At 53.0% G+C, this 69,302-nt stretch overlaps 3 protein-coding genes across 4 annotated transcripts; all 3 read right to left on the bottom strand.

The window, feature by feature from the left end:
- Positions 1–5,553: 5,553 nt before the first annotated feature.
- Positions 5,554–8,071, bottom strand: CCL17 (C-C motif chemokine ligand 17). Its single transcript, XM_045806717.2, has 3 exons — positions 7,954–8,071; positions 6,574–6,691; positions 5,554–5,955 (listed from the first exon to the last, which is right to left on the bottom strand). Exons 1-3 carry the CDS (start codon positions 8,021–8,023, stop codon positions 5,844–5,846), a joined length of 300 nt encoding a protein of 99 aa, XP_045662673.1. The 5' UTR covers positions 8,024–8,071; the 3' UTR covers positions 5,554–5,843.
- A 15,604-nt stretch (positions 8,072–23,675) lies between these two features.
- CX3CL1 (C-X3-C motif chemokine ligand 1) lies at positions 23,676–34,848 on the bottom strand. 2 transcript variants are annotated; one of them, XM_087870458.1, is made up of 3 exons: positions 34,494–34,848; positions 28,577–28,697; positions 23,676–26,839 (listed from the first exon to the last, which is right to left on the bottom strand). In XM_087870458.1, the coding sequence occupies exons 1-3, from the start codon at positions 34,657–34,659 to the stop codon at positions 25,747–25,749; spliced, it is 1,380 nt and encodes a 459-aa protein (XP_087726584.1). In that variant the 5' UTR covers positions 34,660–34,848; the 3' UTR covers positions 23,676–25,746. The 2 variants fall into 2 exon arrangements, with proteins under 2 accessions (XP_087726584.1, XP_045662813.2); XM_045806857.2 differs by having other exon boundaries at positions 34,590–34,846.
- Positions 34,849–42,113: 7,265 nt separating this feature from the next.
- Positions 42,114–47,710, bottom strand: CCL22 (C-C motif chemokine ligand 22). The gene is made up of 3 exons (XM_045806716.2): positions 47,610–47,710; positions 46,266–46,389; positions 42,114–43,728 (listed from the first exon to the last, which is right to left on the bottom strand). The coding sequence occupies exons 1-3, from the start codon at positions 47,680–47,682 to the stop codon at positions 43,644–43,646; spliced, it is 282 nt and encodes a 93-aa protein (XP_045662672.1). The 5' UTR covers positions 47,683–47,710; the 3' UTR covers positions 42,114–43,643.
- Positions 47,711–69,302: the final 21,592 nt, after the last annotated feature.

Here is a 69,302-nt window from a genome sequence, read left to right as displayed (position 1 = left end):
CCGACTTTGTATTTATAAGAAATTTCATTAAAAAAAAAAAAAAAACGAGGAAGGGGTGCCTGGGTGGCTCAGTCTATTAGGTGACCGGACTCTTGGTTTCAGCTCAGGTCAGGATCTCAAAGTTGTGAGATCAAGCCCCACGTCAGGCTCTGCGCTGGGCCTGGAGTGTGCTTAAGATTCTCTCTCTCGGGGTGCCTGGGTGGCACAGCGGTTGGGCGTCTGCCTTCGGCTCAGGGCGTGATCCCGGCATTACGGGATCGAGCCCCACATCAGGCTCCTCCGCTAGGAGCCTGCTTCTTCCTCTCCCACTCCCCCTGCTTGTGTTCCCTCTCTCGCTGGCTGTCTCTATCTCTGTTGAATAAATAAACAAATAAAATCTTTAAAAAAAAAAAATTCTCTCTCTCCCTGTGCCCCTCCCGCCACCTCTCTCCCTCTCTCAAAAAAACAAAAACAAAAACTAGGAAAACGCACACATAAAACCCTGGGTGTTAAGGAAAACGCCTGCTAGCCCAGACCACAGTCCTTCACCTCTCCGACACGATCCTCCAGGAAATCCTGGCACAGTTAAAATTCCATTCAAAATTGTAAAGGTGGAACCAACGCCAATCCTAATAACAAAGAGGACTGTTATCTGCGACCAAAAGACCTTGCTATGGATCACACATGGATGAAGCACAGGGCAGAGACACCAGGGCTCAAGGGCTGGAGGGGATGATTCCTAAGGCATAAAGAGGGAGGGATTCCTGTGGCGGAGACCTGAAATGGCAGAGGTGAGGCCAGACCGGAAGAAACCTAAAACCCCAGAGGTGAAGTGGCCGTGGGGGAGAGCCCTAGGAAGAATGAAGAGTGCTAAAAACAGGGGCAGCGAGGACAGGAGTAAGAAAACTAACCAAAATGAAATGGACATGAATAGAGAAAAAGGATCAGGGAGACAACGATTAGTCACAGAAGGTAAAAGAAACACAGTATCTCAGAATCCTCGCGGAAAGAGACAATTCCAGAAAGTTTCCAGAAAGCAAGCAAGAGTGGATCTCTGTGTTGAAGGCAAAGGTGGCGCAGAATGTTCAATTCTAAAAATACTAGTTTTCTGGGGCACCTGGGTGGTTCAGTCAGTGGAGCTTCCCACACTTGATTTCGGCTCACGTCATGATTTCAGGGTCGTAAGATCGAGCCCCGCAGCGGGGAGAGGGAGTCAGCTACATTCTCTCTCTCCCTCTGCCCCTCCCCACTGCTTGTGCTCGTGCGCTATAATAAATAAATAAATAAATAAATAAATAAATAAATAAATAAATAAATAAATAAATAAATAAATAAATAAATAAATAAATAAATAAATAAATAAATAATCTTTTAAAAAAAAGTTTTCTTAGCGGCGGTCCCCGCGGTCACCTGTGCAGGCGGTGGGCGGCGCGAACTCCAGGGGGCGCTGTTACTGCTCAGCTTCCTTTACGGCGGAAACAAGCCGACGCCATCTGTAAATCAGTGCAAGGAAGATTTTCGTGGTCTTGGTTTGTGCTTGTGTTATCTTCTCTGTTCCCTCGGCCTGTCCTTGCTTCCGTGGCGGTCCTGTCACAGCGACAGACCTGGCGGGGTCTGGGGGCGCGCGGTGGGGACAGCGCAGCTCTCACTCCTCCCACAGGACCGCGGGCTGGGAACCCCAGGCTCCACTCAGCCCTCGGCGGCCTCACTTCCGGGTGGTGCAGGTGCGGGCTCACAGCCCACCGCCAGTCCACCAGCTCCTTCTGTGAAGCCCGGCGTCAACCCCGAAGCTGCGCTGGCTCAGCGGGGCTCCGAGGCGCTAAGTCCCTCCCTCCCTCTCTCGAGAGCCTTCTCTCTTTGTTGACGGTCCCTTCAGCAGGTTTTCTTGTATGTTTCACATAGCGTGAGACAGACTGTAACACAGCTGGATTCATTGGTTTCACTCAGATCAACTCTGTTCTTAATACCTGAAGTGTTACAGCTGTGTTACCCCTTTCCTTCCCTCTCTGCCCTCCCCAGAGGGGTTCTCTCTCCTGAAGGTGATGCCCAGCACACCCATGCTGCTTCTATAGTGTTTCTCTGCAGAGAAGAACTTATGTGAAGCTTGGCCCCCTTTTTTGAGGTCAAGTTGACATAACAAAATGAACCATTTTAATGGGAACAATAATACATCCGCAATGTTGTGCAACCATCGCTTCTGTCTAGTTCCAAACGTTTCCATCACCCCCAAAGGCAGCCCTGTACCTGTCCAGCAGCTGGGCTTTCTCCCCATCCTCCCTGCGTCTGGCAACGCCCACCCGCCGAATGTCTCTGGGGACTTGCCTGTCCTGGCCATTTCATATGAATGCAATCATACAGTGTGTGACCTTCTGTGTGTGGCTTTTCTCGGCGTGTGTTCAAAATTCATCCACCTGTAACACGTATCAGTACTCACTCCTTTCTGTGGCTGAATATATTCTATTGTACGTACCCGCTGCTATGTATACACTCCTCCCCTGATGGACATTTGGGCGGCTCCGCCTCTTGGCTACGGAGGATTGCGCTGCTATGAACATGGGCGTATATGCACTGAGCATGCCCCCCCTTTTTTAATGACCAAAAAGTTTTATTATAGAACTATTAAACACTTCAATCTAAAGGGGGAGGGATGAGCAAGGGCTAAAACCTAATAAACCAGGGAAACATATTTGTTACATATGTGAGAGATAAGTCATTATTCTTGATTAACAGGCAGGTTTTACAAATCAATAAAATATCGGTTCAATTAGTGGGAAACTGCAGGTTTTCTCAGACTCTGATCCCCTACGGGCAATGTGGGAGCAGAAAAGCAGCAGACTATTAGCCCTCATTCTCTTGACTGGGCACATCCTCGAGCCCATTAGAGAAGGGTCCCAGGAGGGTGGAGTGATCGTGCCAAGATCCCACAGCTGGTCAGTGACAGAGCAAATACAGGGCAGGTCCTTGACCCCTGTGTTAAAACGTACCTATGGGGTTTTAGTTTATGTAGGGGACTGCGTTGACAGAGAGAGGTCAGCGCTAGTCTGACTACTGACATTTCCCAAAAGAAGGGGCTATGGGCCACCACTCCGGACAGAGAAGGGAGGAGAAAGCCTTTACTGGGGTCCCCCTGGGAAAAGCACCGCGGCCCAGGGGAAACTCCTGAGGGTTGTCTAGTGTGAATAATTCTGACAGGCTTTGGGCAGGGGGCCGTCCCTAGTGGTGGGGTCCCCCGCCCCGAGTGATCTGGGGCAGGGGACATAGTGGTTTGCGGTGTGAGTTACAGAAAGGAGGCGTTTAGGGGAATGAGCTCCAGGTTGGAGTTTGTGACTTTTGCCTTGTGACTTTTGCGTGCCTTCTAAAGCTGGAACGCAGGGGAGGTGTAACTAGCTTCGGCCATGACTTCGGCCCTGTAATGACCGGAGGCCAAATAGGCAAATACGGAATCTAAGAAAACACAGCGAGAAGAGCCCTGGCGCGGTGCTCCCGGCGCTGGCCACGCCGCGGCTGGAATGAGCGGCCCTGCACGTCCCAGAAGCGTTTTTGCTTCTTCCTCTTCATCCCCTAACCCCAGGCAGAGTGTTGGTGGTTTCCGTGCCTCTGCTCCCCTAGGAGAAGGGCTGACAAGCTGCAGATACCCTGACCCGGGGCCCCGAGCAGCTACCATGGGAAGTGGATAACCCGGCCCCTGGGGACCGCGTGGAGGAGTCGGGGGACCGCGGGAACCTCCGGCTCTATCTTTATCTGGGGGGCCGAGGCGCCCTCTGGTGGCCAAGCGCAGAACAACTCAGTTCAAAATTCCACTTAGGGGCCAAGCTTGAAGCCCGGTTATCATGGCATCGGCACCTCCGGGATTTCTCTTTCTCTGTTCGTGCCCCTCGTGGAGTTCAGCGGGGGGGTGGGTGATGAAGATGTGTAAATCACATGTCCACTATGCACAAAGCACCTTCCCTCCTTATAAATGAGTCAGGTACTGAGTCGCCCGACCCAAATACCAGCCCCCCTGACCTCACTGGCAAGACAAACTTGCAAAGGTGGCAGAGTGTGGTAGAGGTGAGCTCCCTGCTGGGGCACTGGATTTCAGTCAAAGGAGGGGACGCCCCTTCCAGGCGGAAGGGACAACGTGATTCCAGAACCCCACTGTTCTCTTTCTCTAGTACCCTGACCGGTCCTCTTTCTCTCCAATCAGGGGAGTCCTAAGTCACGATCCCTTCAGATGTCCCCTTTTTAGAGGGACATGGTGGCTGGTCCCATCTCCTGCATCTTGTCCCCCCCCTTACATCCTGATCGTGCTGTTAAACATCCTCACAGTTCTCCTCGAAGCTCCACTCCTCTGAGCTTACAAATGGGCCTCTAAGGAAGATTTCACGCAAGCAAAAAGGTTTTGCGTCTTTTAAAATGCTATGCACATGGATGAAATGCACGTTCTCGTGAGCGTCTTTAAACTCTGGACTGCAAGGGTGAGGGGTCCGGGCCCCAGCCCTTGTTCTCCTTTGCTGTCACGGAGGCTCCTTCTTGCCTCCCTCTGTTTGGAGATCATCTTTCCTCCACTCCTCACCCCGCCCCACCCAGTGGATCCTGGAGAACTCAGACCCGGCTGCCCCCAGGATTCCGGGTCCAAGGCAATTTTTGGAGGGATACTCCTCAGGATCAGGGCCGGGGAAGAGCCCGCCTGTGGTCGAGGAGACCCTGGGGTCACAGAGAAGCCAGTTCACCATCATCAGCCTCATTATTACTGTTGTTTGTCCTGTTTTATTCCTGCTCCTAGTAAAGTGGGCTTGGATCTGTCATCTGGCCTGCAATAAGACGACTGACCACAAGGGGGCCACAGGAGGCAAAACTTGGCTGAAAATAACTGGTAATTGCAGCCCTCTCAATGCAGATCACAGAATCCTAGGAAGAGAAGGACCCCATACCCCTGCCCCCAGACTGCATCCCAGAGAGAGCAGCCACGAGGCCATGGCTGGTCAGAAGAGTGAGAGAGAACTAGAATCCAAAAACCCTGTTTCCCCCACACCCAGCACACTGTGGCTCGGGCCCTGAGTTGGGCTTGCTCAGAGGGGTCTGGGGTAGGGAGTCTATAACCTCCCCACACCGCATCCTTCTTAGCACTTAGTCTGTGCAGTGCTCAGGGTGGTTCATGGAGCTCCCCTCTAACAGAGGAGCCAGGACTGACAGACCCACACAGCGATCATCGGGAAGAACAACCCCATCAGAACGGGCTGCCCTCCAGTCCCTAAGAGCAGGAGGGATCAGCAGGAGAGAGTGTCCGAAGGGCACCCGTGTTTGGGGAAGGCCTCCTGGGGGCTGGGCTCATCCCTGGACACCCTCAGCTCCCTGGCCTGGGCCTCTTTCACCAGGACCTTCTCTCATCCATCACGTGTGGTCTGCAGTGGCCATGTCCCCCTCTCAGCCTCAGTTTCCCTTTCTGGCCTGGATGGGGGGGATCAGATATTCTTCCAGTATGACAGGCTGGGGGGACAGAACACACTGACCCAGACTAAGATATGAAGAGAGAGACTTTATTTTTTAAGGATTTTATTTATTTATTTATTTGAGAGAGAGAGCACGAGCAGAGGGAAGAGGCAGAGGCAGAAGAAGAAGCAGTCTCCCCGCTGAGCAGGGAGCCTGATGTGGGACTGGATCCCAGGACCCTGGAATCACAACCTGAGCCAAAGGCAGATGCTTAACCAACTGAGCCACCGAGGTGCCCACGAAGAGAGAGACTTTAGTTTGGGCTCTTTCTGCTATGGTTCCAGTCCAGAAAAGGCCCCTTTGTCCTTGTAGGGCCTCCCCTGGACTCAGGCAGCTTGGGGTTGGGGTAGTGAACAGTGAGGCTGGAGGTCTCCAAACGGTCCAGGCCGAAATCAGGACTCCTGGAGCCCAGGGTCCTTCATGCTTTTTAAATATCTGATTGCCCTCTTCACCCTCATGTCCTTGGGGTCCGAACAGATGGGCTTGTCCTGGACAGTTACAAGCCTACACGAGAGAGAGAAACCCGTCAGCAGGTGTCAGGGCAAGAAGGCCCTCCAGAGCCCTGGGATCAGCCTTGCTCTGCACTGACCAGGCCCCTGAGGCCCCAAGAGGACCAAAGATTTGCCTGAAGTCACTCAGCACCTCAGTGACAGATCAGGGACATCAGGCTCGTCCGCAGTGATTCTTGACTCCCAAGGTCCCTGCCAGTCCCTCCCGGGGAGACAGGACTGGAGGACACTCTGCCCCCTGCTTCAGCTCCCACCGAAAGCCTAGGAACTAGGGGTGTCCAGGAGGCTCCCGGCTCAGGTCCCAGCCGTGGGAAGTGACCACACTGACCTCTGACTGCCGGTGTGACGTGGGACTGCCCTGTCTCTTGGGGCCTCAGTTTCCCCATAAATCAGTGAGGAGGTTGAAACTCATGGCCTGGGGCCTTTTGGGTCTCACAGTGCTGGGGGGCAGGAGCTGTCATGAGGAGCAGAGCCGGGGTGGGAAGGGGACATGAAGGCCCTGCTCTCTCCTCTCCCCAGTGAGCCTCCTGGGAGCTCCAGGGGCAGCCTTCTCCCAGACTCAGCTTCTAGGAGCAGGGATGGGGGGAAGGGCGAGGGGACCGGGCACACTTACACGATGGCTTCCTTGGGACACTCCCTTGAGGTCCTGTACCACATTTTCAGTCTTCTGAGAGGAATGGCTCCTTTGAAGTACTCTAGGCAGCACTCCCGGCCCACATTGGTCCCTCGCGCTATGGAGAAAGAAGGAGCAGGTGTGCCTGTGAGCGTGTGTGTGTGGTATCAGAATGGGTCCACATGTGTGTGTTTGGGAGTCTCTTGTAGGGGGGTGTCTTGTGAGTGTCTGTGCGTGTCCATATGTGCACATTGTGTGCCTGAGGTCTCTGTGCTTGGGGGTCCCTATGGGCTTGGAGGTCTCTCTGTGCATATATCGGTGTGTGTTTGCGAGGTTTGTGTGTCCAGGGGTCCGTGTGTGTCTTTGCGTGTCTGTGCACGTATGTGTCTGTGTGTGCATCTGTGTGCGTGAGGTCTCTCTGCGTGCTCTGGCGGGCCCTGAGTGTTTGCGTGGCGCACGCATGTCTCTGTGTTTGGGGGAGTCCGTGCGTATGTAGGCGAACGTCCATGCGTGGCTGGGTCTGTACGCAAGTGTGCGCATCTGTATGCGCGCGCACCCAAATACCAGCCCGGAGCCTCCCGAAACTTTCCTCTGGGCCGGGCTCTGGGCTCAGCCTCCGCCTGCAGGAGCTTGTTCGGCCCTCACGGTGCACCCGGAGACAGGTACCACCACTACCCCATTTTACAGATGATTACGTAGAAGCCCAAGGAGCGAAGACACTTTCCTGGGCCTCAGCTTCCTTCTCTTTGCACAAGAAAAAATACCCAACACTTGCAAATCCGCAAACCGGTGATGTGCGGCTGTAATTAATGCCACGCTCGAGTGTTTTCTAAGAAGCCCCCAACCGTCCTCCGGCAGTCTCGGGGTATAACTGGGTCGGACTCACTCACAGAGCTTCCCTGACCTGCGTTTTACGGCAGTGAGAACACGGTGAAGGCTGCGGCGCTGTGGCCGAGCGGGGCGCTAACCAGCTGTGTTCCCGCATTGGCCGTCTTGTTTCGGCCTTTGTCTTCCAACGGCCGATAGACATCTCTCTCTTCTCGTGCTCCGGGAACCAGCGCTCCTGCCTTCACGCTGATGCCCTCGGTGTCGAGAAAGCCCCGGGGGTAAAACAGACGCTAACCAGTGCTTCCAAGAATAGGTCGTTTTCCACTGTCAAAACCCAACCAAGATCATTGATCCCCAAGCTCTGGGGTGGCCTCCCCCCCTTCCTCCTCATCCTTTTCCTCTGAATGCCTCCCTCAAAATCCTGCTGCTGCCAGCCTCCCCGTCCCTGGAGGACTAGCTGGGCTGTCACTAATGCATAAATAATGGGCATTGCAGCCGTGATCTTGGTGCCCCCACCCCTCCTGTCCCAGGCCACCTCTCCTTGGCTCTCACCTGCATGCGTGACCTGCAGAGAAGCCCCCAGAAGGAGCATGACCAGGACCAGCATCTTCAGGGGGATCATGGTGCCAGGAGCCCAGGAGAGGACCTGTGAGTGTGGGTCCTTCTGCTCGGGGGGAGGCGAGGTTGGCAACCAAGTGTGGAGGTGACCTATTTAACCTCTTTGGGGATCTTGCCCCACCTCCTGTCACCTCCCCCACACATCCTTCCCTACACCACTGGATTCTGAAGATTTTGAGATGATTCAGCACAAGTCCAGGCTTGGAATGTTTGTGGCTTTCCAGAGAATGGGCACTCTGCTGGGGACAGAGGTGGGGTATGTGTGTCCGGGGGCCACAACAGTGACACACTTCTCCTTTCACAGGGACATTTCTTAGTTCCTCTATTAGCAGAACTGAAAAGCCTCTATCCTAAACCGGGTTGGCCTCTGCCTGGAGGCTGGTGAGCCTCCTTCATGCATGGGGTCCTGTATGTGTGGGGGGTGGAGGGACAGCCAGGTAGGAGCCAAGAGGAGCTGCCTGGCCTGGGCCCGGAGGAGCTTCTGGGCTCTGGGCAGGCTTCCTGGATGGGGGGTCCGCAGGTGGCCCGAGCACAAGGGCATCTTTCGGGGGTACCCCAGCTCCACTCATTCTGAGAAAGGCCCGGGGCCCAGGCGACTTTCACTGTGGGTGCTTCCCCAAGCTGGGCCCTGAACCACAGGAGACCAGAGCCCCACAGATTTTAATCACCATTTAGTCCAAATTGGCAGCTCTGCAGATTGGGAAGCCCAGCTCTCCAGCACGGGGCCCCTCACCCCACGTTGCAGACCAGAATGCAAGGATCTGCGAGGGCCCAGTCTGCAGTGGACACGTGGCTGGGTCCAGTGTGACCCAGGCCCCGAGCAGACTTTCCTTGCACCGGGGGCCGCAGCATCCCTGCATCGGGCCCCTCCCCTGGCCGCCAGAGAACATGGCAGTGGTCGCTTCGGGCTCCCCTGGGCCAGGTGGCGGGAGTCCCTTCTCTGGAGAGAGTCCTGTGCCCGATTCCAGGGGGCAGCATCTCAGCGGGGTGACCCCAGACCCTGGTTCTGACAGGTGAGACCCGGGCCCGGCTCTGCTCTGTCCCCGAATGACTAGGAGCCGCTCAGATGACACCTGGGCCTGCGCCACGGGATGCACGTGTTGCTTTCACCAGAGCTGGCTCTGGTCAACCTGGGGCCATTGTCACATCTCCGTCCGCAGGGACGGTAACCACAGCGGGCGCTGTCTGTGGAAACCCAGCCCCACAGCAGGGAGGGGTGCACACTGTCACCTCGCCAGTCCTCTCAGGGCACCTGGGAGAGGAAGCCATGCATTGGACGAGGTTGCGGGAGGACGAGGCCAGTGCTCCTCCTCCTCCCCCTCCCCCCGTCCCAGGGCCACCTTGGCAGGCTGGGGCCGCTTTGCGTCCTGGTCGGGGGAGTGCCCCGTCCACGGCAGGAGGTCCCCCGGGCAGGATCCTCTGTCACCATCTTGCTGTGTGACTTTGGCCAGCTCACAGACCCTCTCTGGGCCTCACGTCATCACCTGTCAAGAGATGTTTGGACTGTCCCAGGGGGCCCCGCCAGAATGGCAGATCTGGGACAGCTGCAGTCCTCTCAGTGGGTCTCACACCAGCATTTCTCTGCTTCTCTTAGGGTCACGTCACCCACTCCTCAAGCCACAGCCAGGGGTGTTCTCCGCCCCCAGCCCGTCTGGCTGGGCCGTTCTTCCTGCCTCTGGGACAGGCTGCCATTTGCATGTGGAGCAGAGGGGATTAGAGGGTACCAGGGTCTTCCTGCCTGTGCTCATCTTTGGCACCAGCTTCCTGCACAAAGTGGGGCCAACCTCCACCCCGAACAGAGGAGCACCGAGCAGACCCCATCCTGTGGAGTCAGTTCAGGCCAGCCTGGGCTGGGAAGGGGTGCTGGTGCCCTCAGTGAGCCTGCCTGGGAGAGGGCCACTCTGGCCCGGAGAAGAGTCTTGGGTTCAGAGGAAATGCAAACACTTCGAGGTGCTTGGGGAAGGCCTGGGTCCCAGGAGGGGCAGAGGATGTCTCTGCCGATGCTGCCCCTCTCCGTCCTCCAGGCTCTCTGCCCAGGGGCTTCTCCACCTGCCACAGGGGCCACGGAATGCTCTCCTGTGTTGGACAAGAGGGGACTGTGAGGATGACAATTAGCAACTTTCTTACCAGCAAGGCCACCCAGCCCCCACCACTGGGGAAACTCCCTGACTGGGGTTTGAGTCCCCTTCCTCTGCCACAGACTCAGAACTTTTCTCCAGAAGGACCCAAATTCCCCTGTTCCTTCTAGGGAATTGTTTGTGACTGCAGGAGCAAAAGGTTCTGGACGAGCTCTGGGCTGGTGCAGGACGCCTGGCAAGGGAGGGAACAGAGCAGCAAACATGCCGGTGTGCACCTGTTCTGTGCCAGGTACTCTGCCCCGGGCTGTGGCGGGAGGGGAACGAGGCCTGGCCCCAACACAGGAATGTGCACATGAGTTAAAGGGCTGTCGGGCCCAGAGCAGGGAAAGGTTGCTTCCGGCTGAGAGACCTTGGAAGGCTTCCTGGAGGTGGTGGTCCTCGAGCTGGGCTTTGAGGCTGGGAGAATTCACACCAGGAGAAGCAGGGAGGGCATTTCACAGGAGGGAAGCGCTTAGCTTGGGTGCAAAGGAGGGAATGTGCAGAGATAAATGGGAGAAGCAGCCCAGAACTCTGGTGGGGGACATGGTCCTGATGTGACATGGAGACCATAAGCTCCGTGAGGACAGGGGCACGTCTGCCATCGTATGTATCCCAGCGCCTGCACACAGCCCCCTCTTGACCGAGACAGAGGAGATGGAACAAAGGACAAGGACAAGGAGGTGAGCCGGAGCCCGAGCCTGGGGAGAAACCGCGAGCGTAGAGCCCGCCTTTCCACCTAACTTTGGAGGCAACACGGACCAGGGACATTTTTGAGGTGGTTTCCTTGCCAGGGGTTAACTGGCTTATTCCTCCTCGGTTCTCCCAGCTCTGAAATGGGTTCCCGGGGACCTTCCAGATGGGATGTCCTGGAGTCTGGGACTATGCTAAGGGCCTCGAGAGACCTTTACGGTGCTGTGCAGACTCTCGGGCTCGGAGGTCGGGCAGGAGAATCAGGAATGCTCCCTGGAGCGGGGGGTGGGGGCAAGGCAGAGTTCTCTGGAGGGTGGCAGGGGAGAGGGCGCTGGGGGAAGGGCAAGGTCACAGGTGGGGAAAGCAGGCCACATGCTCGCCTAGTACGACAACAGAGTTAACGGGGAATTGGACCTGAGTGGGAGGGAGAGGCCGCAATGACTGCCTGTCTCAACACCTCTGACTCAAGCTGGCCAGACACACCGCCTATGCACCTGCCCCCCTTGCTGCCCCGGCCCCGAGACCATGGCCACGGGGAGTCCCCTGGGGACTAGAAAGAATCAACATTTCCCCACCTTAGCTTGAAGGGGCTGCACCAGCGAGATTCTGGGTACCTCGCCCTGAAAGGGAGGAAGGAAGTTCTTCTGCCCCACCTCTGGCTCTGCTGTGGGCTGGGGCAGAACCAGGCATGCTTTCATCACAACTGCAAGACCTTAGCCCCAAGCCACTGAGCAGGGGCCAGGTTGCTCAGGTGGAGGCTCGTTATCACCTTCCAGGTGCACGTGACAGCTGTCACTGAGGTGGCAGCCCCTGTCAGCTGAGGCTCCAGGAGGAGCAATGACTTGTCTGGAGCATTCCAGCAAGGATCTAGCATTTTGTCCATTGAGCTCTGTCCTCTGACAGCTGAAGCTAGATTCGTCTTGTCCTGCCCATGGTGGCTGAGATGTGAGGGTCCCAAATGTTATCCCCATCCCCCAATCCCAAAATACATCCCACTCCCCTGTCCCAAGGGCCTGATGTGCTCACTGATGAGTCAACCTTCCCCGACAGGTCATCAGTCTGCTTGATTCCTTGGGTCAGAAACACAGGGGTATCCTTGCCCTGGGCTTTCCCTCCCCTCCCATGGTCAATGGACAAGACCTGTTCAGCAGGCTGCCTGAAGTGTCTTAATCCCCTTGTCACCATCCACATGGCCACCCATTCCCATTTCCCTGTTGGACGCCAGCCCCATGCTCCTCTCCAAGCTCCCAGGCTTGCCACTCCAATCCACCCTCCTCTCTAAAGCCCCAAGATCTTTCCAAAACACAAGTCTGAGCAAGGTTCTCCGCTTTCAAAAATCCTTCCGTACCTCCCCATTGCCCTCAGGATGAAGTCCAGATTCTGACTGACAACTCCAGCCGTAACTTCTGCCTCCAGCCCCACCATCTACCCCATTACTTTATTCTAACCACATGGACCTTCTTTCAGTTCCTTGAAAACTCCAAGCTCTTTGTACAGCTCTTCTCCCTGGCTGGAACTCTCTCTCCTGCTCCCCCACACCCCACTTCCTTCCACTCCTACCCTCCTCAGATCACAACTTAAACCCTCACTTCTGTCCTTCAACCCCCACCTTCCTATGTGTCCTCACAGGTCACCGGCTTCCCTCTCATGCTCTCATCACATTACACTGTGATCACTGGTTTGTTTGCTGGGTCTTACATGGAAGACTGTGAACCCCTTGAAAACAGGATCTCTTCTGCGTTCCAACTTGTAGCTCTAGGACTTAGCCCCCCGTAGGTGCTCAATAAATATGTTTATTGACTAGATAAGAGGTGAATGGTTGGATGGATGGATGGATGGATGGATGGATCAATGGGTGAATGAATGAATGGATGATGGACGATGGATGAAAGATGGGTAAACGGATGGACGGATGGATGGATGGATGGATGGATGGATGGATGGTTGGATGGATGGATGGTTGGATGGATGGATGGATGGATGGATGGATGAATAGGTTGATGAATGAATGGATAGATGGATGGACACTTACAAACTTCTGAACTACAGCTTGGGCACAGCTTGCAGTCTATCCCAGGGGCTCCTTCACTCCAGAACAAATTATTTTTGGTCCAGTGTGTCCCACCAGTTCATGAGACACACCTGAATTCTGTCATGAATGAGGCAGAAGAATCCAAACAAGGCACTCATTGACTCTTTTTCCATCTAGTTCACAACTTCCTTGTGGGTTGTGGCCATTTCCTGCCTTCTGTCTAACCTAAATTTCTTTGACTGTGGCTTTGCTCTCATTCCTTCTTCACCCCAGGAGGGCCTCCTTCCCTCAGTTACACTCCCACCTACTGACTCTTTGTGTTCTCCCTTTCCATGGTCCCGCCCCTCTGCTGACGACACGATCTAAGGTCTCTACTTCTGTAAAACCCTCCTTGACTCCCCAACACACTGTCCTCTTATTTCTCATTTTATTCATGACCAAACTTCTCCAATGTGTGGTCTGCACCTCCTACTACCATTTCCTCTCTGCTCACATGTGATTTAATTCTTAGCAGTATGGCCCTGACACTCTGGGGAAGCCACTTTGTCTGGGCCTCTCAACCACGCACGGCCACTCTCTGAACTTCCCATCCCCTCACAAAGGGCAGTATGGGGCAGTGGTTACCCGCAGATGCTCTGGAAGCATTCTCTACAGCCCTGGGTCCCGGTCCCTCTTCCACCTGTCTCTGACTATGTGACCAAGAACAAGTCTATGATCCTTACTGTCTTCATCTGAAAAATGGGCATGTTGATAGGTGCTCCCCTATGATACTGCTGGGAAAATTAACTGAGATGGTGTAAACTTTCTGGTCTTCAGCTGGCTTGAAGAATCTCCTTGTCATTGCCAGGAACCATTTCCCTTCCTGACATTCCTCCCCATTTGGCTTTGGGATAGGGTTCTTCCCTGAGCCCTCTGTGGGCCCCTCTTTTTGGTAACATTTCCAAGTTCTCACCCCAGGCTGTGCAGGGTTCTCAGCAATTACACCTGTTAGTTTACTTTGTTCTCACAATAACCCGAGATGTAAGAACTATTATTGTCTACATTTTACAGATGAGGAAATTAGGGATCAACCACAGTGGTTAAGAAACTTGCCCAAGTGTGCACAGGGCTAGCAAGTGGTGGAAGCATGCACGGTGTTCTGTCCTAGGGTCTGTTTCTGATCCCAAGACACCCCCCTGGACCTCACCCCATCCTCTGGCCTCCTCTTGAGCCTCACCACTCTGGACTGCGGACTCCTAAGAAACAGAAACCCGTCCCTTTGTGGTTCACTCAGTCCAAGAACAAGAAAGGCGGCACCAAGTTCCTCTCAACCAACTTCCCCTCCACTTTTTTTTCAGGCTGGCGTCATTCTCCACCTCCCATCTGCCCCTCTGGTCTGAAATTGTGCCCTTGACTCATCTCTCACCTCTGGGCCCCATGGTACATCAGGCACAGACTCTGCCCAGCGATGTCTTCAGGGGGCACTCAGCTTCCTGACCCCCTCCTCATCCCCACTGAGCGGGAACCTGAATCCTTCACACTTGGACAGTACCGACAACTTCCAGAACTATTTCCTCCTGTCTGGTCCTCCTGAATGCCCACGTCGGATGGGTCTTTCTCAAGGGCTGCTCTGACTACACAGAGCCCTCAAGAACCATCAGTGGCTCCCTGTTCCCTGCCCCTCTCCACTCAAAACTCTTCAGGCCAGTCTGTAAGCCCTATCCCTCGGGATAGTCTCACCTCCAGGATCCTGGCACTTAGCTTCCACGAGGGTTGATGTGTGCCCTCACTACGCGACTAGGTTTGCCTTGTCCTCCTCTTTTCTGGATCACCCACCTCCCTGAACAGAATTATATCCACTTCTCATAGAGGACATGCCATTAAAGTTGAAACAGGAGGGTCCCTGGGGAAGCGAGGGGCTAGGAGCTCAGACTCTTGGTGGGGTAACCCCCGGTTTGGAATTCAGCTCTGCCATCAATGAGTTGTGAGACTTGGAGCAAGTGACTTCTCTCTGAGCCTCAGTCTCCCCACCTGCAAAATGAAAATACTAATAGCAAGTACATGAGCAGGCTTGGTTCACATCGACCGCCTTCGGGCACGTATCTGGCAAATAGTACGTGTTCCCGACTTTAAATAGCATCTATATGCCAAAGACTCCAGCCTTGTATGTCGGCTGCCTCCTGAACACGCTGAGCTGGCATCTCAGGCCCCCCAAGTCCCAAGCTGAATTCCCCATTCCCATCCGCCCCCACATGGGCTCCTCCCCTGTTCTTCACCAGCCCCTTCCTTCCCTGTTACTTGGGCCAGAAACCTGGGCACCAGCCTGACGCCTCTTCCCCTCACCCCCTCCTTGCCATCTGTCAGCCCCTCTCCTGGCTCTGCCTTCAGAATCCCTCTGGAGCCCACCGTCCCTCCCCTGGATCCCCGCACAGTCCCTGCCTCCATCCTCGTGCCTACACTCTATTCTCAGCACAGTCGCGCCGGGAACGTGAATCTCCGCTCACACCATCCGCTGGCTCTCCCCTGCGCAGCGGAGGAAAAGCCAAAGGCCCTGCAGCCACCTGGACGCCCCGCCTGGCTTACGGGGCTCTGGCCTCCCCGGCGGCCTCGCAGAGCCTCCGCAGTGCCCGACGCTCTCCCTCCCGAGGACACTTCCACAGACTCTTCCTTCAGCCTGGAATATTCTTTCCCCAGATACATGCATGACTCACTCTTTCCCCTCCTTCCATCTCTGTTTAAATGTCACCTTTCAGTGAAGCCTACCCTATTTAAAACTACAGCCCACCTCACCTCTCCCTGTGCTCTATTTTTTCTTTTTGCTGCAGTCCTTACCACCCCCTAATAACGACACCGTTGACTTACTTATCCTGCCTGCTCTTTGTTGCCTGTCCCCCCCTGACATCCCCACTGGAACATAAGTGCTGTGGGACAGAGGCCGGTCTCTTCTGTGCAGTGAAGTGTACCATCATGGCACGTGGGAGGCCCTCAGGCGCACGGCTGAATTCAGTGGCTGAATGGCTGGTATTGTTCTCGAAGCTGAGTACATTAACTCTTCTCATTGAGTCTCACTCTTATCCGTGGGCTGCTCTCCATCTCTCTCCCTCCCTCGTGCCGGGGCCTCAGCTCCTCCCCGGCCCCTGCCTCAGCCCTGTAAATCAATTACTTTCATTCACTGCTAGAGTCCAACTCCCCCTTTCCAGGGAGCCTTTGCCCCTGATCCCAAGTATCTCACAGGTGGGTCTTTGGCCTCGACAGCTCTGGGACAATCCAGGGCTGTACCACCAAGTGACCGGTTCAAGGCTCACCCCTCATGGTGCCGCGATGGACCCTTCCTTTAGAAGTGAGAGGTCTGCTGCACCCTGCTCCAAACCTGACAGCCTGCCTGGGGGGCGGGGGAATCCTTCCTGACACATGGGACCCTCTCTCCTCCCAAGGAAGGCTTTTTCGACGCCAGGGTCGGCACCAAGAACCCAGCATCCGGGAAGCACACACACCCAGAAAGGCACCTTTTCTAAGGAGCTTGGTGGATGTGGGCCCTCTGAGAGGCTGAAGATCTCCCTGCTTTGTCGTCCAACCTCACTGCAAATAAGCCAGCCAGGGACGGGCCAGCAGCATGTGGCCTTTTGTCACGTGACACAGTCCTACCCAGACCGTGGCTCGCTCAGGGAGAGCCCAGGGAGTGGAAGGGTGTGGCAGCTTCTGAGCAAGGTCCAGACCGGGGCAGCAAGTGCCTCTGGAGGTGAATGAGGCCTTGCTCTCTTTCTAGAGAGAAGCAGGTGCCTCCGCAGCCCTCTGGGCCCCGGCCAGAACAGGCTGGGACTTGGCCTTCCACAGGCGCGGACTTGCTCCTCAGTCCCACCTGGCTTAACACAGGGTCCTCCCTTGGCTGCTCTGCCTGGGCTTCGCACAGCAATCCAGACTCGCTCCCTTTTTTCCCCAGTGAAACTAAAACTACCTAATCTAGCTCCAAAAATAATTTGCTGTTTTTATTGGCTTCAGGGTGAATCTGCAGACTTCCTTAGGGAGCTGTGTTTCCTGTCGATTCCCGTCTACTCCTTGAAGTCTTTCTCCTTCTCCCCTAGCCAGGGACTCCTCGTTCCAGACCCCACGGTGAGCTGCAGGCTGCGGAGCAGGTGACTGGCTCTCTCCATTGTCCAAGCTGGGTTCATTAAGGACACGCTCCCAGGGGAGGTGGGGAAGAGCAGAGGAATGAAATCAGAGAAGGAACTGAAGCCGGAGTGGCTCAGTCCGTCAAGTGTCCAACTCTCTCTTTTAAAGATTTTATTTATTTATCAGAGAGAGAGAGAGAGCGAGCATAAGCACAAGCAGGGGGAGCAGCAGGCAGAGAGAGAAGCAGGCTCCTCACTAAGCAAGGAGCCCCATGCAGGACTTGATTCCAGGACCCTGGGATCACGACCTGAGCCGAAGGCAGATGCTTAGTGACTGAGCCACCCAGGCGCCCCTAAAATCCAACTCTTTTTTTTTAAAGATTATTTATTTATGTATTTGACAGAGAGAGACAGCCAGCGAGAGAGGGAACACAAGCAGGGGGAGTGGGAGGGGAAGAAGTGGGCTTCCCAGCAGAGCAGGGAGCCCGATGCGGGGCTGGATCCCAGGACCCTGGGATCATGCCCTGAGCCGAAGGCAGATGCTTAATGACTGAGCCACCCAGGTGCCCCCTTAGAATCCAACTCTTGATCTCGGCTCATGTCTTGATCTCAGGGTTGTGAGTTCAAGCCCCGCATGGGGCTCCATGCTCAGTATGGAGCCTACGTAAAAAAAAAAAGTGGTGGGGGGCACCTGGGTGGCTCAGTTGGTTAAGCATCTGACTTCGGCTCAGGTCATGATCCCAGGGTCCTGGGATTGGGCCCCACGTCGGGCTCCCTGCTCAGCAGGAAGTCTGCTTCTCCCTCTCCCTCTGCTCCCCACCACCCCCTGCCCTGCTCCCCACCCCTCACCCCTGCCCCGCTCGTGCTCCCTCTCTCTCTCAAATAAATAAATAAAATTAAAAAAAAAAAAAGAGTGTCAGTTAGTAGTGAAAGCAGCTGAAGGGAGTGGGCTCTGGGTACGTGCATGTACCCACCACTGGGTTAAGGGCTAAGTACTACCCTCCCTGAGGCCCATGTGCCTCTCCTAACCCATCCCTCTATAGACTGAAAGCAACCGAATTGGGCAGACATGAATCCCAAGGGTTTCTTTATCTTCCTAACGCACGTGTGCGCGAGCGTGTGTGTCCTTAAACAATGGATGGCGTTGTTTGTACACGTTCTTAGCTTTATGCTGATGTCAGGGAGCACCTCCGCTTGCGCGTCTTCAGTGCTGAGCTTGAGAGCCGCGTGTGGTGGGAGGAGCCAGAGTATTTCCTCCTCGTCACCATTTATGCGATCCCATGCAATGACTATACCATACCACAGTTCACCCAAAAAAAAAAAAAATGCTTAATGGGATTAATCTAGCGTGGGACTAGCTGCTGGCCTAGTCACTTCTAGCTGGGTGACCGTGGGTCAATCCCTCAATCTCCCAGCGCCTTGGCACTTCCGTGTGGAAAATGGGGCTCAGATGAGTAGAACCCAGAGGGGAAGGCTAGCGTCTTATTCATCTCTGGCAAAATGGAATGACTCCTTCCTCTCCCCCGGCTTCCCCACTGCTTCTGCCCTTGACACCTGGGGAAGAGGACCGTGGGCTGTCAGCCTGCATCCCAGTGCTCACGTGGTTGGGACTCCAAGCCCATCAGTCTGATGATGGTCATGACAATATGGAAAAACTGGGAAACGGGCCGCCCAGGTACAGATGAGACCCCAGGGGTGGGGAGGAGAAGGGGAGACCCAGGAAGACGTCTAGGGGGGCAGAAGCTCCCATGCTCAGACACTCCGGATACCCCAGAGCTGCTAGATTCCTGCTGTCTGCTCAGTCCTCTAGGGAATCTGGAGGACCATCAGGGCTGTGACCCAGTCTAGGCTTCCCGGCGTTCTTGGGTGGGGCTGGGGAGCAATTTCATGACCAAGACGGGATGGTGGAGGGTCAGAGGGGTTCACCCCCTTGAAGGGCACCTTCACAGATGGCCCCTGTCAGTCTCTGAGATCCCTTTGAGGCAGTTCAATATTTTTTGCCAGGAAGTACCTTGAAATGCAGCCCCCCACATGGATGGGTGGCTGTCCCTAAATCAGAAAGCCATGCGGTACGGGCACCAGGCCCAGGAGTGCCAGTGCGGCCCGGATGGCTGTGGGTCCTGGCCCTTCCACTCTTTCACTTCTTCTGAGACCTGTGGTCATCCCTGCAGCACAAAGGGGAACAAGGTGTGCGTATGTCCTCGCCCTCGGGATCTTACAGAAGCTCAGTGCTGCAGGCGTGCACGCCCAGGTTGTGCGCGGGTTATTGTGGGTGCAGTGTTGTGAGTACCCGTAGCAGGGAACCTGTGGGAAACCAAGAAGCTAGGGAAGGCCTCCTGGAGGAAGTGACATCTAAACTGAGACCAAAGGATGAGGAGGAGTTGCCAGAGGAACAGTGAAGGGGGGAGCTGTTCCAGGCAGGGGAATAGTCAGTACAATGGCTCAGAGTGACAAGAGAGAAGATCGACTTGAGGATACAAAAAAATGTGTGGCCAAAGGCATGGCAGTGGGGGTGGGTAGCAAGACTGGGGGAACAATATCAAGAGAGCCAGCGGGCCAACCGAGATCCCCCAGGAAAACAAAGACACGGAACGTGCCCTGGGTCCCTACAAGTTTGCAAAAGCAGCCACGTCCTGTGCCAAAAGGCCCAGGTTACCCTGGTTGGGCCTCTGGGCTTAGGAGGTACACGAAAGACTGGTTGATCCAGGTCATCTGGCAAACAGTTGGTGCTCAATAGTGTTAATATTCTCGCCATTTACTTTCCTGTCTGCTGAAGCAATCACTGGTGTGTCTGAGCCCTTAGAACTCCAAGCATCCGCATATCTTGGGGCAACTACAAAGCCCTTCTTTCTACCTCCACTCAGCAAGAATTCCAGATAAACCCGGACAGCTGGCAGGCGACCGTTGACCATCCCGCCTGCAAAGACAGCACATGGAGAGTGGCAAGCCCGATCACTGCCAGGCTGTTCATCCCCGGTTCTGGGAACGGTTTCAAGCCTTTCACACCAGCATGAGGCTACTGACAAGTCATTCCTAGTTGTCAAGGAACAACATACTTCTTTTCCCTGATTTTGCTGTATCAGTCAGGATGGGCTGGGTTATGTTGCAGTAACAAATAAGCTCGAACTTTCCCTGGCTTAAAACCGCAAAGGTTTGCTTCTTCCACAGAGCTCGGGGGTGGGCGGGGGGGGGGGGGAGGTTTTTTCCAAGGCTGGAGGCTCTGCGGCCATCATCACTCTGAGACCCGAGGTAATGAAGCAGTCACTTTCTGGAAAGCTGGAGGTGCCGAGCCAGAAGGGTTAAAAGTTCTGCAGAGTCTCTCAGCAATTCAACGTTTGAGTCTAGTCATACGCATTACTGGCACTCCCAGCTCGCTGGCCGAAACTGGTCGTGTGCCCCCATGCAGCCCAAGGGGGCAGGAGGAGCCGCCCTTCCATGTGCCCAGGGGTAGCCAGCCAGAAATACTCAGGAGAGTGACTACTCCAGTCTCCACAGACTTGAAACGAACAAACTGTCCTTTCTGTCCAAGTCTGAGATTCAGACATCTTGCTAGTCTGGAATCAATTCATGGGGATTCGTGAGTTTTGACCTTGCCAAGTTCAAAAGCTATTACAGGAGAAAAGCTACCTCACCTCAAATGGCATCTATTAGTTTAGGGGGAAAATTATGCAAATTACAAATTATTCTTATCTGCTTGCTGGCACCGTAACATTTCTTCACCCTACTTTCCTGAAAACCAAGAAGACTGCATTTCTTTATAGATATCTTCTAACTCCACAGTCTTGCTTGGGTATCCGATAACACAGAATAGAAATAGGATGTTTCAAACCCTTTGGAAACATCTACTGCATGATCATAGGTTCTACCGAGAGCTCACTATGAACAATGGCAAAAACTGAGGCCCAGAGAGGTTAAGCAACTTGCCCAAAGTCACACAGCCAGAAATCTCTATGCTGTATTCTGCTCCTGTATTGGTTTAAAAAAAAAAAAAAACAACAACAACAAAACAAAAAAACCCAAAGAGATGCTCATTGCAAATAATTCTACTCTGTCCTTTGAAAGGGGCGAGAGATCCCTTGAATTTAAGAGAGGGCATCTCTTCCTCCAGCTCAGGGAGATCAAGATTTCCCATGGGTCCAACCCCTGAAGTTTGCAGTCAGTTTGAGCAAGTCAGCCTGGCGCCACATCTTTTCTTAAATCCCAAAGCTGAAAGATTCTCTCTCCAGGAAAGCACATGACTAAGCAAAACTGAATGGGGCACGAGTGGTCCCCTGAGCTCTTGCACACATACAAACAGCAGGGCATGCACACACAAACACACACACACACACACACACACACACACGCACACACACAAGCAGCTCCCAGAGCCTCACCCTGGAAATTCCCAGCCATTCATTTCTTTGTTTTTCTGCCTGGCCTCACCCATTTGGGGAATGTACAGAGGGCACAGGGGAGGGAAAGGGACTTGTGGCAAAGAAAGGACAGAGTGAGGAGCCTATAGGTAACCCGAGCCTTGGGGGGTATGGAGTGGGCTGGCCTGGTGTGGGGGCAGGGCTGCAGGGGCAGGGGGGAAGGGGGGGCTCAAAACTTTGGCTAGGTGCCAAATTTGTCATTTGGAGGGCAGTGCAGGGCAAAGGAGAGCAGGTGGGAGAGGAAGGAGTGGGGTGGGGGCGGGGACAGCAGCTGAAGGTGCAGACCCCGAGCCCTCCCACCCCTAGAGCCTGGATCCAGCAGCTCTAAAGTGGGATCGGGCATCTATACTTTTAAGATGATCTGTGGCTCCTACTTTCAGAAACGGTGGCTAAGATTCCAGGGCTGGAGAAAGACTCCAGGTCACATCCTGTCTCTGCTGCTTACGTGCTGTGTGACCCTGGGCAAATCACGTGAGCTTTGAGAGCCTTACTTTCCCCACTGGTACGATGGGGTCGTTCTAGGCAAAGAACTTAGCGCACTGCCGGGCACGTGGTAAACATTAAATAAGCCTTGGCTATTATTATCCGCCGATGGTGCTGATGGCTGACGACGGCTCAGAGACCTGACAGCCCAGTCGGAGATATCCGAGTCTCCAGCAAACTCTGCGCGAATCCGGGCACGCCTGGGCTGGAGTGCAGCTCTCTGTAAGTGAGAGAACGCAGAACACTCCAGGATCCCGGGGAACTGCTCTGGCCGGAGCCTGAATACAGGTTTCTCCCACTGACTATCCTCTTGGGAAGCATGAGGAGTGTAAACCTTACCTGAGGGTGTGATTAAAAACCAGACAGAGCAGGGACACAAAGTTTCCTTGCAAAGCCTCTGCTGGTGTTCCGTGTTGCCAGAAGGAGGGGGTTCGGGGAGAGGCTGGAGGCCTGCGACCTTGTCTCTGAGCTCCTCGTTGGGGGTGGGAATGAGCAACAGCAGGAGGAAATGGGTTGGAGGGGGCACAGGGAGAGCTGTGGCTCGCTGCGGGGGAAGTACTAGAATTTGCAGCTTGTGCAGGGACAGCAAACTCAGACTCCCGCAGGAACCTCAACCTCCACGTGTCTATCGGGTTTGGCAGGTAGTAAAATGAAGGAGGAAGCCAGCAGGGTAGGAGTGCAGTCGTGTGCCCGTCGTGATCTGTTTTTCCTTGTCCTCCGTTTGGTGGAGACTCGGGCTGGGACAAAAATATCCTTGCTCTAAGACAAACGAGAGAAGGGCAATCATAAATGGCGCCTGACGTGGCACAGGCTCCGGGAGCACGAGGGGGTGGAGGGGATGCTGGAGGACGGGGGGTCTCACCCTGGCCTGGCCCCATCTCCTGAGGCAGCCACTGCTTGGGGCCCGCCCACCCCCTGCCAGACTGTGGGTCACACACCTAGCGGTATGTGGGCCAGACTTCCCAGTCACGGAAGAGTGGGTTCGTGTGTATAATTTCCTGATTTTTAAATACTGCCTCTGATTTTTAAAAACCCCGTGTTGACGTCAGATCTAAAATGCCATTAGTTGTGAGACATTCTGATATTTAATAAACTACTAGTAAAGAAAACAAGATCTGTCTATCAAACTATGACAAGCCATTGATTGTCAGACAAATCCCAATTCCAAAGATAGCACAATGTGGAAAAATGCTCACCTTAGGATCCATGAAATACTGTGTAATAAGAGGCTGGACTTGGCCTGTGGCACCTGGTGCAGTCCCCAACCTGCACAACTGTACATAGTGGCTCTTAGGATGCCACCCTGGGACACTTGAGGGCTTAGGGACCACCAGGAGGTTTGTGTTTGGGTCATATCTATGAACGCCCAAGTCCCTTGAGAAATAATCCCTCTTTGATCTTTATCTGGACCAGCAGTGAGTCAAGGCAGCCAAGAGGAAAATGTGGCCCAGTTTGCTCCCATGGGTCATCAGATCACTAATGGTGATACTAAGGCCCCTGAGCTGGTGGCTTAGTAGGCACGGGGAAGGGCAGGGGTGGCTTCATACGGGATTCTGATTCCTGCCAGGGATGGGAGCCACTAGGAGAAATCTCACATCTGATTTTATACGGGCTCAGAGAGGTAAAGGCCCTGCCCAGTGTCACACAGCTGGGCAGAACAGAGCCAGGCCAGGGGCTCAAACCCTCCACCCCCAGTGCTGCTTCTCCTGCTGACCGTAAAAGTGCCTGCCCCTCTGCCCCAGGCAGGCTGGACCCAGAGATTCTCGGCCCCTCCCTGGTTCAATACCCCTGAGTCTCCGGTAGCTGAGCCTGTCCTACGAAAGCTACGTCATTGATTCACAAGACTTTTCCATTTTATTAGTAAAATACAAAATGGCACAGACATTGGTGATAGGGTTGGAAAAGCGAAAGGATCAGCCCACTCCTTCCAGAGTTCCCCCCCAATTGTCCTTGTCCGTGTCCTGCTGGGGGGAACTAATCAAATCCGTGGAAGGGGGACTAGCTGCTCCCAGGTGCCTCCTCACAAAAGTAGGGGAGCCCCAGCATGGGGCCCCCACTCCTTGAAGGCTCTCCCACCAGCCTGGAGGAGCCCAAAAAAGTGCATTCAGACGGGCTGCCCCCACTCTGAGCCGTCAGAGTGCCCCCCACCCGAGTGAGGCCCCAACATCCCAGGTCATGCCCAGCAGGGGTGCAGGAGGGCCGGGTGGACTCCGTGGCTGGACTCCATGGCTGCCCCCTCTGTGGACCAGAGCTGTGTCCACTTCCTCTGAGCATCTACCTGCCAAGTAGAGTGTCACCCACACTGGCCCGTGGGGGCTCCCCAGGAGGGCAAGGGTCACCCACGGGGACCCTCAGAGGAAGGTGGGGAGCTGCCACCAGGGACCCTGAGGGGTGAGGCCAGCAGCCAAAAAGGGAACCCCTGACTTGGTGCCCACAACTTCCCTCCCGACAGGACGGAGTCTCTTTCAGAGGTAAACATGAAACCTCAGGTTTCAACGGTGGATTCTGATCTCATGGCAAATGTCCTGGAAATCCCTGGCCCTGGCTGGCAGGAAGGTGAGGGAAGATCCTGGAATGGGGACAGCAGTGTTTTTAGGGAGCGAGAGATGGGGGAGGGGAAGCCAGGCCGCAGGAAAGAAACGGCAAACACCGGGCCTGAGTCCCTGACACGGGCATAGGGCTGCTTCCAGCAGGCTCCCCACACCCAGGTTCCTTTCCCTGAGCACCTCAGCCTTCCCGGGAGCCTGTGGGAACTCCCCTCCTCCTCAGCCTGTCCCACGTCTCTTGGGCTGTCTCCACATCCCTGCGAGCTTGGTGGACACTGGGAGGGCTGGTCTCCAATGCAGACACAGGCCTGCCCCTCAAGCACCCACCCCAGTCCCCACTCAGGGGGCGCACAGAGCTGATTCCCTCCCACGGAGCAGGACCTGTGCTTTCAGACCCCGTCCTTGCACAGCACCCCCCCCCCCACCAGACACACAGGGCCCACCGAAGTGCCAGGCTCCCCGATGGCTGAGGGCGGGCTAAGGTGTTCTGTTATGAGGCTACACCCCGGGTTTGGGCAAAGGGGTCTCTGGATCAATGAGTGATGCCCGTCAGGGTACAGGTTATTGTCACACATTTGCCAAGTCTCTTTCCTTCCACAGACGGAAAACCAGAGGTACGAATGCCTTGTTGGGTTGGTGGTGGACCTGGGATGAGAACCCCGACCTTCACACCCACAGTCGAGGTTCCTCCACTGCATGACATCCACTGAGGAAAAGAAAACAGTCCAAGCCACTGGATCACTTCATGTCCCCTTCCCACAATGCCTAACGGCGGGCAGCGCCTTCCTGGGAACAGCCCCAGGGAACAACACTAGGCTCATGCAAGTAAAGACAGGTCCCCGGCTGGGTGTGGGCTCTGTACAGGGGACGGGGGAGATAGCACCGCAGGTGGCCGGGGTGACTGGCGACTGCAGCGGGACCAAGAGACACGATGAGGTCTGAGGGAGCGGGCAGGAGGGGCCTGGCCTGAGGCTCATTCGTGAGATGGGGTGACCGTGATACCACCTGGGGATGTGAACCAGAGGGGCTGGGCGTTTTCCAATAAATAATTGTTCATCGGGTCTGGGACTGTGTCAAAGGGAACCTCTCACCAGCCAGCAGCGGAAGTTTCCTGACTTGGGGACATTGGGGTGAGTTGCAGAGGCTACCACTTCTGTCCCCAGGGGGTCAACAGTGGTCAAGAGTGGCCTCCTGGGGCATCCCCGGGGAGCCGGGAGCCGTGGCGTGTGGAAGGTCCCGCCTCCTCGCTCTAATCATCCCAGCTCAGGTCAGGCCCGGCCCTTGGGTGAGGGTGGGTGTGAGGACAGGGGACCCCAGGCAGCTGTCTGAGTAGAACAACCGGAGGCAGGGGGGCAGTCACACCGGCACCAGGACATAGGAGTTGCTGCCGCAGCTCCGGGGGACGTAGCGAAGCCCCTCCACCATGTCCCCCGCCAGCTTGCGGGGGCAGCCCTGGAGGCTCTGGTAGGCAAACATGGCCACCCCCAGGCAGAAGAGGAGGCCAAGGAAGGCCAACAGCCCTACCGCCTGCCTCCGGGTAGCTGCGTGCGAGTCGGGGACAGGAGTGATGAGGACACCCAGCCTCTGGGGGTCCACGGTGGCATGGATGGGCTCCTCCGACTTGGAGCTCCAGCTGCCTGAGGCCGCTGGCTCCCTGCTGGGGACCCTCTGAGAGGAGACAGGGACCGTGGAGAGATGGGGCGTGCCTTCAGGCCCCCCGAAAGCATCCGTGTGAGCCGAAACGGGACCGGTCTCCTCAGGCCCTAGAGAGTTCTCTGGCGTGAGATCGTCTCCCGTGACCCACATAGGCTGGCCTTCAGGGCCAACACTCTTTTCTGAGGCTGTGTGTGAAATGGTGGGGGCGTGGGTAGGGGGGGCCTGGGTAGAGAGGGTCTGGGTAGAGGGGGCCTGGGTGGGGGGGGCCTGGGTGGAGGGGGTCTGGGTGGAGGGGGCCTGGGTGGAGGGGGCCTGGGTGGGGGAGGCCTGGGTGGGCAGGGCCTCAGAGGCCTTTCCCGCAGTCCAGAGGCCTGACCAGGGTTCGTAGGCAGCAGAACTCTGCCAGGACGTTGCGGTGGTGAGGGCAGCAGCGTTGAAAAACTCAGTTTTCTGGGATCCAGCTGGCGCTCCTCCATCCGGAGCCTTGGGAGTGGAGGGGAACCCAGTCCCCCAGGAATCAGCCACTCCCGTTGGCAGCTCCGGGGAAGTCTCCAAGGTCCTCTGTGCCTCCGGGCCACTGTTTTCCTGGGTGGATTTGGGCTCTGTGACCGCAGGCCTGTCCGTTCCCCTGGTGGCCGGGGTGGTCCTGGGATCACCCCCACCGATTAGCATCTCGAACGTGCCGCCATTTTGAGTCTGAACAGCAGTCTGGTTTTTCAGATGTTCTATGGCTTTCTGAACCCATTGCTCCTTTGGATCAGCACAGAAGGTTCTGTTCTTTTTTGTTCTCAAGCTACAAGGAAGGAAAACAGGGACCCAGTGATGCCCGGATGCCATGTGGAGTGGAAGCACCGCATAGACGCTCTGCCGGTGACTAGACCCAGCTGGAAACCCTGCTCCCACCCCTTACTAGCTGGGAGCTGCGAGCTGATGAGCTCGGGCCGCTTGACTCCTGGGACTTCCGCGTCCTCACCTGGGAAATCGAGAGAGCATACCTACCTTCTGCAGGGTGACCAACCTCCCCAGAAGAGCTGGGACTGAGGGGGGTCCTCAAGATACAGGACTTTTTGTGAAAGTCCCGGAAAACTGGGGCAAGCTGGTCACCCCACTTTGGTGTTATTACAAAAAAAGAAAAAATGAAAAGTATGTAAAGCACCTGGCTCAGAGTAACAGCCGAAAATGATAACGATGTTAATAATAATGTCTTCACCATGAAGGCAGGGACTTGGGCTGTGTCTCCTGACTGGGGGGAGCGCGCACCCGTGTGCCCTGCTGCCAGGTGTGTGACTGCTGAGCTCTGGGGCGGGGCCTTTCTCTGGAAGGAGCGGACTCAGATGTCCTCTTCCTCCGCTCGCTGCATTACAGGCTGCCCTCTGGACCTCCCCCTCCTAGTGTGCGTCCTCAGGCCGAAAGCTCACTGAGTAGCTACAGCCACATGTCTGGGGCTCCCAGTGGGGCCCCGAGTGCATCCAAATCTCGAGCTTCCTCCGAAGCTGCGTGTGGCTGGCTCACGGCCGAGAGCACAGCTCAGAGCTGACAGGAGCTCCTGCTCCACGCCGCGGTGCTAGCCATTTTGCCTGTTTAAACCTCCCTCCCAACCCGAGAGCTGGCTACCGCGACCATCCCCATTTTACAGATGAGAAAACCGAGGCTCAGAGAGGTCAAGTGAACGTGCATGGCTCTGGTTCCCTGGGGAAGCCTGAGAAGCGCAGGAAGCAAGCATAACCCTTCAGGCCCCCAGAGGCGAGGTGCAGCCCAGGGCCATGGCCCCCTCCCTGGGGCTTCCCACTTCCTCTTTACCTAGAAAACAGAAGCAAATATGTGGGGGAGTTTGGGGAAAGCAAGCCTCGACGGGTGAGAGGAGAGGTCAGGCAGTAGCCCCCTTGCTCCTCTTAGCAGCTGGCATAGTCGGTGGAATGAAGCACACGACGTCTTTTCCATGAGCCCTATACTTCGAGAACCTGCCAGCCGTTTCCTGATGCCAGGCCCAAAGGCCAGTCTCTAGACTGGCCCAAAGTCTCACGGGGACCCTGTTTCCTCCACTGTCAAGTGTGAATAATAGTCCCTGCCTTTCCTATTGCAACAGTTTCCGGGCACCCTGCCAAGCTGCTTACTTGCATTATCCCCAGTCATCCTCCCAACTACCCATTTTACAGATAAGGAAACTAAGGCCCAGAGGGTAGGCAATGTCAGCAGGGCCCCCCCACCCTTGCAAGCGGTGAAGCCAGGATCTGCACCATATCGGGTGGAGTCTGGAGCCTGTGCCCCGAGACCAGCGTGCTGGACGTCCCCAAGAAATCCAGCAGGTTCAAGTGCCCCCTAATACACACCACCCGCAGTGGCTGCCCCAGGCCTCAGGCCTTTCAGGAAGCTGCTCCCAACCTTTACCCTCGGGTGCAGATATTAAGGTCAGCGAAGGGCCAGGAGGCCAGGAGCAGGAGGAGCAACCTGCAGAGGCCCCGGGCAGGAGGCCAGAGGAGGAACAAGGACGTGGACGGGGATTCGCAGAGGCCGAGGGGCCGGTACCTACATGATGGCAGGCTTCCCGCAGGACTCTTGATTTCGCTGGTAGTGGGCTAGGAAGGCCACGGGGATCTCCGAGGTCATCCTGCTGCACGTGACGTTGCACTTCTTCACACCGAGGTGCTGTCCTGAGCCCACAGAGGCCCCCAGTCAGCAGGACTGTCCGGGGGCACCCGGCTTCCCAGTCCCAGGCCAGCTCGTGCCAGCGACACTGGCCAAGCCGCAGCCGCTGCCCTGCACACCCTGGGTCCTCAGGGCCCTTGACCTCAGCCCCGCCCCCCCCCCAAAAAAAAAAAAAAACCTCTCTATGCCTCAGTTTCCCCACCTGTACAACAGGGACAATGATAGCATCTACCTCACAGGGATGTTATAAAAATTAATGAAAATGAATTCTTACTTATGAAGCTCCTACTGCCTGGTAAGACGCAAGGGTTTAATTTTTAAACTCAAGTTGTTGTCGGTCAGTTGTACAGAAGGGAGGACGAGTCTGAGAGCAGCAAGGGTCTGCCTGAGGTCACACAGCCAGCAAGTGAGGGAACGGGCTCTCCTCCCAGGCCCATGGCTCTGTGCAACCCCCACCCTCCCTTTACGCCAGCAGGTCACCTGCTCAACTATCGCCCCCCAACCCGCCACCCACTACATGCACGCCCCATTCCTCCCTGTCAGGCTGATCCATATTCGTGGTGTCCACGACCTCGGAGACACACGTCACGGGCCCACCCTATGACACATCCACACATACCCACACATGCCAACAAACAGAACAGCACATACAGACCCCACACAAGACCACATAAAGGTTCATATGCTCAGACCCATGGAACAAATACAAAGCATTAAGCGTGGAAGTACAGCCGCCCTCCAAGGAGGCCGGGGTGGGGCCCGCTGAGTGGGGGATCCTTTGTTCTGCCGATGAGTCTGGCCGCAGTTGCTGAGGGGAACAGAGGGGGCCATTTGGAGTCTCCTGGGCAAGTTAGGGGAGCAGGAGTAAGGAGGAGGGGTGGAGATAGGGGTTGTGCAAGGGGTGGAGGGCAGAGTGGGATGGCTATGGGGCCTGTTGATGGCACGGAGCCAGAGAGAAACCCCAGGACAGGATGGGGGTGACTCAACAGTTGAGAACCCAAATATTTTTTTTAAGATTTATTTATTTATTTGAGAGAGAGAGCACATGTGAGAGAGAGAGCACACAAGCAGGGGGAGAGGCAGAGAATCTCAAGCAGACGCCCCACTGAGCCTGACGAGTGGCTCGATCTCACAACCCTGAGATCAGGACCTGAGCCAAAATCAAGAGTCGGACGCTTAACCACCCAGGTGCCCTGAGAACCCAAATATTCCATATAAACATTTGAAGTTTGCATCGCTTTTCCCTTCCCCTAAAATCTCCAGCAAAATTTATTCTGCTTGGTGTCCGCTCAAGAAGGGTATGCAAAAAATAAGGAAGAGCTTGAGTTTCAGCTCTGGATCAAGGTCACAGGCGGCAGAAGCAAGACCCCAGAGGGTTTTGCAAAATTCTAGAGGCCAGGACTTCCAGGGCCATGGAGTCCAGTGAGCTGAATGATCTTCTCCAGCCGGTCAGGGTCCGGGAGGCCCCAGCTGATCCTTACTGCTCATGCACAAGTATTTACATGGATGTAGACGTGCAAACATGTTCTGCCTTCCCAAATACAGGAGCAAGCGCGCATGCACACACACACCTTCTAGAATGTGCCACCTTCTTTCCCACCGTTTCTTTTTAGCCTCAGCCCACCCCGACTGTGGAAGGGGGGTTCAGGGCCTGCAGGGCGGAGCTGGCCTGAGCCATCAAGGGGCAGCACTAGCAGCTCCCGGGGTGGGCAGGAAGTTCTCGAGGGGCTGGGCCCTGAGTCACAGGGTGCCCTTCTCTCTGAGAAAGCAGGATGTGAAAGTTACCTTGCTGCCTTTCACCTGCCTTCTCCCCCGGGGGGACTTTGGAATGACTCAGCTGCACCCTCCCCAGGCCCTGCTGAATAGAGCCAGGAAGCTGCACCCTGGATTGGCCTGGCAGGGGTCCTAGGCCACCTGGAGCCAGGGGGAGGCTGCCAGCGGGCAGGAGGGATGGGCTAGGTATGGTCAGTCTGCCCTCTTGACTCCATGTCTCAGGTGGGGAAGGCCACTGCTCACGTGCAGGGCTTTAAAGAGCCACAAAGGCAGCCTGTGGCTGCCTCTGCCACCCACCCTCTGCCATGGTGCCTACATACCCTCGGCCAGGCTCTGTTCTTGGTTCTGCATGGGGAAGGGCTATGTAACTAACCTGAGGGGGGGGTTCTTCTCTGGAGTTTTCTTTTCTGTAATTGGAAATAATGCCTCCAGCCAGCCATTTACTGTCATGTGAATTTCAGGAAGGCAGGGACCTTCTCAGTCTTGGTGTCACAGTGCTTCCCAGCACAAAGTGGATACGCAACAAATATTCACCGAGTGAAATGTCGCATTCTACTTATCCCTGCACCTACCTCTCCATCTGCCATCCATCCATCCATCCATCCATCCATCCATCCATCCATCCATCCACATCCATCCATCTATCCACATTCATCCATCCATCCATCCATCCATCCATCCATCCATCCATCCATCCATCCCTTTCTGGATTCAGCCAACATTGGTTGGAATTGCCTGTGAGTATCTACAAAGACCCAGGCTCTCTTGTCCGTAACCCTGAGCTCTTTCTCCCATTGGTGCTGCTGCTGAGCTTCGAGAGAACATCTCAATCCCAATAAACACCATCAGCTTGCAGTGTTTACTCAGTCAACCAACAAATGCTGATGCCCCCTCTTCCCTGTGCTGGGTGCTGTGAGGCACAGTGAGATGGAGGCCTGTCTCTACCCTCAGAAGCTCTCAGCTTGAAGGGCAGCCAAGACGGGCCCACAAAGTCCCAGGGCTTATTTTAGTTGAGCACCTACTCTGTGCTGGACTATGCGCTTAGCACACACATCTGCTCTCATTAATCCCTGATGCCCCTGCAAAGAGAGTGTTGTTATCCCGACTTTACTGATGCAGAAGCTGAAAATCAGAGAGGTTAAGCGACTTGCCCAAAGCCATACAGCTGCTTAGTGGCAAATCTTGTTTTCCTCCCAGCCTCTAGACATCCCACTATTCTAAACAGCCTTAAATATCAGGTAGAAACACCATGTTCCAGAACATACCCCCAAATGTGCTGAGATTTGCACAAGGGAGAGACCACTTCCCACTGCAAGTAATCAGCGGAGGCTTCTTGGAAGAGGTATCCTTTAGGCTGGACCTCAAGGACTGCTAAGAGGCTTACAGGCAGGAAAAGACGAGAATGTTCTGGGTCTCTCGGCAAGGTGATAGAGAGATGGCTTGAGCCATCGCTAAGATGTGTGCCCTGGACAAGCCACTTAGGCTCTCTGAGCCTCAGTTCCCTTACCTGTAAAATGGACATGATAATATCTGTTTCACAGGGTGGTTGTGAAAATAAAGATTTTTAAATATCTGGATATTTAATATTTAGATATCTATTAATATCTAGATATTAATATTTAGATATCTAAATATCTTAGAGTAGGGTTTACTCGACAGCCACACCATTGACATTTTGGACCAGATAATTCTTTGTCGTGGGAACTGCAGGATGTCTAACAGCACCCCTGGCCTCTACCCACTAGCTGTCTGAGCATCCCCCAACCAAAAATCGGGACATCTGTAATAACAAAATGTCTCCAGAAATTTGCCAAATGCCCCTGGAGGGCCAGATCACCCACTGCGAGCCACTGCCTTAGTGACACCCACAAGGGTCTCCCCTCACCTCCCTCAACGTCCCCTTCTCCCAGGGCCTTTCCTGACCCCTCCTTAAAATCTCAACACCTCCCCCTGCTACCCTCCCCTCTCCATATATTTTTTTAAATCACAGCCTGTTTTTCTAACAGACCAAATCATTTGCTAATTTATGTTTTGTATCCTCTTGTCTTCCCCAGGTGGTGCTCAGCACTCGAGGTCTGGGATCTTGGGCACTGTTACCCACTGATGTGGCCACAGCCCCTGCAACAGTCCTGGCACGTAGCTGACGTCCACTAACTATTTGTTCAATGAATGAACAAAAGGCACAAGGAAGCGCTTTGTGACACATAAAATTGTAACCAACGAAGGCATAGAGGAATTTTTATTTCAATTCCACAGGCCCTGGATGTGACGCTCTGAAGTTAGCCTCCCCTGCCTTCCCTGTCCGCCTCCACCGCTAATCAGGGGGCAGACTACAGCAGCTTAAAACAGATTTTTTTCCCCTCTTTCTTGCTGGGGCTTGAGTAGGAGTGAATGCGTCAGTGCTCCGGGAGAAAATTCTCTGCGCTGACTTCTCTCTGCAGGTTGGTTATATAAAGCAGAGGAGCCTCCCGCCTGACACAGCCCCGCAAACCCACATTTGGGGACTGACGCAGCCGCCCTGCACCAGCTAAAAACCCCCAGCCCCCCCAACCCTGGGCCTCTCTGGCTTGGGGACCTCCCCCTCGTCCTGCAGGGGCTCCCAGGGGGTCTCTCAGAGCCACAAACGACAGTGTGGGTGAGAACCTCCGAGGCGGGCCCGGCCAAGTGCCAGGAGAAGAAGGTAAAACTGAAGCTCAGAAAGGTTGAAATAGTTTATCTTCCAGCAAAGTCAGTGACCAAGATTAGGGCAGAAACCTGATGTCCTAAAGCCTCAGGCTATAAACAGAGTGTCCAGGGGCCCCCACGCCAACACCATCCCTTTTTCATCTTGGCATAGGAACCGTTCCCCCTGCACCCACCGCCAGGCTTCCTGTAAGTAACCCTCCTCCCCCCACTCCCAAGATGCCTTCCCAGGCTTTGGAGCCCCACGGCGCCAGAGGCAACAGCTGTGTTAAAAGATGCAGTCCCGGGGACCAAAGAAGGCAAGACACGGCTCAGGGTCATGGCTATGGCAAAGCGACCTCCGTCTGACTCCCCGTCTTTTAGTGCTCACTATCTCCAAACACCTCTGGCCTCGGGGTTCAAGCCCGCAAAGCAGGAGGCCAGCAGCCCTTGGCCCCTGCTGCCCCCCCCCCCAACCCACCTGCTCCCTGGCCTGCTGGTTGGTTTTCCCCACATAGAGAGACTCAAAGGCAGTGTGTTCCATGGGGGTGTCCTGGAAGCTTGAGACCATTTTCATCCTCCCAGACTTGCTGTGTGCCCCAAGGCAGGCTCCTAGCCTCTCTGAGTCTCAGCGTGCCAGATGGTCTGGCTCAAACAGTTCTCGGAGGCTACGTGGCCCACACAGATGGTAAGCATGCAGCCAGGCTCTCTCCTGCCCTAGTTGCTGGCTCTGCATCCTCGGGCCAGTTTCCAGACCTCCCTGGGCCTCCATCTTAATCATGCCGGTGGAATGGATACATGATGCCCTACCAGGTCCTGGGCTCCAGAGAGCCAGTATCCGGAGGTGAAAGCACTTTCTGAGCTATGCTTGGGGGAAGAGGATGGTGGCATGGTCGAGATACAGGCAGAGGGACTGGGGCTACAGACCAGAGCAACAGCAACAAGCGCAATCCATGATCTGCAATGACCTTGATCTCTACTAGTCCTGGGTCCCCTACTCGAAATCAGGACAGGAGAAAACCCTAACTGTGACCTGAGACTCCCAGTCAGGGTTTCAGGTTAACATTAACCCCGGAGGGGAGACCCAGCCCACTGTCAGCCAGGGCCTCCCACCCTGTTGCCCCGCATGAACCTCCTCAGCCTTCCCTGTCCGCCTCCCGCAACACCCCTCTGTGCCTGGCACCCTCGTGCCACCCACACCACCTCTTTGCGTTGCCAAGCAGTGGCCACCTCGCTCACTGGGCCAGGCGGGCTGTCTCTGGAGACGGGAAATCTTTCTAGCGGGAGGGGCAGCCCCGAATCTGGGGTCAGGGAGGAGCCCAGCCCCCTCCACCACACCCTTTGGAAGGGGTTGCTGTGGACCTTACCCAGGTGGGGTCTGGGGGCCCTGGTATCAGGCCTGAGGGGCAGAAGGGGGGCCGGCGGCTCCCCCACCAGCTCATGCAGGAGTCCAGCCCACTCACCGGCCAGCAGCATGGTCAGATGGCAGAGGGCAGCCACGCGGAGCAGCCACGAGAGGGGTGGAGGAGCCATGGCCGAGGGCGGGCAGGCAGAGGTCCAGGCGGGGGTCCGGGCAGGGCCGGGAGAGATGCCGGGGCCGGCGTCTGAGCTAAGTGCCGTCCCCTCGCTGCCTGAGCTCTGTCGCTTTTTTTAATGGCTTTTTATAATGGGGCTTGCTGCCTCTGCCTCCGCCTCCAGCCCGGCAGGCAGGCAGGCGGGTGGGAGGGGAAAGGAAGGGAGCCAGTGTGCAGCGGCTGGATGGCTGGATTCCTCAGGATGTTGCCAAGGAACCGAGCCAGCTCAGGCTCTGGGCTCGGGCCGCCGCGGGGCGGGGCGGGGGGGTGTTGGAGGCTGGACCAGGCCTGACAGCATTCAAAGGGCCTTCTCTCCCCCCATCTGCTGGGGCTACCAGCTCCAGAGCTGGCACCTGGGGCCCTAGCCCTAAGTGGGCCACAAAACAAAAGGACAGGCTAGGGAGTGCTGGCTGCCAGCAAGCCAGGAGGGACTCAGGACCCTAGAGTCCGGGTCTCACAAGCTCTCCTCTGGCATGGGAGAGGTATTTCTCCCACATCATGAAGGACTTCCAACCTTTCCTCCTTGAAGCCTCAGCTCGGCGGGGGGCGGGGGGGGGACCTCATTCATCCATATATATCCCTGAGCCCAGCATGGAGCCTGGCAAACAGCAGGGGCTCAGTCCACTCATTTGCTGGAAGAATGATCCTACCCCATTTCATAGGGACACATGGGGAAACTGAGGCCCAGAGAGGGGGTGGGATCACCTCAGGTCATTCAGAGCGCTAGGGTGGAGAACAGACTGGAGGCGCACAGGGGCGTGCGCACGTTAGGACACAGAAAAGAGCCCTGGCCTCCCTGCCTCCAGCTCCTCTACCTCTCCTTTCCTCCTTCACACCCACGGCCAGCCCCGGCTCGGGCCCCTGCAAGGAACATCACGGCTGCCGGCCTCATCCGGGGTCACTCGGTGCCTGCCTCGCAGCTTGTCCTTGACTCTGCAGGTGCCCCGGGGGAAGTCCTGCCTCTCTTGGGGGCCTCAGTTCCCCCTCTGCACGAGAGGGAGTTGGGCCCGCCCACCGGGGAGGGAGCTTCGCAGCTCGGACTTCTCAGCGCCTCTCCCATTACAGGGGGGCCGGCAGGACCAGGCGGGCCCGCGCCCCCCAGACTGGTGGAAATGCCTGAGGCTTTGCAACCGTGCAGCCGCTTTAACAGCAGCCTTCCCTGAAGACAGCGGCCATAGTTCCTGAGACTCCAGAGCAGTCTAGCAGTCGCCTAGCCCAGCCAGTGCCCGAGTTAACCATGAACCTACCACTCCCATCTAGGTGTCTCTGGCAACTAGCCACCCGGAAACCAGTGTGTCCTTGAGCCACTGCCGCAGGCTATGGAGCCAACTGGTTCAGGCTGGACTGGGCAGAGAGGTCTCAGCTCCTGAGGCCGGAGGCTCCCTCTCTCACCCAGCACAGGTGGGCTGCTGGGGCACGGACATGGGAGGCTGGACCCTCCCTCGCGATGGGGAAGAGCACCCTAGGCATTGACCGATTGCATTCAGGCTCACGGAGTCCGTCCCAGTCCATGCAGATATAAAGCAGGTGACGTTCACATTTCCGTCATCCAGCCCCTCTTCTTATGGCTGGGAAAACTGAGGCCGAGAGAGGGACGAGGGGTCACCACACCTGCAGTCCAAGGTTCTTTCTGCTCTGCCCAAGGAGGTAGGAGCAGATGAAGAAGGAGGAAGGGGAGAAAGAAGAGAAGGAGGAAGGGAAGGGAAGGGAGAGGAAGAAAAGTGGGAGAAGGGGCAAGGAAGGGGCTGAGGAGGGGAAGGCATCCAGGGAAGAGAAGGCGGGAGAGGCAAGGGACAAGTCCTGGGAAGCCCCATACTTCATAAAGGCCAAGAGGCAGGTGGGGCAGGGATTTGGAGAGTTAAGACCCTTGTTCCCGTGGCCCCAGACTTTGCTCCAAAGAAGTATTTAGGGGCACCTGGGTGGCTCAGCCGTTAAGCGACTGCCTTCGGCTAGGGCGTGATCCCAGGGTCCTGGGATTGAGCCCCGCATCGGGCTCCTCCGCTGGGACCCTGCTTCTTCTTCTCCCACTTCCCCTGCTTGTGTTCCCTCTCTCTCTGTCAAATAAATAAATAAAATCTTATAACAAAAAAAAACCAAAGAGGTATTTAGAAAGCAGGGGCTCTGGAATCCAATGGTCTTGGCTCTGAGCCTACTGTGTGACCTTGGGCAGCTTCCCTACCTCTCTGAGTTCACACTTTCTCTGAGACAGGCACTATTTTAAGTGTGTCGTATGATTAACTCTGGTCACCATGACCCGGCGTGTGAGTAGAACACCACTATCATTGTCTGTTTTATGGATGGGGAAACTGAAGAATGCAAGACTTAAGTAATTTTCTAAGGGTCACCAGCCAAGACATGGGGGAGCCTGGATTGCCCTGGCCCGCTGGCCTTGGAGTCTGAGCTCATGACCCATAGGCTACACCACCTCCCTCCAGCCCCACTGTGAGGACGGCTGAGAATGAAGTGAGTTGACCCCCAGAAGGTGTCAAAACACAAAGTACAGCTCCACTTTTCCTGTTCCTTGGGAATAGCCCATACCGTCTTCCGGCCCAGCTCCTCCCCCCACAAAATCGGAATGGTCAGCTCCACCTGTCTTATCAAGGCATTAAGGACGGAGTTTGAATGAGTCAGTTTGGACACAGAAACTAGGCTTTCAGATCGGCCAAGACCTGGAGGCAAACGTGACTCCACCACTTAGAAGAATCACCTTTAGCAAGTTACTTAACCTCTCGGGGCCTCGGCTTCCCCATCTGTAGAATGGGATGCTAATAGCCACTTCACCAACTCACTCGTTGGGGGAGTTCATGAAACGAACGACTTTCACAGCGCCTGGCACACACGAGCCCTGAGTGTTTGCCCATAAGCCCCGCTGTGTGCCTGGCCCTGTGATGGGACTGGGGACCCAACGGCAAATACGCCGGTTCTTGCTCCAAGGAGCCCCATCTCAATAGGAGAGAGAAGTCCTACCATAGACTCCAAGGCTGTGGGCCTGGGAGAGGGAGAGAGGCCCTTATGCTTGTCCAGGAATCAAGGAAAGCAGGAATGAAAGACAATATTTAAATCGAGAAAAGGGGCAGGCTTTTGCTTTGTTTCTTTTACGCTATTGTTACGAAAATTCTGAACAGAGGTGTCTGGGTGGCTCAGTCAGTTAAGCGTCCAACTCTTGATTTCGGCTCAGGTCATGATCTCAGGGTCCTGAGACTGACCCCTCTTTCGGGAGCCTGCTTGAGATTCTGTCTGTCTCCCTCTGCCCCTCCCTCCCTGCTCATGCGCGCATCCTCTCTCTCTCAAAAAAAATTTAAAAATAAAAATAAATTTTAAAAAATTATAAACAATAAAGAAGAAGGAATGCAACAAAGACCTTTCATATCTCTGGCACCTAAATTCAATGATTAGCATTTTCCCATATTTGCTTCATTGTTTCTTGGTTTTGTTTTGGTTTTTTTTTTGCCAAGCCATTTCAAAGTAAATTATGGATGTCTGAAACTTTGCCCCTAAAGCCTTCAGCATGCATCTCCATAGTATAAAAATGCACTGAATTACATAAATATACTATTATCCCACCTAACAAAATTAACAAGAATCCCTATATGTCATGTATTATTCAATTAATAATCAAATTTCTCCACTGTCCCCAGGATGTATGTTATAGCTTCACCTTCCTTCCTCTTTCTTTCTTTTTTTCTTTGTCCCCTCCTCCTTCCCTTCCTCCTTCCCTCCTTCTCTCTTACTTTTATTTTCTTTTTTTTTAAAGATTTTATTTATTTATTTGACAGAGATAGAGACAGCCAGAGAGAGAGGGAACATAAGCAGGGGGAGTGGGAGAGGAAGAAGCAGGCTCACAGCGGAGGAGCCGGATGTGGGGCTCGATCCCATAACGCCAGGATCACGCCCTGAGCCGAAGGCAGACGCTTAACCGCTGTGCCACCCAGGCGCCCCTTTACTTTTATTTTCTGGACCAGGATCCAGTCTAGGTTTATGCCTTGCAGATGACATTTCTTTTTAGTCTACAGCAGACCCCCTGCTCAGTTTTCATGGCACTGACTTTCTGAAGAGTTTCAAGACTGTTGTCCTTTTTTTTTTTGTCCAAGGTTTATTGAAGATAATACAGCACAGCAGAAGAGATCTAAGTCCTAGGAAAAGACAGTTGTCTTATACACTGTTCTCGTTCTTCATGTATCTACATGGATTCCTCGTGATGTCATCTAATTCATTCCCCTGACCTGCGCTCTTCCTGTAAACCGGACTTGGAGCTATAGACTCAGTTAGAACCCGGCTCCGTATTCTTGGCAAGAATCTGGTATGAGTAATACCGTGGACTTCAATGTGCCACTTACAGCCACCCCGGCGGACAGGTTGCCCCACTGCTCATGGTGGACTGATGGGCCACCAACCCTAGATCTCTGGCTGGAGAGGTGCCAGCCCCTTTGCGATCTGTAAGTGACCCGCCCTGTGCAGACGGGCCGGATTTGGACATACTATTCCAGGCAGACGGCACACCTACCCAAGGTAAAAAGGGAATGGGGGATGGTCCGGTGCCATGGGCTCTGAGGAAGGCTGCCATTGGACACCTGGAAGCTGCAGTGAGGAACGAGAGTCCTGTTCAGGGGCAAAGGGGAGCTGGGGGGTTCCAAGCTGAGGAATCACCAGAGCCACAATCAGAACGGCCCTCGGTGGCAGGACAAAGGGTTTCGTCAGGCGGTTAGCGGAGAGGACTGGTTGGCGCATCTCGGCCCACACCTTCCTCGGGCCATCTGCCAGCCCGCCTGGGTGCCCCAGGGAGCAGGCAAGCCTGCATATTCTTGCAGGACACGAGGGACTCCCCTAGCCCCCGAAGCAGAACAGAAACAGCTGTGGGAAGCAGGGCGGGGCGCCAGGGACACTCCTGTGGGGACCCAGGATGGTAGGAGGGACAGGGTGGCCAGTGAGATGGCCCCTGGGGGACAGTCCTGCCTAATTCTTCCCCGCCTCACCTGACTCTGCTCAGCTCACCTCTTTGGGTCCGTAAGAATTGTTGCTCACATGCACTGGGCCCTTCCCCCCATCTGTGCCCCTGGCTGGCCACAGCCTCTGTTATACTGCGGTAAAATCTCCATATCATGAAATTGACCTTTTTAACCATTTCCAAATGTTCAGTTCGGTGACATTAAACACATTCACAGCGTCGTGCAGCCATCCCCATCATCCATCTTTAGAACTTTATCATCTTGCCACACTGAACCGTGGGACCCATCAAACAATTAACTCCCACTTCCTCCTCCCCCACCCCCGGCAACCACCAGTCCACGTTCTGTCGCCTGCGTTTCCCTCCTCTAGGAATCAGGCAATATTTGTATGTCTGTGACTGGCTTATTTCACTTACCATCACGTCCTCGAGGTTCCTCCGTGTTGTAGCAAGTGCCAGCCTTTCTTTCCTTTTCAAGGCTGAACAATATTCCGTTGTGTGTGGGCACCGCATGTGTCTCTCCGCTCACCAGTCAGACACTCGGGCTGTTTCCACCTTTCGGTGATTGTGGAGAATGCAGCTGTGAACACGGATGTACAAGCATTTCGTCAAGTCCCTGCCTTCAGTTCCTTTGTGTCTGTCCCCAGAAGTGGGACTCCTGGATCACACGGTCATTCCATGTTCGATTTTTCTGAGGAACTGCCCTCCTGTTTTCCACAGTGACTGCTCCATTTTACACTCTCACCGCCAGTGCACAAGGATTACCATTTCTCCAAACCCTCACCAATCTTGTTCATCTTTTTTTTTTTTTAAGATTGTATTTTTAAGTAATCTCTACACCCAACGTGGGACTTGAACTTACAGCCGAGATCAAGAGTCATGCTCCTGAAACCAATAATACGTTATAAGTTCACTGAATTTAAATAAAAATAAATAAATTTTACGGGGCGCCTGGGTGGCTCAGTCTTTAAGCGTCTGCCTTCAGCTCAGGGCGTGATCCCAGCGTTCTGGGATCGAGCCCCACATCAGGCTCCTCCGCTGGGAGCCTGCTTCTTCCTCTCCCACTCCCCCTACTTGTGTTCCCTCTCTCACTGGCTGTCCCTATCTCTGTCAAATAAATAAATAAAATCTTTAAAAAATAATAAATTTTTACAAAAGAGTCGTGCTCTATTGTTTGTCTTTTTATCATAGCCGTCCTAATGGGTGTGAGGTATTATCTCCTTGTGGTTTTGGTTTGCATTTTCCTGATGATGAGGGATGTTGGACATCTTCGCAGGAGCTCGTTGACCATTTGAATATCTTCTTCGGAGAAATACATAGTCAAGCCTCTGTCCATTTTGTTATTAGGCTGTCTGTCTTGGATTCACACAACCTCGTGCACTGATAGCTGTTTTTATTGCCCTCTGTTCACGGAGGGAGAAATTGGGGCTCACAGGGACCAAGCAGCTTGCTCTAGACACCAGTCAGTGAGAGTTCCTAGGATTGTCTGAATCCATGACACATGCCCTTCCCGATGCTTCTCCCTGCCTCCCAGAATAGTGCACTTGGTGTCTGAAGCCACTGCCCTGGAAATTCCACCATGAGAGCCAGATCTAAAGGAGAGCAATGGCCACTGGTGCTAAGATGTCTGGGGAGCGATGTTTAAACTGACATAATAATGTCGCCAAGGATGGAGGAGTCCTTTTCTGTTGTTTTGGTAGAAAGAGCTACATCCAGAACTCCAGGAAAGCGGGCCCATTTGAGAGTTCAGAGGCTTTCAGCACATGAACTAGATGCTCCCATACTCACTCCCTCACAGCTGTACTTCCCGGCATCCCTTGTGGTCAGGGTGGCCACGTGACTGAGCTCTGCCAACAGCAGGGGGACAGAAGCCAGGAGCCCCGCTTCCCGGCCTGGTTCCCACCAGTGTCATTCTCCTGGAGAGGAGTCCAGGTCCTGGAGGAGGGCGGGACCATGAGAAGGAAGGAGGCTGGGTCCCTGAATGACCATGTGGAAGGTCACCCACAGACCAGGATCGATGTCACGCGAGAAGGAAAGAGCTTGAATGGAACTGAGCCACTGAGATGTTGGAGCTGTTTGCTGCAGGAGGCAGCCTTTCCTGACTAATACACTCTCCTTCTCCTCTGCGTGGACACTTGAAGCGGGAAGGTTGAGGTTGGGCTATTGAATCAGTGACTGACTGACTGAATGAATGAATGAATATGCTGCCTAAAACTCCAGACGCGGGGACTGAATGAGTGATTTCATCAGATCCTCCTGACAAGAGGTTTGGCAGGAGCCAGGCCTGGTGGACAAATGCCTGGGTCCTCATGTCCTGGCTCCCCACTGCCTCACAGGCTGGCCTTGGGCAGGCCAGCTCACACATCAGTAAAGTCAAGGGCTTCCCCATTGGAAGAGAGGGGCACCGTCACCCCCTCTTACTGGGACAGCAAATGCCAAGGAACCAAGCACACACTGTTTTAGAGGATTTATTTTTTTAAGAAGGCCTGAGTGACACGGCAGGACAGGAGGGGAGGGGAAATCCCAGGATGCTTGGAGGCCCTATGCATGGGCAGTGGGCAGGTTAACATCCAGGGAGGAGTTTTATTCCCCATGTCTTGGACCTAAGCCCCACAGCCACCCCAGAAGATGGTATTCTCACTCAAGTGAGGCTCAGAGAAGTCCAATGATCTCAGAATCCCAGAGCAATGAGCACCCTGTTGCACTGCCAGGCCCCTCAGAAAGAAACAAGCACGTATAAAGTTTATTTCTCTTGCCTGGTGAGTCTATGGTCCACAAGGAAGTGCAGATAAGCCCCAAATCCCTGCCACCTGAGAACAATCTTCACCCGAGGCTCTTTCATTCAGCTATGCCCCACACACTCCCAGGGCCAGAAGATCTCCACCTTGTCCCCCTCCCACACAGTTCCCAAAATTCTTCCATTCGTCCACTTGGCCTCTTAAGCATTTGCCCACTTTTCTTATAGAAATATAGCCAGACCTTGTTAATACAAAGCCAAGGGAAGTCATTCACACCATAGTGAAAATTTGGTTACTGGTTATTTGGGAAAGGAGAAGGGAAAGTGGGGGACTCTGAAGAGGTTGAAGGTTGGAGGAGCAGTTAAGACCAGAGGGAAACAAGAAGAGTAAAGAGACCCAAAACATAAGTAAAATGGGGAAGAGAGGTGAATCTGGGCAAATTTGAGGCTTCACAATTGACTCAGCTGGCTGCTTTCTAAATGAACTTGGGTCTCTGTATTGATGTGTGAGGGTCTTTCAGGGGTGGGGGCTGGGAGAGGAACATTACTTTTATTGATACTGTAACCATTCATTGAGCCCTGATTCTGAGCCAGGCCCTGCACTCTGCGCTCTGTGTTAGAGGCCAGGAGACAAAGTAACTCAGGTGTGGGACCTTGGTCCAGCCAGTGGGGCTGGAGGACAAGCCCCCAAGTCCTGAGAATTCTGGCCAGGCTGTGATCAGGGCTGTTAAGAGGGGGCAGAGGGTCAGGGGACATCTGAAAAATAAAACTGGTTGCTTGGGCTGAGCAATGCCTTGGAGGGCTGGGAGGGTTGGACATGCACAGGTGATGGGGAGACATCCTGGGCATCAGGAGCAGCTGGAGAAAGACCTGGAAGTGGATTGTACGGCGTGAGTTTGGAGAACAGGGAGCTGGAGTCCAACATGCGTAAAGGGAAGTGAAGCAGGGCGGGAGACAGGAGTGCCAGGCTCCCAAGTTTCACCTCAGCCTGGGGCGATGGGGAGCCAGGGAGTAACTGAGCAGGACTGTGGCCTCTCTGGCTACGGCGGGGCAGAGGATGGACTGGAGGGATAAGAGGGGAGATGAGTGACAGTTTGGAGGCTCGTCTGAGGGTGACAGCTTCAGGGACAGAGATGAAAGATGGCGGAGAGATTCGTTGGCACAGGCTTGTGCTGGAGGGCAGCTGTAATGGCCGGGAGGTGTGGCTCTGTGAGCCTTCCTGGAGGAGCCAAGGCCATGGTCATCAGGGCAGGGCCCTCCCTCATTGGTCCAGTTTCTGGAGAATCTTCTTCACCCAGGGCATTCTGGGGTCAGCACAGATCTCCCGGTCCTTGACAGTTAGGAAGCTGGAAGGAGGAGGGAATAAGGGAGTATTAGCACGCAGCAAAGATGCCACATCCCTTCTCTGGAAGCTTAGCATTTATGAGTCACTTACTGTATGCAAAGATGCCCACCATACAGACTGGCTCAGCATTTATGGGGCACCTGCCCCGTGCAGGAGTACCTGCTATGTGTGGTTCAACATTTATCAGGCCCTTGCTGCATGTAAACACACTTCTGCAGGGGGAGTGGGGGAGAAGAAGCTAGGACTTCCTGGACTCTCAGTCCCTCAGCCCCAGGCTTGAGTGCCAGGTCAGGCCAGGGAATAAAATGCCCAGGAGTCTCATGACCATTGCTGACATCGCCTTGGGGGAGAGAATATTGGGTAGTAGCCAAGAGCGTGAAATTTGGAGTCAGCTCATCGGGGTTAAAATCCTTGCTCTGCCATTGCTGTTTCCCCACCTGTACAATGGGGATGGTAACCGTGGTCCAACCTCATAGGATTTGAATGAAGATTAGATGAGTTTCTATAGGCTGAAGGGCTCAGAGCAGTGCCGGCAGAGAGTATTGCTCTGTAACTGCGCCAGGAGCTGGCCTGAACTTTTAACAATGATTTTCTTAATAAATCCTATGAGACTCTGTTATTCTACCCATTTCCTAGGTGAGGAAAGTGAGGCCCAAAGGGGTAAAGCAGCTTGCCCGAGTGCCAGAGCTGGAAAGGTCTGATTCACTGTGCCCCTCTGGGGGCCCCAAGCACAGAGAAGAGAGGTAGGCACTGGTCCAAGATCACACAGCAATCGCGGGCTAAGTCTCCCACCCTTGTCCAAGGTGTGGTAAGTACGAGGCCAGGCCCTTGGGGCACCCTGCCTCAGCCACTGTTGGCAGAAATGGACTTAAAGCTGGCTGGAAGTCAGGGACATCCGTGCAGCCTGACTCCCTTCCTGCCTCTCAAGAGCCTGTCACAGGGGCCTGGAAGCTCCAGGCTCCCCTTACTCCCCTGACCTGCCCCCACGCCACAGACAACCAATGAACAGAAAAAACAAAGAAGGAAGCAATGTTGATCTTGGCCATGTGGGCAGCTTGCCCCGGCTGCTGTGTGACACCGGGCAAGACTGAGCCCTCTTTGAACCTCCATCTCCCCATTCGTCAAGACGCATTCTTTCTAGAGTCCCTTCTGGCTCAAAATCCGATAATCTCGTGTGCTGTCTTTTACTGAGCAACTATTAACCGCCAGGCACCGGGCATTTCCTACTACCGTGCCCTGTGCCGCCCGAGAGGTTCCATACCCTCTCCGTGCCCCTTGTCTCACCCGGCGAAAGGGGACCATAACAGTACCTACAACGTAGGGTTGTTTCAAGGATTAAGTGAGTTCAAATTTATGAAGTGTTTAAGCAGTGCCTAGCATTTAGCAAGCACTCTTTACAGATTTGATAAATAAAAATAAATGAAGGAGGGGGCCTGGCTGGCTCAGTGGGTGGAGCGTGCGACTCTTGATCTCGGGTTTGTGAGTTTGAGCCCCACGTTGGGTGTAGAGATTACTTAAAAGTCAAATCTTAAAAAAAAAAAAAAGCTAAATCTCTAAAAATAAATAAATAGATAGATAGACAGATAAATAAATAAATGTGATCACTACTGTTATACTGATGGGGAAACTGAGGCTCAGCATTGAAGCGACACAAACCCACTTCGGCCCTCTTTGTTATTCACCCACAGACTGCTGTGAGCGATGCAAGAAAAGTATGGAGGAGGAAGATAAGAAGATGATGGAGCCCAAAGGGGGTCCTGAGGCCCCAGACTCCCCCCCCCCCCCCAAACTGAGCGGGTTGGCAGGCGGCAGTCTGGAGGGGCTGCCCAGGGACAAGCCGTGTCACCTGGCCAGTGGCAGGCGTGGGCCCGGGGTTCCAGGCCAAGGAAGAGGAAGCCAGACCTGAAGGGAAAGGGGCAAAGGAGGACAAAAGCCTCAGGAGAAATCCCTGAACAGGGACGGTTCCAGCAGCGCAGCCTCGGGCAAATCACTACTCCCTCTACCGCCCCCACCCACCCCGCACCTGTTCTTCCATCTGCAAAATGCAAAGGCTCGCAGTCCTCGTAGGAAGGCTACGCGGGTGACCCGAGTTCACACCGGAATGCTCAGAGTCGCTCCTGGCCGCCTGGCCGTGGGACACACTCTCTGGCAGCTCCGTACTCTCCGGGGAAGAATGGGCTGTCTCAAATAACTCCCAGGGCGCCGGGGAGGATTCCAGATGCCTCGATGGGCGCATGGCTGCTGACCCAGAGGCTCGGGCCCGCAGCCGGCACCCCGCTCCCCGCGCTCCAGCTCCCGCTGCCCACGTGCACCCCAGCGCGTCGCCCCGCACCGGTGCCCGGCTCATTCAGCTCCGCGGCCTGGGCCCGCGCCGCCCGGCCCCCAGGACGCGCCCCGTGGTCTTTGCTGAATGACCACAAGATTTCTCCAAGCACGGCCAAGCGCCTCCAAGGATGCAGGCCCATTGCACCGCTCGGAGCCCCGGGTCTGCCCACTCCCACCTGCCCCCCAGGCCGTGCCTCCCAGCGCCGCACTCACACCACGCCGGGCCGCCGGCACGAGTCCGAGGTCCAGTAGAAAAACTTCAGCATGCGCAGGGGCAGAGGGTGACGGAAGTAGTCCCGGCAGCAGATGCTGTCCTCCACGTTGGCGCCGTAAGGACCTGTGGGGGGGCGCTCAGAAGAATCACAAGCTGGGCACAGACACCTCACCCTTGGCCCCAACCTCCCAGCCAGCACTTCTGTTCTCATGTGGAAGGTTGGTGTCTGGAGGACTCGGGGCCCTCAGAGTCCCCACCAGCAGGGTCTCTGAGGAGCACGAAGGGCCGGGTGGGTCAGCCAGGGAGGGAGGGACTCAGGGACTGAGAATCAGTGAAGCGCTAGGCTTCTAGGTGGGACCCGAGACTCTGCCCAGGAGGGAGCCCCAGCTAGCCAAGGTGAGGCCTGTGGACCAGCACCGTCAACATGACCAGGAGCTTGTCCAAAACGCTGGGCGCCCAGCCCCAGCCCCGCTGAGTCAGACGTGCGTTTGGATGAGTCCCGAGGCCATCCCAGAAGTCGGCTGCAGCTCACACCTACTCGAACCTTCGTGGTGCACATGGGGCGGCTGAGGTCCAGAGAGGGGGAGGTCTTGCCCAGAGTCACACAGCATGACTCTGGAGAGTCAGGATAAGGGCTCAGGCAGAGTTCAGTCGTGCAGACCTGGGTTCGAGTCCGGCTCTGCCCCGAGGCACCAGGCCACCCTGGGCAAGTCACACCGTATCACTGAGGCCCACTTGCCTCCTCCGACCAAAGGGGTGATAATAGTACCAAATCGATGGAGCCTTTAGTGCAAGAAAAGCTCCCAGGAACCCCCAAAACTGAGTAACTATTGTTCCTAGCTGCCTGTCTCCCAGTCCAGTGCTCATGCCCGACCCAACATGGGGCAGGAGGATGTACACTGTGACAGAGAAGAGAAGGTAGAGACCCCGTGTTGAGGGCAGGCCTGGGAGCAAACACAAGATGGTAGGAGAGCAGGACCAGCTTTCCAAGGGAATATCCCTTACCCCAGCTCCTGCCTTTTCCCACCCCAGATGGCCCCCTTTGGCGGCTCCTTCTCCACACCCCAAGGGTCCTATGCTTGAGCTCTCTGGAGTAGAGGACCCAGGCCATGCCCCCCCAGTCCCCCAACCCAGCTGAGACGGATCCTAGACTCTGAGCCTTTGAGACTACCCATTTCACAGATGTATAAACTGAGGCCCAGAGAAGCACCCTGACTAGCCCAGAGCCAGCAGCAAACGGGAGTCACCTGCTCTCAGTCCAGTGCTCTTCCTGCTTCATGAGGAAGACACCGCAGTGTCTGACCCTGGCCTTTGCAGGGAGTCCTCCCTCTCCCCCGCCTTACCTGCCTCAGTTGCTTGAAGTATCAGAGCAAGGAAGACAAGGGCAGCCAGGAGCGGAGTCTTCAGGCTGGCCATGCTGTTGTCCTTTGTGTCCCAGCTCAGGTGTCTGTAATCACCGGATGACAGGAAGGTCTGGTATTTAAACACTTGCTACACCCACAGGCCTCAGACGCTCTTAGTCACTGGTGGGCTCAGAATCTCTGACATTCACATTATGAAAGAAGAACTCCCGCTTCCTCCAAATAAAAGGAAATTCTCTGTGGCTGGGAACAGCTCAGAGGGGACCCCCACCCTGTCCTCCCCTCTGAGTCTCAAGAGACTTGCAAAATCCCCCATGAGCTGGGCTTCTTAGAGGCCTGTGCTCCCCAGGGTCGACTGACTGGATGGCCTTCACCATGTCACTGGATGTCTCTGGGAATCAGTTTGCCCGTCTGGACATGGGGGAGATGGTTTCACAGCCCTCCCTGTTTACCTCAGTGGTTGTTCGTAAGGCAGTGAGGATGTGGACAGGGACTGACCAGTCCTAAACCCTCACCTAGTAGCCTCGATAATCTTCATCGCCGATCTCTCTTCAAAAGGAGAGTCCTGAGAACCCGTTGGGCTGGTTTCTGTGCCCCCCACCAGCATCTTCTACTGCTTCTCCCCAAATCCCAACTTGGGCCAATGCATGATCCCCTCAACAGTTGCAAAGCGCTTCCACACATTTCCCTCCTGCCTGTTCTTCCTTCCCAGCTGTCTCCAGTCTCTTCCTCATCCACCCCCTTCTCAATCTCTCACCATATTCTGACTCTACTTTCTACATTTCTCTTGGATCTTTCCCCTCCCTTCCATCCCCATTGTCTCTGCCCAGTCCAGCCACCTCCACCCCAGGCTCCGACGCTGGCCCTCGGTCCCCTTGCTCCACGCCACAGCAGCCAGAGCAGCCCAGATTCAAAGCTGCACAGGCCTCTCTCCTGCTTCAGAGCCCTGCTGTGGCCCTTTGGCCTGGGGGCAGAGCCCAAGCTCCTAACTGTGGCCTTCAAGGCCTCCTTCCCAGACATGCTCCCTCCCACACTGGTCTCTCTCCTCTGAGGGGTCACGCCACATTCCTCACACTTCCTCAAAGAGCTCTGCAGCCCGTCCTTGGCCATCAATGCCCTTTCTACTTCTCTACCACATAAACTCTTACTCATGCATCAAGAGCCATTTGAAATGTCATCTTCTAGGTAAGCACACCCCCTCAGGACTTAAAAGTTCTGTGGGGTGACCTAGAACATGGCCCTGAGCAGACTATGTCAGGTTTTCTCTTTCTCAGACCCCTTCCCAGAAGCCAAACTCCACGCTCCTGGAAGACAAGGGTCTGCTTATATCTGTCTTGGCATTCCCAGTGTCTACCAAGAGTGGGGTACACAGTGGGTGCTCAGAACACATCCAACAAAGGAGGAAACTGAGGCTCAGAGAATAAGGGGCTTGCCCAAGGTCACACAGCCGGTAAGCCACTGTGCCAGCCTAGAAATTCAGGACTCAGCTCTCCATTTGCAGAGGGCCCCATCCATCCATTTATTCATTCGTTCAACAAATATTTATTGAGCCCTGTGGTAGACAAAATTATGGTCCCCCCAATGTGTCCACATCTTAATTCCTGAAATCTGTGAATACGTGACCTTACATGGTAACAAGGACTTTGCAGATGCGTTTAAGTTAACGATTGTAAAACAGGGAGGTTGTCTGGATTCTCCGGGTGGGCCCAATGTCCTCGCGGAGTCATTAGAAGAGCGGGTCAGACTCAGAGTAGGAGATGGAACAACAGAAGCAGAAGTCTGGGAGAGGCAGGACCATGAGCCCGGGAACGCACACAGCCTCTGGAAGCCTGAAGAGGCAAGGAAAACAGATTCTCCTCTGGAGCTTGCAGAAGGAGCACAGCCCTGTGGACGCCTCGATTTCAGTCCACTGAAACTGACTGAGGGCATCCGACTTCCTGAACTGTAAGACGGTCGGTTCGTGCTGCTCGAAGGCGCGATGTTTGTGGTCATTTGTGACAGCAGCAAGAGGGAACTAATAGGAGCCCCCGTCATGTGCCAGGGATGGTGCCAGGATCTGGGACCTGACAGTGGACACGTCCCTGCCAGCGTAGATTTTACCCTGGGGGCTGACGATAAACAGGCAAATACAAAACAGGGTAATATCGGGCTATCGTGAGTGCCATGAAGAAAATCAAACAGAGGAAGAGAGACAGTGATGAGAGGGAAGCAGTTTGGGGTGGCCAGTAAAGGCCACTACGAGGAGGTGACATTCCAGCTGAAATGTACAAGATACCAAGGAGCTTGCCAGGGAGGACAAGGCAAGTGCACAGGCCCTCACAGGGCAAGGGATGCCTGGGGGGCTCCGTCGGTTGAGCGCCAGACTCTTGATTTCAGCTCAGGTCATGATTGGGATCGAGCCCCACCTCAGGCTCAGCGCTCAGCACAGCCTGCTTGAGGATTCTCTCTCTCCCTCCCTCTCCCTCTGCCCCTCTGCCCGCTCATAGGCTCATGTTCTCTCTCTCTCAAATAAATAAATAAATCTTAAAAAAAAAAAAAAAGGCCCTGACAGGGCAGATGGCTGAGGCTGAGCCGGTGGGGGGCAGGGGGCGGCCAGGTGGCTCCAGTGAGCCTCCTGATGGACAGGCATCAGCAGCCCACAGCATCACCTGGAAGCCCTCGTGTCGAAGGGTGTTACCCAAAGCAGTCACGGAAGGACAGGTACCGTGTGATTCCACTTCCGCGAGGGCCCTAGCCATCAAATCCATAGGGACAGACAGCGGCTGGAGGGACGCGAGAATGGTTAGTGCTTAATGAGCCCGGAGTTCCAGTCTGGGAAGATGGGAAAGTTCTGGAGACGGATGTGGTGATAGGTGCAGAACAGCACAAATGTATTTAATGTCATTGAACTGGACTCTCAAAAATGGTTAAAATGGTACATTTTATGTTATATGTATATATGTTTTATCAGTTAAAAAAAAAAAGAATGGCTCGGGGCACCTGGGTGGTTCAGTCGGTGAAGTGTCTGCCTTCAGCTCAGGTCCTGATCTCAAGGTCCTGGGATCGAGCCCCATGTCAGGCTCCCTGCTCAGTGGGGAGTCTGCTTCTCCGCCCTCCCTCTGCCTCTCCCACCCTCGCTCATGCTCTCCCTCTCTTTCTCTCTCTCAAATAAATAAAGTCTTAGAGAAAAAAAAAGAATGGCACAGTTGGGGGAGCAGGATCTCGGGGTTGTGAGTTCGAGCCCCACATTGGGTATAGAGATCACATACATACATACATACATAAATCTTTAAAAAAAAAAAAAGAAAGAAAACAAAAACATACAGAAAGATGCTCCACATTGTATGTCGTCAGGGAAATGCAAATTAAAACAACAGTGAGGTACCACGATGTACCCACTGGAATGGCCAAAATCTGGAACACTGACAGCAGCAAATGGTGGTGAGGATGTGGACTGAGAACACCAATTCATTGCTGGTGGGGATGCAAAATGGTCCAGCCACTCTGGAATGTAGTTTGGCTGTTTCTTACAAAACGAAACATACTCTCAGCATAGGATCCAGTGATCACGCTCCTCGGCAGTTCCCCAGAGAAGTTATTTATGTCTGCACAAAAGCCTATATTCATCTTCATAAATGCCAAAACTTAGAAGTAACCAAGATGTTCTTCAGTAGGGAGATGGGTAAACTGCGGCATATCGAGACAATGGAATATTCTTCAGTGCTAGAAAAGAAATGAGTTATAGTGAGTTATCAAGCCATGAACATTCACAGAGGAATCTTACGTTTACTTAAATATGACTAAGTGACAGAAGCCAATTTAAAAAGGCTGCATACTGTACGATTCCAACTCTATGACGTTCTGGAAAAGACAAAACCATGGATGCAGTAAAAAGATCAGTGTTTACCAGGGGTTAGGAGGACGGAGAGATCAGGAGACAGAGCACAGAGGACTTTTAGGGCAGTGGAAATATTCTGTATGATACCACAATGATGGGTACGTGTCATGAGCATGTTTTTGTCCAAACCCATAGAAAATACAAAGCCAAGAGGAAACCGTAATGTAAACAACGTGATAAGGAGGTGTCAATGTAGGTTCACCAGTTGCAACAAATGGACCACTCTGGATGGGGATGTTGATAATGTGGGAGGCTATGCATGCGTGGGGGCAGAAGGTGTATGGAAATTCCCTGCACCTTCCTCTTCATTTTGCTGTGAACTTAAAACTGCTCTAAAAAATTAAAATCTTAAAAAAAAGAAAGAAAAGGCATTACCCAGAATCCAATCAAGCTTCTAATCCTAACTTCCAGTTTGTAAGAAATACAGAGCCTGGAGGAAGAGGAACGACCCCATGAGAAGACAGACATCTCCGGAAGGTGGGAACTTCCAGACCTTCTACAAGATAACTATCCTAGATTCAACAAAAAGTCAATGTTGTTTTGAAAAAAAGTGGATAGGGACATTTAAGGTTAAAGAGATTTAAGAGACAGAATAGCCTGTTACGTGCAATATGTGGACTTTGAATCCTAGTTTTGGAACAACTGCTACAAGAGACCTTTTGGGGACAGATGGGGAGATTTAAATATTAGATGATATTAGGGCTTTATTGTTGAGCTTCTTAGGTGGAAGAAAGACTTTAAGAATATGTAGGAGAACACCCTTGGTCTTAAGAGATCCACGCTAAAGCGTTCAGGGGTGAAGGTCATGAGGACCTTACTTTTGAAGAGTTCATGTTCAGGGGAAATATATATGTCTGTGTGTCTGTCCATGTGTATATGTAGGTGTGTGTATATAGATGTGTGTGTATTCGTATGTGCATGTAGATGCACGTGTACGCATATACGTGTGTTTGTATATGCACGTGTATAGAAGTGTATGCGTGTGTGTGCATTATACGTGGTTGTGTGTGTCTATGTCCTTGTGTGTATATACTGATATCCCAGAGAGGGAAAGAGAGAGACAAAGGGAATATAGCCAAATAGTAACAATGTTGCAGCTAGGTGGTAGATATGCTAGCCATCATTGAACTAAAAATTCCTGAGCATTTAGTGTTTCATAATAGGGGCACCTGGGTGGCTCAGTCCGTTGGGCCTCCAACTCTTGATTTTGGCTCAGGTCATGATCTCAGGGTTGTGGGATGGAGCTTAGCTTAGCGGGGCATCTGCTTGAGATTCTTTTCCCCTCCCTCTGCCTCTCCCTCTCCTTCTCCCTCTGCTCCTTGCCACCCCCTCCCCTGCCCCACACTCACACGCCCATGTGCACACATGCTCTCTCTCTCTCTCTCAAATAAATAAGTAAATAAATAAATAAAATCTTAAAAAATAAAGCGTTTCATAATAAAAACATGAGTAGAAAAGAAGAAATATTTTTAAATGTGGAAGTCATCCTGTGAAAAATTAGCTGTCATTGGAAAATTGCAAGTGACAGGCAGACAACTGGTCTGGTGGTTCTTCATCTGAACTCGGGGTTTTCTTACATGGGGCCCTCCAGGGCGGAGGCCCCTCCATGGGTGGGCTCAGGGGCTCCCCCTGGAGAGCACCTGCGTCCCCAGGGACTGGGCAGGGCCCCAAGCCCTTCCTGCCGGCCCAGCCTCTGCCATCCCATCACCCCACTTCCCTGGGGCTTGGAAGCTGGGTGAGCCACACAGGCAGCCAAACAGCCTCTGCCCCCCAGGGCCCCTCGGTCTCCCTGGAGCAGGAGCAGAGGCAGGTACAGTGTTCCAGGAGCCCTGAATTCCCAGGCAGGACTCAGGGGACCAGTTTTCAAAGAAAGGAAAGGGGAGTTCCTCTCAGGGCTGAAGGTGGGAATCACCGGTGTCTGCCCATGGGGCCGTTTTCTCCCCTCCTAGCGGGCAGGTGATGCTGTCCCTATCCTTCTGAGCTCGCTCTGAAAAGCTCCCAGATCAAATCCGCTCTTCCCCAAACTTCCTTTGTTTAAATTAATTTTTGTTTATTAAAAAATACATAAAAGTGGAAACAACTCGGGGCACCTGGGTGGCGCAGTCGTTGAGCGTCTGCCTTTGGCTCAGGGCGTGATCCTGGCGTTTCAGGATCGAGTCCCACATCGGGCTCCTCCGCTGGGAGCCTGCTTCTTCCTCTCCCACTCCCCTGCTGTGTTCCCTCTCTCGCTGGCTGTCTCTCTGTCACATAAATAAATAAAATCTTTAAAAAAAAAAAAAGTGGAAACAACTCAAAAGTCCACTGACAGATGAACAGATAAGCACAATGTGGGACACGCACACAATGGAATATGTATGATTCAGCCTTAAAAAGGAAGGAAATCCTGATGCATGCTACAAGGATGAAACTCTAGGACACTCTGCTCAGTGAAATAACCAAGACGCAAAAAGACAAATGCTGTATGATTCCACTTACAGGAGGCACATAGAGGGAGTCACACTCATGGAGACAGAAAGTGGCCTGGTGGGGGCCAGGGACTGAGGACTGGGCTGTTTGATGGGACGGAGTTTCAGTTCGGGAAGATGAGAAAGTTCTGGAAGGGATGGTGGTGGCGGCACAGCAATGCGGATGTACTTAGTGCTACAGAGCTGTGTGCTTGAAATGGTTAAAACGGGAAATTTTATGTTAATGCGTATCTTACCTCAATAAAAATATACATAATTACATATAAATGAGTATTCACGCCATAGGTAGTTTAGATCTCACTAGTCGCCCCTGAGGCAGGAACAGGGCGGTGGGTGGGGGCAGGTGTTCAGAGGAGGGGAGGCTTCACTTCCCGCCAAATATCCTTTTGTACGGTTTGAAACTTTTTTCCAGTGTATGATGGACTTATTCAAAAAGAAAACATCTGTAATGTATGCAGCACAAGGGGTAGACTGAGTTCTCCCACCTCTGACCACCACCCCTCTGTGTATCATTCTTTTCATCAGAGAACAACAGGCTTAATGATTTCTTGTTTGTCCTTCAGAAACAGTGTAAGCATATGCAAGCACATATAGAAAGGTATTCCTTTGAAAGTAATGGAAGGGAGGCTGGGAGGGAGGGAGGACGGGAGGGCAGGAGGGCAGGCAGAATATAGTAAATACGATAATACTGTTCTGTACTCTGCTTTTTTCACCTAAAATGCATCTTGGAAGCAGTGGCCTGTAGTACACTTAGAGCGGCCTCATGCTTTCCAGTGGCCGTGTGGTTTTCCACTGTACGGACACACCAAAATGTATAGAGCCAGTACCCTATTGATGGACATTTTGGGTTTTTCCAATCTTTTTCATTTAAATTAAAAAAAAAAAAAAGGGGGCCGAAATAACTTTCCTTGAGTAAACACACCAAGGGGAATGCATCTGGTGGATAAATTCCTAGAAGTAGATTGTCTGGGCTTTTGCTTCCAGGGAGATGCAAAGAGAAAGTCCCTGCCCCAGATAGCTGCCTCAGAGCTTCCCCTTTTCAGCCAAAGCAGGAAGGGGGGGTGTCCCAGGAGGGGGCTCCACGTGGGGCTGTGGGGATTCACCAGGCCCCTGATTTGGAGCGGCAGTGAGCCCTACTTCACCCCGAAGCCTCCCGCAGGGCACCCCGCCATGCCCGCACTTGGCTGGGTGAGGGTCAGCACCCCGGCCTTTGCAGGAGCGAAGGCTGGGCACGTTTAATTGAGGACAGTGGGCTGGCAAGTCTGGGCGCTTGTGGGCAAAGAGACTTGGTCAAAAGCCCAACCAGGGGGCGAGGTCTTTGAAGGTCCAGACCACCACTTGGGCCAGACAAGCAGACTATGAGGTGAGTGGGAAATCCTGATATGGAGACAGAAGGGTGAGGAGGAAGAAGTAAAAGACTTTGGGGCTAAGTGGCCACGATGACAACCAGTACGCTGGTGATGACGATGACGGCGATGATGATGATGATGCCCAGTAGTACTTACTGAGCACCAGATGGACTGGGTCTTGGATTATACATTCACGATCTCCCCATCTCCCATGGCAACACTTAGAAGGGGCCACCGTCAGCATCCCCATTTCTCAGATGTGGAAACTGAGAAGTTCGGATGAGGACTGGACAGTCGACAGGGGGTGAGGGGAGGGGCTGGAATTGGCGCTCAGGTCTGACAGCAGAGCCCAGTGCACCCTAATCGCTCACCTTCTGCAGCCGGGGGCCGATTAGACACAGAGCACCAGGGAGAGTGCGAAGCCACGTGTGGAGTCCGGAACAGCCGGAGTTACCCTTGCCTGATGCCTCGGATGAGGAACCAAGCCTCAGAGACCGGAAGCCATCTGCTGGGGCCACACTAGGGAGTCTGGATTGGATCCCAGGGTTTATGTTTTTGTTTTTAAGATAGAATTCACATACTATAAAAAGCCACCCCTTTAAAGGGTATATAATTCAGTGGTTTTTTTTAAGATATTCACAAGGCGTGTAATCACCTTCACTATTTCATCCCAAAACACCTTCATCACCCCAGAAAGAAGCACTGAGCCCATCAGCACTCACCCTCCATGTCCCCCCTGTCCCCAGCCTCTGACAGCCATGAATTTACTCTCTGTCTCTCTGAGTTTGCCTTTTGCGGGCATTTCACAGAAACGGAACCACGCAGCACGTGGCATTTTGTGTCTGGCTTCTTTCTCCACCTGAGTTCTCAAGGTTCGCCGGTGCTGCAGCATGCATCAGTGCTCCGTTCTTGTTTCCGACTGAATGATATTTCCTTGTGGAGAGACCATATTCTGTTCGTCCATTCACCCATTAGTGGAAATCTGGGGCGTTGCCACGTTTTAGCTATTCCGAATCATGCTGCCGTGAACATGATGTCCACATTTTTGTGTGAGCGTATGTTTTCAATCCTTTGGGGTGCGTAAGTAGGAGTGGAATTGCCAGGTGGTAGGATAATTCTATGGTTAACTTTTAGAGGACCTGTCAGACTGTTTCCAAGGACGCTCCCCCAATTTACATTGCCACTGGCAATGAGGTTCCAATTCTTCCACTTCTGTGCCAGCCCTCGTTGTCATCTGGACTGTTGATTACAGCTATCCTAGTAGATGTGAAGTGGTATGTCAGCGTGGTTTTGATTTATGTTTTCCTAATGACTAATGTGGCTGAGCACCTTATCACATGCCTATCTGCTGTTTGTATATCTTCTCTGGAATGTCTGTTCATGTCTTTGCCCTTTCTCTTTTTTAAAGATTTTACTTTCAAGTAATCTCCACACCCAATGTGGTTTCAAACTCACAACCCCAAGATCAAGAATTGCATGCTCTTCCAACTGAGCCAGCCAGGCGCCCCCGTCCTTTGCCCATTTTTAAATTGGGCTGTTTGTCAGAGTGCAGGCCTGGCTCAGTCCGTTAAGTGTCTGACTTCGGCTCAGGTCATGATCTCAGGGTACTGGGATCAAGCCCCGCATCGAGCTCCCTGCTCAGTGGGGAGTCTGCTTCTCCTTCTCCCTCTGCCCCTCCCCCTACCTCTTCCCCTGCTCCTGCTCTCTCTCTCTCTCATAGATAGATAGATAGATAGATAGATAGATAGATAGATAGATAGATAGATAGGGTTGTCTTTTGGTTGTTGAGTTGTAACAGCTCTTTACGTATGCTGATATTAGATCCTTATTTTCTCCCATTCTTTGGTTTGTCTTTTCACTTTACTGATAGTGCCCTTTGGAGCACCAAAGGTTTGAATTGTGATGACATCCGATTTACCTACTGTTTCTTGGGTTACTTGTGCTTTGGGTGTCATCTCTAAGAAACCATTGCCAGTACTACCCCATCTTGATTACTGCACTTCACAGTAATCCCCTCTGGGCTTTTTGATCGTCAACATTTTCACACTGAAACCATTCCAATATACAGAAAAGTAAAATAAGTCTTGACACCCCTTCAACCTAGATTTAACAGCAGTTGATATTTTGCTATGTTTTAGTTTGTAGTTTGATTCATCTCTCTCTTTCTCTTTTTCATTAAGAAATAAAATATTTTCGGAACAACCAAAGCTACCTTACCCCTACCCTTACCCATTTCCCCTCCATCGCTTTCCATGGGTAACCACAAAACCACCGTACTGAAGCTGCTGGGGGCCCCTCCCAAGGATGTCATTATCCTTTTATAGCTTTATAAAGAAAATATAGTATTGTTTTGTGGGTCTTAGATAGGTAGCATCACACTTAATGTAACCTTTTACAATTGTTTATTTCACTCAAGTTCATGTTTATACACTTTATTGATCCACATGGATCTAGCACATTCGTTTTCACTGTTCTGTGTAGCAAATTCTATTTTGGACGAATCTATTGTTTATCCACTCCTGCAATGGACATTTAGGTTGTTTCCAGATGTTCACTATTACTAAGAGTTCTGTAATGAATGGACATCCTTGTCTGGGTCTTCCTGTTCCCTTCATCTTTTTGCTCACTTTTTCATTCTAAACTTGGTTCTCCTCTGAGGACCCTGCTTCCCCTGTAGCCTTCTTAGCAGTGGCTGTTCTCACTGTGGGACCAGGGGTGGGATAGGCATCCTCCTTGCTCTCCAAAGCTACTTCCAAGTCAGCCATTCTTCCTCTCTCCTCCCTAAAACCCCTAGATTCTTTGAAATGGATGTGGCCAGATGTTACCACCTCTTACCACTCCTGGTTGCAGTCCCGTCCACCCCCTTTGGCTGACAGTTTTAGCTTCCAGCTCATAGTCATTCTCTCCAGTGTGATTCTGTCACAATCCTGGTAATTTTGAAAACCAGCCTCTCAGTTCCATGACCTTCTCTGCTCCGATGAACTTATCCTCCACCTACCTCAGCCCCTCGCTCCAAGGTCATACCCTTGACCACATCATTAACCGTAACCATACTTGCGTAATCTCAATTTCAAACACCCCTGCCCTGCCATCACCATCAATCAGTCCAGCCTACTGACTTGAGTATCCAATTCAAACAACCCTTCAACCCCACCCAGACCAATTCTGTCCCCTTTCCCTGTCCCTTGCTCCCCCCTCAAGGCCTTACTTCTCTCCTTACTCAGTTCATTACAAGCATTGTTTGCCTATGCCCTCAACTCTCTTGCCCAAATAACTTCCACTCCCATTCTTCTTGCTACCTTCTGGCAAAACAATGACCAGAGTGAAACCCAATGCTCCATTCAGCGCACCAGCACCAGTGAAGCTGGACATGGCTGGAGAGAAGTACCAAGTCAAGCCAACTGTCCAATCAAGATCACCAGTCTCCCGTGGTCCCTTGGTGCTGCCCCAAAGTCCTCCTACATTTCCTCGGTTTGTTCACCCACCCAGTCCTCCAGACTATTCCATTCTCTCTTCCCTCCTCTCAAACCTTCTACCATTCCTCCCTGATCCAAACTTTCAACTGACGATCCTGATTCCAATTCCCCAAGAAAAGAGAAGTTATCAGAAGAACACACCTACCCGCGGCTGCAGTACCTGCCCACAGAAGTGCATCTCCCCTGCTCCTGACTAATCCTCTCTCCTCCTCAAGGACATTACTGCTCGCTCTCCCATTTCTCCCCGGCAGCATCAGTTTCCCCTCAACAGCATCTCATCTGCGTGTATCATACTGCTGTGTCTCCTATCTTAAGAAAACAATGGCCTTGACCCCACATCTCTTCCAGACACTGCAATTTACAGCAAAATTCAGGAGAAGAGCCCATGCTTGCTGCCTCTGGTTCCCCTCCTCCTGTCTCTGAACCCAATTCTGATTCCAAAGATTCCCTGGGAACTCTCTGTGATAGCAGATTCATGAAAGGAAGACCCACTCCAGCGAGAAGGATGGGACATGAAACACTGGAGCACATTGTATTTCTAGGGTATGGACAGAGGTTTAAGAAAATATTTTTAGTTTATGTGAGATGGAGAAATTGTTAAACACGTGAAGGATACACATTCTTTTGTAGCTTAAAACAAACTGTTGGAATCAGGTAAGCTAACATGTGCTAGGAAATGTCACACCAGATGCTCTAACAGATAAGCCTCCAACTAAATAATGGCTCGATCATGGATAAAAGTTAATTGCACACCACATAAAGTCCACAATGGTTCCTGATCGGTGAGCAGCTCTCCTTCAAGCAGTGATTCAAGAACCCAGGCTCCTTCCCTCTGTGGCTCTGCTATTGTGAACACAAGTCACTGCGCTCGTCCACACAAGCAAACGGGATAGAACATGGAGCATGGGGGCTTTTATGGTCCTCGCCTGGAGGCTGGCACAGCAGCTCTGCTCACATCCCACTGACCAGAATTTAGACACATGACCTCACCTGACTGCAAGGGAGGTGGGAAACATAATCCGGCTGAGTGCCCAAGAGGAGGAAACAGGGGGCGCCTGGGTGGCTCAGTTGGTTAAACATCTGTCTTTGGCTCAGGTCATGATTCCAGGTTCCTGGGATCGAGCCCCGCATCGGGCTCCCTGCTCCTCAGGGAGCCTGCTTCTCCCCCTCCCTCAGCCTGCCGCTCTCCATGCTTGTGCTCTCTCTCTCTCCCTCTCTGTGAAATAAGTAAATAAATGTCTTTAAAAGAAGAAGAAGAGGAAACAGGTTTGATGAAGAGTCAGCCAGTCTTTGCAAGTGATGAAATATGAAAGTCCTCCAAGGAGCAGTGGCCGGGCAAGGAGAAGATGATTTATCCCCCAGCACCTTATTCTGAATGAAGAGCTAGCTCTGGCCTGGAATTAGAGATCAAGCCCCACTGTCAAACCATAATTGCTTTTCTCCTCTTAGAAAAGCAAACAGTCCTACACATTCCAATCGTCCCTTCAGCCATTTGATATGTTTTTGCATTTCCAATCTGGTTTTCCAGTGCTCCCTAAAATGAGAGGCACCTTAAAGCTTTAGAGTGTGTCTACTGTGGCTGGCTATCCCCTAAAGCTTCAGAGAGCCTGACTCTGGCTCGGCTCCAGCGCCAACTGGCAGCGAGAGCTTGGCTAAAAGCCTCATGCCCCTTGGGCTCAGGCTCCAGGTCTGTGAAATGGGGATGAGTAATGCTTGCATGGCCAAATTATTTGAGGTCCAAAGACTTGTGCATTTTCTGCTTCAAATGATCCTCCCCACAGCCCTTTGGGGTTGAGAGAGCATGGCTGGCCATTGCGCATTTCACAGACAGGGAAAGTCTGAGCTAGAGAGGTTATATGCCTGGCCCAGGGAGATCCCAGTTTGCAATCCCCAGACGAGAGGTGGTGGCTGGAACTAGGAGAGGACATGACACCCTCCAGGGAGGGAAGCAGAAGAGGGTGAGGAATGATGTGGAAGGAGGAGAGGAGAAAACCCATGGAGGTCCATCTCCAAGTTCAAGGTTCTTTCCATAGTGGCTCCTAACCCTCACTTGCTCGTCACTCGTCTGCCCTGATGCCCGGCGGTCTGGCTCAGCAGGGAGGACTATGGGGGGGTAGGCGGAGCCAAGGGCACCTGGAATCCCCAGGAGCTTTCAGGCAGGAGGATGACTGAGATTAGTACCTCTTGAAAAAGGATCCTCCAGGACCACCCACGAAGCAAAGGGATGCTCTCCTTGCATCTTCTATTCTGAGCTCCGGGAAGTGGCTGCTGTAGCTGCCACACGGGCCTGGACCCCTTATCTGGAAAGGGAGAATGATTTAAAAAAGAAATGTAGCAAAATGTTAACAATGACTCAGGGTGATGGGAACACAGGAGTTCGTCATACTGTTTTTGCAAGATTTGAAATTACTTCAAAACAAAAGTTAAAAAAAGACGATTATCAACACCCAGAAGCCTCCTCATGACCTCTTCCAACCACTAGCCTCTCAAGGGAAGCCACCCTCCTGGCACCTAACACCGAGACCAGGGTTTGTCTGTTTGCATCATGCAGAAAGCATTCTTTGTAGGTGGCTTCTTTCATCAATGTGGTGTCTGTGAGATTCAACGGCGCTGCTGCTTTTACCTTCAGTTCATTTGTCCTTGTTCCTACATCGTATTAAATTGTAAGAATTTATCATACGCGACTGGGACTTCTGGAATGACCAACGAATTCTGGAAACACTCCCCACCAAAGAACAAAGAAAAAACTGTGCAAGACAGTGAAAAAGAACCATTCAAAAACTGGAAATTGATCAAAATCATATGTAGTGGGCAGAGTCATGGCCCCCCCCAAGAGATGCCTATGCCTTAGTCTCTGGAACCTGAGAAGAAGCCGTTCCATGCAAGGGGGGGGATTAAGGTCGCAAGTGGGATTAAGCTTGTTAATCAGACGGCCAGACAATAGAGATTATTCTGGGTGATCTGGGTGGGCCCGGTATAATCATCACCATCCCTTAACTGTGCACGAGGGAGGCAGGTTGAGAAAGGCTTGACTTCATGGCTGGCTTTGAAGATGGAAGGGGGCCTCGAGCCAAGGAGGCATAATGCAGGCAGCCTCTAGAAGCTGGAAAACACAAGAGAACATTCTCCTCTAGAGCCTGCAAAAGGAATGCCGCCCTCAGGACACCTTGATTTTAACGCAGTGGGACCCATTTTGGATTTCTGCCCCATGGAACTGTAAGACGATCAATTTTTATCATTTTCAGCCCTAAGTTTGTGATAAGGTGTTATAGCAGCAATAGAAAACTAGTAAAACACTCAAGAAATTGAGAAATGAAAACATAATATAATAAAAAATCATTAAAAAAAAAGTTGAGCTTGGAAAAAAAAAAAGAAATTGAGAAATGTTTACTCAAGAGACTCTTCTGGACCTGAACACGAAGAGCGTGAGTCTATAGTGTTCAGCCTGAGGTGGGAGCCATATTTCTCCTCCCCTCCGCTCCCTGGTGCAGACCGTCTATCAAAGCGGTGGGAAAGGGCTGCCTTCATTGCGGACCAAGTGCAGAAAATTCCAGCCCTGAGGCATCGCCAAAAAACAACAGTGATCTCAGTGTCACACGGAGAGGAGGCAAATTGGGAGGCAAGTACCCCGGCTAGTCTGAGGTCTCAGTCCTGGTTAGGAAAAGCAGCAGACCAACAGACTAGCCAGAAATGGAACGGGGAGGCCTGACAGCCAAAGCGGTCAGTTTTATTTTAAAAGGTACAAAAGAATAGGGGGGGCTGGGTAGCTCAGTCAGTTAAGCATCTGACTCTTGATCTCAGCTCGGGTCTTAATCTCGGGGTCCTGGGTTCAAGGCCCACATTGGGCTCCATGCGCGGAGCTTACTTGAAAAAGAAAAGGGGTACAACAGAAGAAACAGTGAACAATTCTCCTCCATCCCTGACCGGTTTCCTTCCCCAGAGGCAACCCCTGTCACCAGTTCCTCACACAGCCCCGCGGAGGATTTTCTGCTTCAAGCAGATGCATACAGCTCCTTCCCCCTCCGCTCCTAACGGGGCAGGCCTCCCTGCACACTGCTCTATTCCCTTCAGCCCCCCATTTTACAGTATAATTCCACGGCTTGCAAAAGTACATGGTTGTTTTGTTTTCAAAGATTTTACTTTGTGTGTATCATTTTTGTAATTTAAATTCAATTAATTAACATATAATGTATTATTAGTTTCAGAGGTAGAGGTCACTGATTCATCAGTCTTATATAACACCCAGTGCTCATTACATCACATGCCCTCCTTAATGCCCATCACCCAGTTACCCCCCACCCCTCTCCCCCTCCAGCAACCCTCAGTTTGTTTCCTAGAGTTGAGAGTCTCTTATAGTTTTTGTCTCCCTCTCTGAGTAATTTCTACACCCAACGCGGGGCTCGGAACTCACAACTCCAAGATTAAGAGTCACACCGACTCAATCCGACTGAGCCAGCCAAGCGCCCCAAGAGTACATGGTTTGCAAGAGTACATGAATACCTGTAGAATCGGGTCATTTTACAGAAGGGGAAACTGAGGCCCAGAGACGTCTAGAACCCAGTCTTGCCTCCCATTCTGAAGCTCATTCTTCAAGTGAGAAGGTGAAATCAGCAGGGAAAAACTGTCCCTGCTGAGACATATTATGTAAAGCAAATCATTCATTGAGTGAAATAGAACAGATCGAGCTTTATTTGTTTGTTTTGGGAGCCTCTGGCTTCTCAGGAGGAGAGGAAATCAGACCTTTCCAGTACAAACGGGAAAACAGTATCCCCCTTCCCTAGGGGTCATCTGAGAGCCAGTGCCTGCCCCTGTCACAGATTGCTGCCTTCCAGCCCAAACTGGGGCCAAATCTGTGGAGCCCCTTTCAGCTCTGCCGCAACAGCTGTGTGGCATTGAGCAGGTTGCCTTCCCTCTCTGGGCTTTCAGGCCAGTCTTCTCCAAGGAGCTCCTCTCTAAGCCTCACCAGTTGGAGTTTGCTGCTCCCTCTTCAGGGTTCCCACGCACATGATTTACCCACTTCCCGTCTCTTAAATGATCTTTAATTAACTGAGCACTTAGAATGTTCTGGGTCTATGCCAAGGATTCCTCACGTGCTGGTCTCAGAACAATACCGAGAGGAAGGGAGAATCAGAACACACTTGATAAATAAAGAAACTGAGTTTTCAAGAGGTCAAAGAACTTCTCTTATGTCACATAGCTAGTTAGCGTTAGGGACAGAAATCATACCAGGCCAGCTCTGCCAACTGCAGAATCCCTAAGGTGACCTACCACTCCCTTGGGCCTTGATATTAAAGTGTAAGCTTAGACGACTTCACATCCCCTCCCCCCCGGACAAAAAGGGCGAGCCCAGAGAGGGAAAGCAGATTGCCCAAAGACACACAGCCACTGGGGCAGAGCTAAAAGTGGAACATTTCCTTAGGCCTTTTGGATATTTATCATGTGCTGGATGGTGGGGACATGGAGATGAATAGAACACCTCCTGTTTGGGGCATCTGGGTGGCTCAGTCAGTTGGGCATCTGATTTCTGAATCTGCTTGGGTCATGATCACAGGATCATGAGATCGAGCCCCGTGTGGGGCTCCATGCTCAGTGAGAAGTCTGCTTGAGATGCTCTCTCTCCCTCTCCCTCTGTCCTCCCCCCTACTCACACTCTCAGTCTTCTCTTAAGTAAAATCTTAAAAAAAAAAACAAAAAAAACAGAACACCTGTTTGCTTCCAAGTTGCTCACAGATCTCATCTATGCAGTGGTTGAGACCAGGTTTTGAGCAGTAGCTACGGGCCAGGCATTGTGTGGCTTATACGTGTGTTCTCCACAGCGACCCAGGAGGAAAGGCGCTCTTGTCCCACTTTACAGATGGGGAAACTGAGGCTTGGAGGGGGAAGGAATGGCAGCCCTGAAGCTGGAGCCCTGGCCTGACCAACCTATTGTCCTAACCATCCTGCTGCCCTGCTTCCCTGGCTTGGGGTGGGGGCAGTATATAATACTTCATAACAATTATTATCTTTTTAAAGATGTATCTATTTTAGAGATAGAAAGAGTGCACGAGCAGGGGGAGGGGCAGAGGGAGAGGCTCAAGCAGACTCCCCACTGAGCGAGGAGCACAACCCGGGGCTCAGTCTCACAACCCTCAGATCACGACCTGAGCCGAAACCGAGAGTCAGATCCCCAACCATCTGAGCCACCCAGGCGCCCCTCCTTCATAACAATTACTGTTATCAATGGGGTGCTGTTACTAGATGACCCCCCCCAAGCCTGGGCAAGAAGAGTAGAGTTTGGACAGAGGGCTCAGGATCTTTCCTGGCCTTTCATCACCCCAGGGAGAGCAGCCAAACTCCCTCCTCAGACAGGAAGGTGACTCAGACATTCCTCCAGGACATTCCAAGTACCTCTCGAAATCCCAGAACGTCAGGATTGGCCCAACCAGCAGCTCCCATCTCTCTCCCAGAGACGGCCTGTGGAGGGAGAGTCCCCAGGTGATTTCCCTGGCAGGGAGAGATGGGGCTTTCAGCAGCTGAGGAACAATTGGAGCAAAAGTTCACTCCTGGGAACCACGGAAATGGTTCTGAGGTGAGAGAAGAGGAGTGATTTATCCCAAGTCCCACAGATTTATCCAAAATCCCACAGGAGCCAGAAAGGCAGAGGCTGAGGCAAATGTCATCTGGGACACTGAACAGCTCTCGCATCGGTCTGCTGCTGCGTGCTTGAGGCTGGTGACAGCACGATGGACAAGGCCCAGGGCCTGCCTGGAAACGTTCAAGGCTCGCTGTGGAGTGACGTCATGACTGGGCAAAGCCAGCATGGTGTGTCCACGCCATGGTGGAAAGAAGTGGCAGCCTGGTGGCCTAGCGGAGGATGCCATGGAACCCTGCCTGGTGGGGGTAGGGGAGCCTACGAGGGGAAGCACTCAGATAGGTCTGGAAGGATGCATTTTGGGAGGTAGAGAAGGGAGGAAGAGCATTCCAGTAGGAGAGAACAGCACGACCAAAAGCTCAGAGGTCCCAAGGACTGCAAGAGGCAGCAAAATACACGAGTCGAGAGCCCAGAGTTTGGAATCAAACTACTTAGGTTTGAATCCTGGCTCTGTCACTTACAGCTGTGGGCCTTGGCAAGCAACCTATCCCCTTGGTGACTGTTTCCTTCTCTTCAAAACAGGGAAAAGAAGAGTATCCACCTCAGAGGACTTTTGTGAAGATTAAATAAGTCCACCCACACAACAGAGAGCCGGGCAGAGTCATGACGTGCTACTACTCACGGCGAGAACGCCCATGAAGCCCAGTGCTCTTTCCTCTGAGCTTGTCTCCATCTTGCTCTTTTGGGGCTTCATGACACCTTCCCCCACTCTTGCCCAGTGTTCAAGAGCTCCAAAAGGTGGCATGGAGGGGAGGAGATTCTGGAAATAGGGCTAGCGGAGCTTCTGGAAAATCCCAGCTGCAGGACTGGGATCCCACCTCAGGGGTTAGGACAAGACAGAGGAGAGTCTCTAAGAAGGTGGGAATATAGGAACGGATGGAGCAGAGAGACAGCCCCACCCTACCACAGGCAGTGGCCCTCTTGCCTAAGGGCTCTGGAAGACTCTTGCAGGACAGGTCAACTGGAGAAGGAGGTCACAGATTTATGGCCATCTGTAACACAGAAAGAATTTGCCTGGACCTCCCAGGCAGGGACATAGAATTCCCATAAACAACCGGGGTGGGGAAGAGTGGGCAAGGGCAGAGAGGCAGCGGGGCTCCCTTGAGCAGCTCAGTCCACCCCCCCACCCCGGTCTGGGGAAGGCAGGGAGGTCTCCAGTTGCCCGCCCACCTTGACCAGCCTGGAGGTATGGAGCCAGAAAGAGGTGGCCGCCTGCCCTAGCTGCCTCAAGGGTCAGTGGAAAGAGCCCCATCTGAGCCAGTGGCTTTGAGGAACAGGATGTGCTCATGACTTCTGGGATGGGGTCATGTCATAAGGACACACAGGAAACAGTACTTAAGGAGATGGATGGACTGTCTCTAAGGATCCCGTTGGGGGGGGGGTCCCCTGCCCTCAGGAACGGGACCTCCTGCTCCCTGTGCCAGGTGATCTGCCATCTTGGTGACATAGCTTCTCTGGGTCTGGATCTTTTTCTGTGGCTGCTGCAGTCTCCCTAGCTCAGCCATGGCTCCCACCTCTTCACATTCCTCATGGCGCCTGGCCCCTCCTCACAGCTTTCCCTCAGGAGGCCTTGGCTTCCATGCTACTCTCTTCATGTCGAGCACAGTGGGGTTTGGGGAGAGAGGCTAACACCCCAACACACCCTTCAAGAAGAGTGCTTTCCCTACAATTATCTTCTCAACTGACTGATGATTTAATATCTAATTGATTTATTTATTGTAAGATAAATAAATACTAAATTTATTTTTGCCATGCTAGTCAGCTAGGGCTGCTATAACAACTGGGTGGTTTATCAACAACAGAAATTCATTTCTCGGGGCGCCTGGGTGGCACAGCGGTTAAGCGTCTGCCTTCGGCTCAGGGCGTGATCCCAGGGTTATGGGATCGAGCCCCACATCAGGCTCTTCCGCTATGAGCCTGCTTCTTCCTCTCCCACTCCCCCTGCTTGTGTTCCCTCTCTCTGTTGAATAAATAAATAAAATCTTTAAAAAAAAAAAAAAAGAAATTCATTTCTCACAGCTCTGGAGGCTGGAAGTCTGAGATGGTGGTGCCAGCAGGGTCACCTTCTGGTGAGGGCCCTCTTCTGGGTTGTAGACTACCAGCTTCTAGTTGTATCTTCACATGGTGGAAAGAGGGAGTATGCCAGTTCTATGGCTTCTTCTTATAAGGGCATTAATCCCATTCATGAAGGCTGTTCCCTCTGGACTTAATTACTTCCCAGAGGCCCCACCTCCAACATCACACTAGAGATTAGATTTCAACACGCAAATTTTGGTGGTACACATTCAGTCTGTAACACATACGTATGGTATAACTGAGAAACAAACCTCTCCCCCTGTCCCCTGCCCCCCAGTTACCCTTCCCAGCAGTAACTACTCTTTCCAGTTTCTTCAACAATCATTTTTATGGTAATTTGCAGATTCGAGAGTTTTTGAGATGCTGATGAAAAGTCCCAAGGGGAAGTAGTAGGAAAGCAAGACCATGAAATGCCCAGAAAACATAAAAGGGAGAGTCTTTTCTGTGGGCTACCTTCCCTTCTAAACAATGGTGAAAGTCCCTATTCCTGCATCCCACCTGGACCTTTCTTCCTGGTGTGAGGACGTAGCTGGGATTCTGCTCTGTGGGTCTCAAAGTCTGATGACATAGGTTATCTTTCCACTCCAGAGCATGCCTGTAGGACTGAGTTCTCCAACCAGCCCATTACATTGGCCCCTGGCAGATCTGGGGTGGCTACCATTGGCTCTAGGTTTAAACCCTAGTCCCACCAGCTGAAGCGGTAGTAATAGGTTACCAGCTTCTAGTGTATCTTTCCAGAAAGATTAAATTTCTAAGCATATATGTACATATATGTAGCCCCAGTCTCCCCTTTTCCTATAAATAGGGTAATATATTAGATAAGCAATTTGGACTACTCCCACCACTTCTCTTTAACATGTAGTAGAGGTGGTAGCCAGTACAATAAGTTAAGAAAAAGAAATAAAAGACATTAGAATTATAAAGGAAAAAATAAAGTTCTCATTATTCATATGACATGACTGGGTACAGAGGACTTCCCCAAAATATCTACAGATGAGCTACTGAAATCAATAAATGAATTTAGCGGGGCACCTGGGTGGTGCAGTCGTTGGGCATCTGCCTTTGGCTCAGGGCGTGATCCCTGCATTCTGGGATCAAGTCTCACATCAGGCTCCTCCACTAGGAGCCTGCTTCTTCCTCTCCCACTCCCCCTACTTGTGTTCCCTCTCTCTCTGGCTGTCTCTCTCTGTCAAATAAATAGATAAAATCTTTAAAAAAAATAAATAAATGAATTTAGCATGGTTGCTGCATCCAACGTCAATATTCAAAAGTTAATTATATTTCTATAAACAAGTAACATACAAATAGATACTTGAGGGGCACCTGGGTAGCTCAGTTAAGCCTCTGCTTGGGATGGAGCCCTGAGTCCAGCTCCCTGCTCAATGAGGAGTCTGCTTATCCCTCTCCCTCTGCCCACCTCCCCGCTCATGCTCTCTCTCTCTCTCTCAAATAAATAAATAATCTTCTTAAAAAATAGATATTTGATTTTAAAAATGAAAACTAATAAATTGTAACTAATATTTTAAAATGTTATACAATACCATAGATAATTAAAAACCAAAAAATAAATCTAATAAAAGTTATACAAGACCTCAATGCTGAAAACCACTGAATGTTTTGGTGTTTTTTTTAAGATTGATTGATTGATGGGGGGGGGGCAGAAGGAGAGACAGAATTTCTAGCAGTCTCTTCACTGAGCGTGGAACCCAACGCAGGGCTCAATCTCACTACCCTGAGATCATGGCCTGATCTGAAATCAAGAGTCAGACGCCCAACAGACTGAGCCACCCAGTTGCCCCCA

Source organism: Ursus americanus, chromosome 21 (genome assembly GCF_024610735.1).
Source record: "Ursus americanus isolate L20-20 chromosome 21, mUrsAme1.1.p, whole genome shotgun sequence".
Lineage (NCBI taxonomy): Eukaryota > Metazoa > Chordata > Mammalia > Carnivora > Ursidae > Ursus > Ursus americanus.
This window is presented reverse-complemented; position numbering and strand designations above follow the sequence as displayed.

Bases quoted from the DNA above. Each gene is read 5' to 3' on its own strand.
- CCL17 (XM_045806717.2), bottom strand. From the start codon at position 8,023: ATGATCCCCCTGAAGATGCTGGTCCTGGTCATGCTCCTTCTGGGGGCT. The intron at 6,692-7,953 runs GTGAGAGCCAAG...CTTTCTCCATAG, and splicing joins TCTGCAGGTCACGCATGCAG to CGCGAGGGACCAATGTGGGC. The intron at 5,956-6,573 runs GTAAGTGTGCCC...TCTCTCGTGTAG, and splicing joins TGTCCCAAGGAAGCCATCGT to GCTTGTAACTGTCCAGGACA.
- CX3CL1 (XM_087870458.1), bottom strand. From the start codon at position 34,659: ATGGCTCCTCCACCCCTCTCGTGGCTGCTCCGCGTGGCTGCCCTCTGC. The intron at 28,698-34,493 runs GTAAGGTCCACA...CTGTGGGCTCAG, and splicing joins GGCCCCCAGACCCCACCTGG to GACAGCACCTCGGTGTGAAG. The intron at 26,840-28,576 runs GTAGGTACCGGC...CCTTCCTTGTAG, and splicing joins TGCGGGAAGCCTGCCATCAT to CTTGAGAACAAAAAAGAACA.
- CCL22 (XM_045806716.2), bottom strand. From the start codon at position 47,682: ATGGCCAGCCTGAAGACTCCGCTCCTGGCTGCCCTTGTCTTCCTTGCT. The intron at 46,390-47,609 runs GTAAGGCGGGGG...GCCCCCCCACAG, and splicing joins ACTTCAAGCAACTGAGGCAG to GTCCTTACGGCGCCAACGTG. The intron at 43,729-46,265 runs GTGAGTGCGGCG...TCCTCCTTCCAG, and splicing joins TGCCGGCGGCCCGGCGTGGT to CTTCCTAACTGTCAAGGACC.